Source organism: Salvia miltiorrhiza, chromosome 5 (assembly GCF_028751815.1).
Source record: "Salvia miltiorrhiza cultivar Shanhuang (shh) chromosome 5, IMPLAD_Smil_shh, whole genome shotgun sequence".
Taxonomy (NCBI): domain Eukaryota; kingdom Viridiplantae; phylum Streptophyta; class Magnoliopsida; order Lamiales; family Lamiaceae; genus Salvia; species Salvia miltiorrhiza.
The window spans coordinates 52783228-52853310 of record NC_080391.1 but is presented as its reverse complement, the minus strand read 5'-3'; the positions used below and the strand labels follow the sequence as shown (position 1 = coordinate 52853310).

Here is a 70083-nt window from a genome sequence, read left to right as displayed (position 1 = left end):
TTAGTTTTTGTTGATAGAACATATATATATATATAGGACTTGATCTGCTCCTTGCGTATAAAATTCTAGCCCTAGCCTCCCAACTATGAATTTGTTAAGATATACAGAGGGCTGTATACGAACCGAGCCGAGCCGAATACCTCCAGGCTCGGGCTCGGTTCGTGAAGATTTGATTCGGCTCGAGCTTGAATTCGAGCCTAAAAATGAGCTCGAGCTCGGCTCGCTTATATAATACCGAATTCGAGTTTGGTTCGAATTCGGCTCGTTAATTATTCGTTTATCTCGAGCTCGAGCTCGACTCGTTAATTATTCGTTTATCTCAAGCTCAACTCGAATTTGAGCTCGGTTCGAATTATTTATATATTAAGGTTTCATTAAAATAAAAAAATTATATTTGTTTATATATTACTAGACTATTTATGAATCATAATTTATAGTAATTTATTTTTAACAAATAGATAATTTATCAAGTTAGTAATATTTTTTTTTATTATGAGTATTATTTTTATTATTTAAAAAATATTTAACAAATAAAATATATAAAATTATTATTTAATGAACCTATTCGTGAGCCTATTCGCGAACATATTCGTAAACCTATTCATGAGCCTATTCGTAAACATATTCGCGAATAGGCTCGCAAATAGGTTCGAGCCGAACATGTTCGCGAGCTCACGAGCCGAACATGCACAGGCTCGAGTTCGGCTCGATAATTTTATCGAGCTCGGATTCGGGCTCGAGTTCGGCTCGTTTAGAAAACGAACGAATTTCGAACGAGCTTTTTATGAGCCGAGCTCCGAATAGTTCGCAAGCGGCTTGGTTCGTTTACACCCCTAAACTACTTGGATTTCTTATGATATAGTCTCTCCGTTTCATTATATGTGACACAAAACTTTTGAGCACATAAATTTAAAAGAATGTGTAAATTGATTAAAAGTAATTATGCATACACTTTTTTAAAGGTTAAATTTTATTATTTATGGAAACAAGCCATTTATAATTACAGTTCGAGTTACAATGTGAAGAAAATATAAATTTTTATTATTATTTTTTTTAATGAAAAACAATGTCGGAGAGAGAGAGAGAGAAAAAAAATGTGTGCTTTTGTGGCGTAGAAGGTGAAGTTAAATTGAAGTTGGGCCCATCTCTCAGTTGCAAAAATCCCTGGTGATCGATGTGAAAGATATATGGACTAGATTATGATATATTTGATATATTCTAATAAGCTTTAATTAATTAGTAAATAGTTTGACTATTGAATTAATTAATTGGAGATACTGTTTAACCTAGGGTTACAGGCGTGTCTTATTCCTATAAGAATAGGAATATATTTCTTTTGTCATAGAGACGAAAAACGTGAGACACGTAAAATCACAAGAGAGAAAACATTTAGAGCAATATAGAATTCAATCGGAGATTTCCTAACTTTCGAAGATTGAATTGTGCATCGGGAATTATTCCTGCATCGTGTGCATCGGAAATTATTCCTGCATCGAATCTGCAATATACGTAGATACCATAGTAGTGAATTCAAACTGCAGGATTGATAGAAGAATTGCTACAGGATTGTTTACTACACAACAAGTAAGTTATTCTAACTGTTGTTGTGTGTTTGTAATCTCTACACATGAATCAATTGTAAATCTAGATCTTTTCCTTGATTATATTTTTCGCTGCGTATCATTAGATGATGTCAAGGATTTCCAACACGATGATCTTCTTCGTCAAACCAACCAAATTAATCATCAATCTACACGTACAACAATAAGCTCAACTCAATTAATATACCACAAATGCAACAAGAATAAAGTTGCACAACAAAATGTTCGAAGATTATTACGTTTATAGGTTCCAAGTATAATTTATAATAATGTTATAGCAAGCCTATGTTATTTTCACACACACATATATACAACCTAGAACTTATTATGGGTGGTAAACGATTCGGTTACGAGTAAACCGAGTCGAATTTTTGGTTAATCGTAATCGAAATTGGTCAAAATTAATAATCGTAATCGAAATCGATTAGCGATTCGATTCGATTAACCGCGTAATCGACTTTTACTTGAAAAATAAAAATTAATTTAAATATAAAAATTTAATTTGATTTTGGGTTGTAAAAATTGGATCCACCCAACTCACTTACTTGTACAACGACAAACGCACACATAAATTAATCTTTCATGATTAAGTTAGCAAGATATTTGGCTTTACACAATATATACTGGATATTACTAGTACATGCATACTTTATAATACTATAAAAGTTCACTGAATAAGAAATTAGGAATTGGGGAATTAGTGATAAATTAATAATAGGTTTTAAAATATTAAATATAGGTATGTTTTATTTTTAAAATATAATATAATATTTTGTATATTTTTAAAAAATTAATCAATTAATCGATTTTAACCGATCGGTTATCGGTTTATAATTGAATTCCAACCAAAGTTAAAACCGATAATCGAATCGAACCCTTAAATTTTGATTGATTAATCAAAATTTCGATTCGATTGCGGTTATAATTGAAAAATCGAAATTGTTTTACCAACTAATACTCCTACTACTATAAAAAGAAAGATGCTGGTTTCCACTTGTCATGTAAAGAAAGATTTGAATATCTACTACTATAAAAAGTATAGTATTTATTAATTATTACAAAATTTTATTATCTACTATATCCTTATTTGTTTTAGTTTATAAGGATAGTTTAGTGATCTAACATCATTATATAATACGATTAGTGATTCATTGTCTCCCCTCCTACGTGGCTTCATGAGAAATTATTATTTCAAATCTCTGCAATTATAGAGCTTTGTAGCATAAATTTAAATATGGAAATCTCAAATTAAACATAATTTTTTTATAATTATCATACTTTCTTTATTTCTTTTTATATTTTTCTTTTTATTCTCATTTTTATTTTTATTTTTTCTAAAAAAATATGTTTTAGTTAATAAAAAAATATTCAATATACATATCAAATTAAAGAATGTGCCAAGAGCTTTAATTTGATATATAATATGTAAATAATAGATTTAAACTAAGAAATTCGTACAAGCTAGAAGTTTTAAATAAAATATTTTTCTCTCATCTCTCTCATTTTTTACACAATATAATTTTTATTGTATTTGAAAATATTATATACATGTAATTATTTGATTCATGGAACTCTAATACTTGGTGAAATAAAATCAATATAACTATTCAAAAACTATATGATTTTTAATATTATAATTTTCTTTAAACATATGTTACCAGTTTTTATGTTTCAATAATATTCACAGTCTTAACTTTGAATCTAAATTAGAAAAGCGATCATAAATGAGCTTGGGTAATAAGTGAGTATTATTATACGAGTTCGGGACAAGAACGAGTTGTAAAATTATTTTTTAATTATATTTGAGATTAGTATGAATTTATAAATTTTAAATTGGTTCAAACATTAATCGATACGACTACATAATATATATATATATATATATATATATTTTACTTTTTTAATCTTAATTTTGCTATTTAATTTATTTATATTAATATTTACTTTGTAATGTCGATTTGTTACTATGACAGATAATCAATTACTGTAACAATATATATTTTTATAAATTCAAATAGGTTCAGGTAAATAGTTAGTATAATACACGTATTTGAGATTAGGATTAACACAAAAACTCCCTTGAACCTAATTTCACGGTGAAATCGGGTTTATAATGATGCTACTTCAACATACAAATGATATTTTACGATATTAAAGTGTCATTTATACACACTTTACAAAATGTCATTCTTAAATGACACTACAGGAGACCACCTGTAGAATTAATAGTAAAATCACGTGATTTATGACGGGTACGTGTATTTATATAATTTATACGGGTTTTGAGTAGTTGAACTCTATCCTTAATTTTTATTCTAATTGTAAATCATATCATTAATAATTTAGAATATCACGTGTATTTTGATTTATACTACTATTTCTTAAGTTTGACAAATAAATAAGGTTTTCAAATAAATAATTTTTGGTGGTACCTCTTTTCGATTTTATTTATGTTGTTGATAAGATAGTCTTACAATTAGTATTGAAAGTGATAAAAAGATGAAAAATAAGAATAAATGGGGTATTATTAGCGGTGGAATGAATAAAAAGTTATTTGGGGAACCACTCAAAAAATAAGAAGTTATTTGGGAGACGAAGGGAGTATGTTATTTAAGTAGCGGATATTATTATAAAAGATTGAGACATGAATGGGTACAAAAATATATTTTAAATGAATTTGAGATTAATATGAGTATATTTATTATAAACGGGAACAAATATATAAATTTGTAACAACTTATATTTATAAAATTAAATGAGTTCGTGTAACTAATCAAAATTGGGACGAGTACGAGTATATACATTTTAGACGTATCAACATGTCTTCGTGGAATTTTCTCTAATTATAATTGTTTTGTTATTCAAATTATCTGGGTATGAGTAACATACATTCTTGACGGGTACAAATCTTTTATCAACATGTTTACATAATATTTTTTTTCTAATTTATAATCTCTTAATTTTGTATATGGATGTTTATTCTTTAATATTTGAATCTTTATTGAGACATTAACTAACTATTGTGATAAATTATAGTATTTCTAAATATAAATATGTTTGAATATCTAACACATGTTGCTATACATTTTTGTGATGAGAAAAAAATAATAAAATCGTTATTTACATAGAAAATTCATTATTTTGATATAAAAATTATTTTATTTATTATAATTATAAATATAGCTAAAATAATTACCCGTTGAATTTCGACGGGTTACATACTAGTATATGATTAATTAGGTTCTATTTATTTTGGTTTAAAATAAAAACTAATTTCTTTGTATCTAGTATTCAAAATTATGGTAAAATCTATTTGTTTTTATATATATGTGTAGATGTTATTTAAATTCGTATACCATTCTAGCTAGTATAATTAATTCTACATAATATAAAAAAGTTTGATGTTATAGAGAATATTACCCAATTAAAGATCATATTTATCTTCACATCTTTGAAACAATGATGCTTCAAGAATTTCTCCGACCTCATCGTTGCGTGCAAATCGGCCACGTATTCTTTGCCGGCCGTCGGCTAATGTTTTCCGGCATGCATACTTCCATCGCATCAAAATAACCAAAATGGTAAGGATATATAGTAACACTTTTTAAAATTATTAATTATTAATGATAATAGCATAGTTTAACCACACACGCTTTTTAAAAATAAAATAAAATTACAAGAGGTGTCTATATATAATATAATTAAATAAACTACACATACTTCCGAACAAAGGTGTAAAAACTAATAAATACTTTCCACAAAAGAGAACTTTTAAATGTCTCAATTTTGTCGCTTGAATTAGGTCTCATTGCTTTAACCACGCATACTTAATTAGTATTACATTGTTTAATTAAAATTAGGATAACTATGTGACACGGTATATCTAATTAGGAGTAATATATATTATTCTTGAATAGAGAAGGTCGTAATTACCTTAATGGTCTTGTTGAAATTTCTTCGAGTCCTTTTAGCTCGGTATCTATCAATCCTCCATTTCCTCTCTTCCTTGTTGTATTTCCCCACCTTAAAATTGCCTTCCTCCATTAATGACTTCTCACTACTAAATGGAGCTACCACCTTTGTGGGACAAAACAAAACCATTTCTAAGATTAAACTGATTGCCAAAATTAAACTTGCTCCATTTTTAATTAGGGTGTGTTCTCTTGGTTGATAAATTTATCATGAAAAAATAAGAAATATATAAAAAAAATTCTCTTTAAATGTCTCATTTCTTTATTCTCGGTTTTTACAAAAGAGAAGTTCATCATTTCTCATTCATTCTTTTCACTCCAAGAAGTGATAATATTACCCCCCTTGAAGTGAAAATGAGGAATGTGAAATGATGAAATTCTATTTTGGGTGTGTTCTCTTTAGTTGATAAATTTATCATATGAGAAAATGAGTGATAACAAAAATTTCTCCATTTAATTTTTTTCCCCCTCATTCTCTACAAAAGAGAATTTCGTCATTTCTAATTCCTTCTTTTCACTCCAACGAGTGATAATATTATTCCTCATAGAAGTGAAAAGAAGGAATGAGAAAGGGTGAAATTCTTTTTTATATATCCATCTTTTTTTCATGATAAATTTATCAATAAATGCCAGAAAAACATTGTCTTGACATACATAAGCCCATAAATTTGAAGAATCAAAACAAGAAGAAAGAAAGAAAGAATTTGCACTAACTTGCAAGAAGTGGTTTTTGGAGTCCCAAACACGATCAAAGTGAAAAAGTTGGTGATTTTGGGCATGATAATTGGTGTGCATGAAGTGGGATTCCCCTGTCTTCACCTCCATGACTGCATCTCTGAGCTCGGATGAAGACACCACAAGAGATGCAATTTCTTCCCAAGAGCTACTCTCCAAGAAAAGGTAATCTTCATCATGAGTAGCCTTAGCCTTAGGAGAAGATGTTTCGTACACAAAATAATTTATGTCAAAACCAAAGACCTCAGAACACATTGTATTTTTGTATTTGTATTTGTATTTGTCTCTCTCACACACAGCACACGCAGTAGTGAAGACCAGATTTCCTCACTTGAAGTTTTTGTATGGAAATAGATCAGAATTTATAGAATGGAGCAATGCCATTTATGTTGGAATTGGATTGAGCTACCTGAGCTATCTACTGTTGCTACTATGTAACCAAATAAACTAAAATTCTTACAGTATTTTTTTTCTAAGATTTATTTTATGAAGATTCACGGAACTCTTCATTTTCTATTATTACAAATAGTACTTAATTTAAGACATGCATATTTAGTAATGATCTAGTTTTTTCAAGTAGTAATTAATTGCCCATTTCTCAATGTATTTTTTCCACTAACCGATAAATGTCAAAGGAAAAAAAAAATGTCAAAGGAAAAATATGTTTTTGATTTTTGGCACACCCAAATTCAAAGATTCATGTGATAATTTTTATTAGACTGTAGGGAAAAATATGTTTTTGTATTAATGAAATTAGCTATTCTTAACTTTTAACTCAGATGAGATCCTCTGACTCACAATTTAGTGTGTACCATCATGTATCATTCTTAATTTCTTATAATTTTTAATTATATTTTCTTTATTTTTAATTTGGTATGCTTTAATATAATAAAAAGATAATTAACAAGGGTTCACTCATCCAATTAGGGTTTAAAATTATTTTTTTATATTTATTTGAATTAATAATCGATTATTTGGGTTAATTAATTCAAAGTTAGGGTATATATTTTTTTTTGAAATTTTATTTTTTAATGATAAATATTAATTAGAGTTCATAATATAATAATATTTTTTATTTTTATAACAAACAATTATAAAATAGACAAATTAAGAGTGGTATATGGTGGTACATATTAAATTGTGGGACAGAGGATCTCATCTGCTTTTTCGTAGCTAGACAACGAAGCACAACTCAATTGATAAAAATTCTTTCCTTCCAATCAATATTCGAGTCCCAAAGGAGAAAATGAGGAACCATTATTGATCATCTTTAACCAAAAAAAAAGTAATACTACTTGGCAATGCATCCCTGAAGATTGGAAATCTCCACTCGAGCTTAGTCAATTCTCATTCCTTCCACACAATGGTTACTTTGTACTTGGACAATATATTAGTATATATGATGGTTAATTATCTTAGATTTTTATTTATGTGATTTGACATCTTCGAACCAAATGAGGTATAAGAATCACAATTTGTTTACGACTTCTTCTAATCCAATCGAATGAGGGATTTATGTTCTTAAATGGTATTCTTAGTCCAAGTGTTTCCAATGCCTAGAATCAAAGACACAATTAATTACTTGCATAATTGTGTTCAAAACATTCCAAGGTGTCTAATAGGAAAATTCTTATATAGATCTATTACATTTGTACATTTACTATATCAATTTATTGATTTTAGAGAATTAGACTGATCACCTTTGTCCATATAATACTACTACTAATAATAATAATAGTTATGATTATTTTAGACGATGTTGTGCATATATAATTATGTCAATGAGCTTGATTATTTAATTGCACTATGATTAATCTAGCATCTTTAAAACAACATTATCTTATTGCATGCATGGGTTAAGTAGAACCTGTGTGAGTCATTAGCAATGAAGTATATATTCTCGAGTGAATTATTTTCTCTAAAAAGTTATGATTATTTGATCTGAAGGCACACAATTAATACACTTTTTTGACACCTATCAAATAACACTTGTATTTTAGATGCAAACGAAACCATAAAAGAAACATTCAGCATCTCGAGTCATAAAAGAAGGATAGTAGAAAATACTTATTTTATTTTTATACATTCGTGTATAACAAAGCTACAACTGTTAATTATTCCTTTTTGTGGGGAATTATTGTTCCCAATATTGCTTGGGATGAATTATATATATAAAGCGGTAGGCCATCTTGATTTATTTAAGTTAAAATACACTCGTTTAGTATGATAAATTGACTTGTTTTAGTTCGAAATTGAACTAATACGTTATTCAACTAGACATGTTCACCTGCATAAATTAATTGACATAAAAATTGAGACATTTCATATCATAAAAACATCACTTTAATTATGCGACTTTTAAAAATTCAAAAAATCAAAAGAAAACATGAAACGGTGACCTAAAGTTTTGACTTACTATATATTATATATAATTTTTGACTTTGTTTTAGGGAAAATATAATTTTTGACTTTTGAATCCATCAATTTCCTTATTTTCTTTAGATTAATATTACGAACAATTTCACCATATTGGCTGGGCCCATTTCTTTAGTTCATTTTTCTATATACAGTGACCAATTTTTAGGCCATGAGTTGGGCTTCATAAGTTTTTGGGCCTACTTATTTCAATGTGCGAAATCCAATAACTTTTAGTTGTATTAAAAATAAATTAAAATACTCAAAAAATGACAAACTAATAAAAATTAGAAATACGACAAACCAAGAATAGAAAGTACAACAAATGGAGTATGAAATTGAAAATACATGACTGGTGCTTCATAGCAGTTTCAAACGGCATGAATTCTTAAGAGTTTGGATATTTTGAAGGTTTAGATAATAAGTTTGGAAGCGTAGAAAAGTTTTGGAAGCTAGAGAAAAAAATATGAATGAGATATATAGAACAAGGGAAAAATATGGATTTTTTGCAAGTGAAATTAATGTTATGTGGAGAGAAGATGAAATAATTATGTTGTGCGTATAACCATGACAATTTTTGTGTCAATTTATAAATGAATGCAAAAAATATTTTCTTTGGAGTTTTTCTATTTTATTATTATACATATTTAAAAAATGAGGTTGAGGTCACAGTTAGGAGAAGACCATAAGGTTGAGATTATTATTATTATTATTATTATTATTATATAGGGGCGAGATTATGTAGTATCCATTACACCAGAAATTTATAGGTCCAAATCTGGACCACACAATGGGGCCATGTGGCGCACTAGCAGCAGCCTCGCAAGGGCTTCCAAAGTCTTTCAAGGCCAAAAACACGAAGGGATAAAATGGTCATTTCAAAAAAAATTAAAAACTGAAAATGTATTTTTTTTTTGGCCGCGGCCGTCGTCAAAATTATGCATATGATTGTACACCAATGTGCATAAACATAAACGGGGGTGTAATCGAACCGAGCCTAACCGAATAGTGGTGTGCTCAAGTTTGGTTTGTTTAGTATCGAATTGAATCCCGAACTTTACTTACCGAATACTTTGAGGCTCACGAGCTTAATCGAGCCTATTCGAACTTTCTAAATTTATATTTATATTCAAAATATTGATTATTTTATTTTAAAAATAAATTATTTTATTTAAAATAATAAATATATTAATTATTTTCTTATGACAAATAAAATTAATTAGAGATTTAATACAATTATTATTAATTTTAGTGGATAAATATAAATTGTATCTACTAATAATTTATATTTTTCAAGTTGAATCACTTGATGAACATGTTCACGAGCTAACGAGCCGAATACTACTAAGCTCAAGCTTGGTTTGTTTATTTATCGAGCTTCTCTAATTGAACTTGAACGAGCTTTTTTCGAGCCGAGCTCCGAATAGTTCGCGAGTGGCTTGGTTTGTTTACACCCCTACTTGATAAACCCAAATGTGCACGATGCTGGATAGAAATATGCATTAGAAAATATCAGTATGCAAACAATCTGGTGTCTCTCGCTGTCGAAAAATGCTATGCATATTTGTGTGTAATGTTATGCATATTTATGTTTTTCTTTATGCATATTAGTGTTGAACTATATGCATAGTACTATGCAACACCGTCAGGTAACTCTTACCGCTAGTCACTTGACGGGTCACACACTGTGACATTGTACTTTCACATACATATTTCTATCCAGCGTCATGCATATTTGTGTTTACCTTTATGCATATTGGTGTTCAATAATATGCATAATTTTGACGACGGCCTCGAGAAAAAAAATAGATTTTTGGTAAAAGAAATAAATTAAATTAAATTATTATTTTTTTCAATTTTTTTAAATGACCATTTTACCCCTTCGTGTTTTTGGCCTTGAAATGCATTGGAGGAACTTGGGAGTCTGCGTTATATAAAAGCAGGACCATTGATAAAAGCAAAACCATTGATAAATACAGTAACATATATTTTCCTGTTGAAATTATCTTTTTATTTTTAGAAAAAAAAAATCCATAATTACGGCAAATTTATTAAAATTTAATCAGCGTATAATAAATTGTGTACTAAAAATAATCTCATCATATTTATCACTAATGATAGTACTTAATTTATTGTAGTAATTAAAAGAATATGTTGTATATTATTATAATCGATTACTCTATATAAACTACAACCATTACTTGATAAAATCACAATGGCAACTATAATTTCATTTTAAATTAACTCATAATTAAATTGAGACAGTAAAACAAAATCATATTAATTATTAGGATTGAGTAATTATTATTAAATGGTGATTTTATATATAAAAAAAGAAAAGAAAAAACCCAAAAAAACCCTTGAAAGCACAGAAGGAGCAGTCTAAGGGCCGAACCTCATTAAAACCTTTTCACGGAAAACCCAGTGGGAAAAACCGTAAAAAGGAAAAAGAGTACTCGTCTAAACACAAAACGAAAGTAGGGAAGAGCGGATTATTAGGATTGAGTAAATTAGCTTAGTAAATTAACTTATATATATATATATATAAATAAGAGGCCCAATTTTCGAACGTTTTTATTCTCTACATCAAAACTTTTATTGTAAGTGTTGATTTAATTTTTTTTTTTTTAATATTAGAAAGAAAGAAAAAATGTATATAGGCCATATGTTTAAAATACCCCATATTGCCAAAAAGAAAGAAAGTAAAAACAATAAATAAAAATTATAGTCATACGTTTAAAATACTCCATGTTGCAAAACATAGTCGAAATAATAAATAAATTATCAAGAATTTAGTCAATTCTAATGCTCATCAAAATTATAAACATTTGAAATTAATCAAATCACTATAATTTATGTATCAATCTCCTCAAAATAATACTACTACTAATAATAATAATAATAATAATAATAATAATAATAATAATAATAATAATAATTTATGTATCAATAATAATCTCATCATATTTATTGTAACATAATCATAACACTATAATTTATTGTAGTAATTAAAAAAAATATTTTTGTATATTATAATTCATCACTATATATAAACTAGGGTTAAGATATGCGGACGAACGAAAATGACAAATTCGATTATGTTATCGTAGACGGAGGAAGTATAAAATTTTGGTACCTATATATCATTAATAGATAATTGAATTTTAAATATAATAATTATTTTAAAAGAATACTCCCTCCGTCCCATTACAAATGTTCAATTACTTTTAGATAAGGATGTCAATAGGATCAGCCCACTCGGTTTCGGGCCAATCCATTATTTTCGATTCAGGCTAGTCGTTTTTTTATTTTTTTTTATTTTTTTTTTTTCGGGCTAAAATTTTTCAACTCTAACCCTAACCCACTCGGTTTCGGGCCCGTAAGTTTACGATTTTTTTATATGTTTGATTTTTTTTTATAGATAATGATATTCTTGTAATAAAAATATGTCGTGTTTTAAAATCAAGACATTCCGCCTTATTTTAGATACAAAAATTAATGTTATTTTAACGTAAGTTTACATAATATCTATTTTAATTTCATTTTTTGATAAAAAAATTGTATAGATATAACATAGATATAACATAAATGATTATCTTTCTTTGACTTTTATATTATAAATGTTTGTTATTAGCCGTTGGGAAAAATCAAAACATATCCTACAAGCATAAAAAATGTTATATCAAATTACAAAGTAAAGTATTAAAGTTTAATAATCAATTATTAAGAAAATGTTTGGTTAATTTTGCCAACCCACTCGATTTTCGGGCCAACCCTATCGGGCTCGAGCTATCTTCGGTTTGGGCCATTCGGGCTAAAAATTTTCAGGGTCGACTCGTCGGTTTCAGATTTTTTTGACATCCCTACTTTTAGACACAGAAATTAAGAAATGTGTAATTAATAGATTAAGTAAGCTGGTGGAGAGAAAGAAATAAATTGAGATTTGTAAAAGTAGGTACATATAGAGAATAAGTGATGGATCCATTAATTAATTAATTTTTTAATTATTTATTAAAAGAATTAGACATTTGTAACGAAATATATTACTCCCTCCGTCCCACTGTATGTGAGACCTTTTTTTTGGACACGGAAATTAAAAAAAGTGTATTTTATTTGTAGGTGAAAAAGTGAAAATGTGTTTAAAGGGTAAATTTTTTACCAAAAAAGGAAAGAGTCCCACTTACAGTGGGACGCCTTAAATAGAAAGAGTCTCAGATAAAGTGGGACGGAGGGAGTATTATGGAAACAGGACATAGTAAGTAGAGATGTCAATCGGGCCAGCCCACCGAGTTTCGGGCCAGCCCTATCGGGTTTCGGGCTAATCGGGCTGGGGATTTTGTCGGGTTATATATTTTCAATCCTAACCCTAAACGTTCAGGTTTCGGGCTAGTCAGCTTAAATGCGTAAAATAAAATAATCATTTGTATTTTGTTATTTTTAATGATCTAATGTATAATGTATAAAATATACATAGAAATTAAAGATATAAATTATGTAGCAAGCATGAAATGCAAAAATATAAGATATTGAAAAAAACATCAAGATTGCATAACATATAAAATAAGTTGGTAATAATAAAATGTTCAACTTTGTTAACGAAAAAACAATAAAATATTCAACAATAGTTTGAATTCATAGAAGCAAAGCATCTAAAAAATATAGAAAAGTGAAATGATGAGACTTTATAATATTTTGTCATTTTTTTATTTTTATATCTAAATATTTAATATTAAGTATTCGGGTTTCGGGCTAGCCCATCGGGTTAGTCGGGCCGACCCTATCGGGTGCCGTGCTATTTGGTTACGGACTAATCGGATTGTAACTTTTATCAGGTTGAAAATATTCAACTCTAACCCTCTCGGGTGACGGATTAATCAGACCAACCCACGAGTTTCGGGCTAAATTGACATCCCTAATAATAAGTATTTAATCATATCTAAAGCTCTGTAAAATTATGGGGCAAAGCAATTGTCAAATGGGGTTGGAAATTACTCCATTTTTTGCCCAAAAAGGCCGAAACGTCGTCGTACCACCTCGATTGTTGTGACCGTTACTCCTTCCATTTTTTGAAAACCGCAGTAGCCACCGCACCAACTCTCCGCAAATCTCCTCCCCCAATAAATCGCATAACTAATAAAACTCGCGCCTTTTCCTCGAAGCCTAAATCGCTAATTCAATCGACCGGATTCTTCTCCAAAAGCACTCAACTTCAGGAAAAGGAACCGGAGACAATCCGGCCCCTCTCTCTCTGTGCCGCTTTGTACGTCTCGGTGCAGTGTTGTCCCTCTGCAGAGAAATTTGTCCGTTTCTCCTTTTTCACCCTCAGCATTCATCATTCATGTCCACCGAAAAATAAAAAAGGAGAGATTTTAAATAAATTTCTGTTTATAGATACAGAGTTTTGTAGTGTAGATTTCGTGTGTGGAATCTGGCTGGAGCTGCTGATTTACACGCAGGTGAGGCGGTGCTTTGCATTTTGTATTCGCGTGTGTTCCTTTTCAGACCCTTTTATCGAAACCCTTTTTGCTTCGGACCCTTTTTGGTAAAAAGTAGGAATCATGCTAGATTCATTGGGTTTTAGGAAAATGGAAGCATATTCTGTGTGATTCTCGCTGTGATATGTGTGTGAGCTAGTCCAATTGTTGAATCTATATCTTCATTGTGGTGAAGCCATTGCAAAATTGTGTTTTTCAGAAGAGGGACTGACTGATTTTTTTTCATTCTTTTTGAATTGTTTTGTTGTGTGTAGGTGTGTGTTTACTTGAAAACGTAGTGTGTGGTTTATTTTGGTAAATGTGAAGGCTCGCAAAAGCCCTCTTCGATTGAAGATCGAAATGGGGTGTGCGCAATCGAAAATAGACAATGAGGAATCGGTTTCTAGATGTAAGGAGAGGAGGAATTTGATGAAGGAGGCTGTTGTTGCGAGGAATGCTTTTGCATCGGCACATTCCGGCTACTCCGTCTCGCTTAAGGACACCGGCGCCGCACTGAGTGACTTCGCCGGCGGCGAGGTCCCTCCTCCGCCGCTGGAAACGGCGGCGCCGGCGGACCCTCCGGTTGCGGAGCGCCCCCCTCCGCCCCCTCCGTCGCCCATGGAGTCCAACCTCCCTCCCCCTCCCCCGCCGCTGCCGAGCTTCTCTCCCATGTCGCCCCTCCAGCGGGCGGTGACAATGCCGGCAGCATTGTCGGATTCGGTTAGGAAGGGGAAGATGAAAGGGGTAGCTATTCACGAGGGCGATATTTATGAGGAGGATGAGGAGGAGGAGGAGGAGAAGGAGAAGGAGAAGGGGAGGTTTCATAGGACGAAGAAAGGGGTTGATGAGGCTGGAGTCGAGACTCCGATAAGGCCTCCTCCTAATCCGGCCACGACCCCATCGGAGATTAGAGGGATGGCATGGGATTATTTCTTTGTGGACAACATGCCCTCCTCGAATTTGGATGAAGTTGTGGAGGAAGGTGAGGGGGGCTATGCCGAGGACATGAATGGAAACCTCGATCAAGCATTTGAGAATGTGGCTGGGAATGATGAGTTCAAGACACCCGAGAAGCAAGTGGGGTTCGAGTGGATTGAGGCGTTCAAGACGCCTGAGGAGACGCCAGCATCCGTCCCAGCCCCGAAGTTCATGCACTCTAACACCGCCCCCCCTGCAATTAGCAGAACCGTTCTTGGTGGGAATGAGGCAGGAAATAGTAATGGTGTGAATTTGTTGAAGATTTTGGGTGAGATCGATGATCATTTCCTTAAAGCTTCCCAAAGCTCACAGGCCGTTTCAAAGATGCTCGAGGCCACAAGGTTGCATTACCACTCGAATTTTGCTGATAATCGAGGTGATCATTTTGCTTAAATGTGCCTACTTTGAGATTTTGATACTGCCTGCTCAATCTGATTTCCTGCATTAACTCTTTGATCGATTGTTTGCTCAACTGCAGGAACTCCGAGCCTTGCTATTTGAAGTTCGATATAAAATAGTCATTTACGTGAATCGTGATATGACATATACATTGAATTTTGAAATCTAAAACCTTAATGCATACCTTTTATTCTAACAATTAGGACAAATTTGCATAACCTCATATTGGATAAATGCATTGAACACCAAATGCATATTGTAAAAGGATATTATTCCAATGTCGGGCGTATTTAACTTTGAAAGATCTTGTAGAGAATATAGTAATTCTTGGTAGCTGTTTGTAAACATCTAGATATGGTTTCGAATTCCAATGAAAATTATGCCAATACTGTTTGAACATATTGAATGTTCAAATTAACTACTCAATAGCTATTAATATGTTTGATTTTATCACCGTATTTAACTACCCGTATATCTGTTTTAAACTGGGACATTGAATGTTTTGGAGTAGGCTCTAGTAAAACAAAAAGTTACTGTCAAAGTTAAACCTCTTTAAGTAGTTTTTTGGAATAATTTGCTCTTTGGCATCTCGTCCTTTCATATTATGTCATCTCTTTTCTGATTTTAGATTCGGTTGTGAACTTCTTTTTATGGAAACCATAGAAATGTGGGTTGATGATCTCTTCTTCTATTTCAGGGCACATCGATCATGCAGCTCGAGTCATGCAAGTTATTACTTGGAACAAATCCTTTAAGGGCGTGCCTAATGGCGAGGCACCCAAGGATAACTTCGATCCAGATGATTTTGAGACGCATGCCACTGTTTTGGATAAATTGCTAGCATGGGAGAAAAAGCTGTACGAAGAAATAAAGGTTCATTTCTGAGAAATGTTAGTAATTCGTATTTCGTAGTTTGGTATTAGTCTTGACTTTCTGTTATCTTGGCATGGGTAGGCAGGTGAGCTTATGAAACGTGAATATCAACGAAAAGTTGGTGTGCTGAATAAGCTAAAAAAACGAAATGCTAGTGCTGAACAACTGGAGAAAGCAAAAGCTGCCGTTAGTCATTTGCATACCCGATATATAGTTGACATGCAATCCTTGGACTCGACCGTCTCAGAAGTGAATGATATACGCGACAAGCAGTTGTTTCCAAAACTCGTGGCGCTCGTTCACGGGTGAGTGTTGGTGCCTTGTATCTTCGATTTTTATATGCACCCTTGTTTTTTGAAACAATTTGAAATATCTCAAATGGTATGAATTGGTTTGAGAAGTTTGTGCTCCGCAGTTGCTTAATATGTCGATTTCTTGAAGGATGACGACGATGTGGGAATCCATGTGTATACATCATAATGGCCAGCTCAAGATTGTCACAGACCTCAAATCCCTCGACGTCTCGGGCATTCTAATTGAGACGAGCAAGCACCATCATGAGCGGACGAAGCAGCTCGCGACTGTTCTCGAGCAATGGCACTTGCAGTTCGAGAAGCTCGTGACCGGTCAGAGACAGTACATTGCCGCACTCAGCAACTGGTTGAAGCTGAATCTCATCCCCATCGAGAGCAGCTTGAAGGAAAAAGTGTCGTCGCCCCCGAGAGCTCCGAACCCTCCGATCCAGCCACTGCTCCGCGCGTGGCATGACTATCTGGAGAAGCTCCCCGATGAGGTGGCGAAGAGCGCCATTGCGTCCTTCGCTGCAGTGATCAAGACGATCATCCTCCATCAGGAGGAAGAGATGAAGTTGAAGGAGAAGTATGAGGAGACGAGACGAGAGTACGTCCGTAAGAAACAAGCCTTCGAGGAATGGTACCAGAAGTACATGCACCGCCGGACGCCCCCAGACGAGGGCGACCCTGATAAGATAGGGGAGAGCGGGACGAAGGACCCAGTGGCGGAGAGGCAGTTTGTGGTCGAGAGCTTGAAGAAGCGGATGGACGAGGAGATGGAGGAGCATCAGAAGCATTGCATTCAGGTGAGGGAGAAGTCCCTCGGAAGCCTCAAGATCCGGTTGCCGGAGATCTTCCGAGCTCTCTCGGACTACGCGCACGCGTGTTTCGAGGCGTACGAGAGGCTGAGATTGCTTTCAGAATCACAGCATTCTAATCCTAATGCAGGTTCATGATCTGTCTTTGTCAACAACAAATTTTAGTGAAGAATCAACCGTGTTAAGGTGGATTTGAAGTTTGTTGGAGCTTTTTTTTGCCTTGTATGTTGCAGTTTTTGCAATATTTGGTTTTTGTGGGGAAATGAACTTGCATTTTCACCCCATTAATGCTAATGAGTTGTTTTCAGCACTTTGTTGTGGACTTGTATGGCTGCATCTCATCATTGGGGGGTTGGATAGAGAGAGCGTGGTATTAACATGAAAGTTTGTGTCACACCGTCTAATGAGTCGAGATTTCTCATAGGAAAATGAAGAATAATAAAAAATTGATCGCGTATTTTTCTACGATCAAAGAAGAATGCCTCGTGCTTTTCCCTCATTTTCTATAAAAGAAAATTTTATCATCTTTCATTCATTCTTTTCACTTAAAAGAATCGGAAAAACCGGTTCCGGTTCCGGTTAATTAGTTTTAACCGTAACTGAATCGGAAAAATCGGTTTTCGGTTAATCGATAACCGATTTTTACCGGTTTGGTTCGGTTATCGATTAGTGTGTTCATCACTAATCGGTTTAACCGATCGGTTAACTGGTTAAACTGATTAACCGATTTATTTTATATTAAATTAATTAATTTATATTTTAATATTTTAATTTAAATAATACATTAATATTTCAAGTATCTATAATTTTTTTTTTGTTCTAAATTATCATAAGTTATGAATTGGTGCAGTGGATAAGACTTTATTCTTTCTTTCAAGGGTTAAGAGTTCAAATCCTATTTAACCGATTAACCGGTCCGGTTAATCGGCCAAATCGAAAATGGCCCTTAACTGGTTCCGGTTACCCGGTAAACCGGTTCGGTTTTAACCGAACCGACCGATTTACCAGCCCTATAAAGGAGTGGTAATATTATTCCTCTATTTTTGGTGTGATAATATTATATATCTCTTTTAAATTAAAATAATGAATAAGAAATGGTGAAATTCTCTTTTATAATAAATGAGAGAAAATAAATGAAGTATTTAAAGGGAGAATTTTTTGTTATCCCTTGTTTTCTCATGATAAATTTATCAATCAAAGGGAACACACCTTTAACTTAAAACTATTGATTTATAGTTGAACATTACAATTCAGTTGCTATACTCTCTTCGTTTCAATTTAATATACTCTTCCCGCCTACAATTTAAAGCTCTACTTGCTCTTAATTTTTTGTCTACAAATTAAAGCCCTATTATACTTTTTGTACTTTTTTACTTTTCTTTTTTTCCTATATTTACTACCATTTGCCACTAATGGACCCACCTTAAAACACATTTATCATTTTTATATTCTATGTTTACTACACTTTATCACTAGTGGACCCACTCACAACACCTTTATCACTTTAGTCAACTACCCTTAGAGCATCCGCAATGGGGTTCCTTGATAGCCTATTTGATAGCCTACTTGATAGTGGTTGTGTTATTGAGTAGGTAGTGCTGCATTGGGGTTCCTTGATAGCCTACTTGATAATATTAGTTTTGATTTTATGTTTTTCATTTAAATTTTATTGCATAATTTAAATAACATATTTTTGTAATAGTTAAATACGCCATTAAACATAAAATTTAAAATTACTTAAAACATAAAAAAAAAATTACATAAAATTTAAAATTACCTAAAACATAAAATAAAAATTACATAAAAATTTAAAAACACCTAAAACATCATTAAAATCACATAATTAAAAGCCTAGGATAGACCACGACGCCTGAGCACGTCGGCGACCATGGACGCGTGCAATGCACGTTGTGCGTCCGTCATGTGCGTCGTATCCGTGTTCAGGAGCTGCATATCAGGATGATAATCGGAGGAGAGATCGGGGCACCAATTTGGATCGTAGAAAGGGTTGTGTGGATCCATGACAGAGAAAATTATTGAAGAGAAATGGAGGAGATGAAAATTAGAGGAGAAGAAGAGGTGTGAAGATGGTGGGGAGAAGTTGGGGTTTTTTAAAGAGGAGAAGAAAAAAAAAATTTGAAAACGGTCGGTCAAAAGTGCGCAAATCGAGGAGGTGCAGTCAAAATTCGAATAAAATTCGAATTTTCCAATTTTTCCTTTTTTTTTTATTAGGGCGCGTGCATTGCACGCGCCATCCCTTCCCCCCCTTCGAGCATACTCGAAGACTCGAGTATGCCTCGAGTATCTCCCCCCCGCAACGCCCTCCTCGAGTCCACCCCTCTCCTCGAGTAGCCCCTCGAGTACCCGCGTTGTGGGTGCTCTTATATTTCATGCACATCACATTTTTCAGCTTTCTTAGTCTCCGTGCCCATACCAAAGTGGAGCTTTAAATTGTGGCCGGAGGGAGTATTATTTATTTAAACATTTCATTTTAATAGGTCACTTTTTAAAATGAAAAATCAATGCATAACAAACAACTTACACAAATAGTTATTGTGGTCCATAATTATTTATGGACCACAAATATTATTATTGTGGTTCATAAATAATTTTCTTCTTTACTTAAAAAAATAATATTTTCTTTTATCTCTTTTTTTAAGTATACCTTAAAAAAATACTTTCTTTCTTCTATTTTATTATAAAATATTTATTTCTTAACATGTGTGCCTAAGAGCACTCCCAGCAGATCACCTAAATGCATCACTAACTCTAAATTTAAGCTAAAACAATTAAAAATGAGATAAAAAAATGCATCCAGCAGATCCCCTAAATTGGATGGGGCCCACAAAAAAATTTACACCTACCTAAATTCAATCTTAAATTTACACCCACCCTAAATTTATTTTAAGCTTATAATTAGTAGGACCCACACATAATTATTATTTTTATGTAGAAAATAGGAGATCTGGTGTATGCATTTATAAAATCGAGATCCTAAAATTAAACAGGGAAGCTTTAGGGAGAAATATAGGAGCATAATTTTGTGATTTCTGCTGGGAGTGCTCTAAGCCTTATAGCCTATTAAATTAAGATGGAGAGAGTTTTATTTAAATTTTATTTATTTATTTCGATTTCATAGCTTATTCCCAATTTTCTAAGGTTAATTCTAAATAATAGTATTCTTAATTTAAAACTATTGATTTCGAACTGAAAATTATAATTCACTTATTATACTCTCTTCGTCCCAATTTATATGTCATATTTACATATTTAAACATTTCATTTTAATAGGCCACTTTCTAAAATGTAAAATCAACTTATATAAAATAGCTCATATAACTTATTAATTACACGAATTATTATTGTGGTTAACAAATAAAAGCTCATTTTGAATTACTTATGGATAAAAGCTCCATCGACTATCAACTTATCTCCAACAATAAAATACATTTTTCGCATATTGTTACTATGTTTTCTTCTCTCTCAATACAAAATCCACCAGAATTACACACATATTCCCTCCTTTCACGATATCATTTCCATATTGTGGACGACACGAGTTTTAAAAAAATAGTGAATAGTAATTGCAATAGTGAGTAGAGTTTGAGTCCCACTATAAATATGTGAAGAAAAATAAAATGTTATGTGGACCATATTGCTATAAATGAAAGTGAAAATGATATTATGAACGGACTAAAATGACAAAAGTGAAAATTATATCGTAGACGGAGGAAGTATATCATTGTCACCGTTATGCTTATTTGTGGTTCTCAAGCTTTCGTCGGAGCTCTAATCGAAAGGCTTGGACATAAGAGATTCTCTTTGAATCTCATGTACTCAACAACTTTCTTCTGTTTCATTGGGTTTTAATTTTTCTCTCGTGATCTTTATTTTTTTAAAATTTATTTTGGTTAAAGCCGACCACAACAAATATTAGGATTTAAGAATCATAAAAGGGATTAATCTTCTAAATAATACAATTGATTTTCATTTCAAATAAAATAACTTTATACTATGTTCTTTAAAACACCAATTTTATTACCCTGAAAACGTTTCCTTTCCTTAAAAAACTTTATTGCAGAGGATGAATAAACAACCAAATATCATCTGGAAATTTGACATTTTTGGAAAAATAAAGCAATTGCTAAAAAATTCTATTTTTATCCTATAGCTATTAATTTTTTTGACAAATATAGATATTAATTACATTTAATAAAAGTACCAAACAATACCGTTGTGCTTAAACCTTTGAATAATATACCAAACTACGAATTAAGATCACGCCACGTGGCGGAATCGTTGCCGTTTACGCCAGAAAAGTAGTTCGACATTTACCTTCAGGGGTTTCAAACAAAGCTTCCGCACTCTTTAATTTTGAATTCTTTGGACCGTTTTTTTTATTGGGTTTCACTCTCTCTCTCTAAAACACACACTTCACGCACTAGTTATCGCAGAAAACACACTACTCGTCTTCCCAAATTTCACCGAGAATTAGCGGATCCTTCCTCTCTTTCTGATTCTATTGGATGCGTGGATGTGTATGAATTTTCTGTTGGATCTGCGAGTGATCGGGTGGAATTTGGGTGTTTCTGCAGTTGGATTGAAATTCGTTGAGCTCGGTTCGGTGAGTATTTGAATTTTCATTCTCCGTTGTGTGTGTGTGTTTTTTTTTTCAATTGAAGCAAGATGGCGGAATTCTTTATCTTTCTGGATTTAGTTGCGGTGTTTGTATGAGGAATAGCGTGGATTTAGAACCCTAGTCTAAGAGGGTCTTTCACTTTGACTCCTGTTAATTTTTGTGTCTTGAAGGTTTTACTTTCTGGTCTTTTGTTTGTTACAGCATTTTTTAATTCATTCTTTTCTTAATCCGAGTTTTAAGATGGTTCTGTTTGGGCGAGAGCCAAGAGGCGATCTTTTGATAAATTAATTTGAGAGTTGATGTTTTGATTTTTTTGATGAATTTTCTTTGTGTGGTTGTATTGGACTATGATGCATCTTCACTTTTATTCTTGATATCTACAATTGATTGAATTTTTGGGTTTATTTGAGTAGTGGCCCATCAATAACCAAGTCAAATGCGGTGTTCGGATTTAGAGTTATTCCAGTTTCAATGCAACCGTTCGAAAAATTCAAAATTTCAATTCGAAGAGCTGAGAAATGGTTCTTTTTCTGATGTACAGTTCCATCACTGAAAAGTGTAATTTCGTTTCACTTGAATACATCCCACAGGTAGTTAGTGCAATTAATAGTTATAGTGTGCAACAATTTCTTGAAATTATAAAATTTTGGTTTATCAAAATGAGTTTCTTGTATTACTAAGGAAATAGAGAGTTTGTGTTTTCTTACTTGTTAGTTAATGCTTGCTATCTGTGTTTCTATGTGCACATCCTGACGTGTCTCTTTTCTTCCTTCCACGCTCGTAGCTACTGATTCATCCTGGATTCAGACAGTTCCTACCTTGTTATAGGGTAGCTTATAATGATTTGTGGAAAAAATCCTGAAGAAAATTGCCAACGAGTTGGAGGAGGCATAGACATAAATTTATCAGCCAAATATGGAAACTGATAGGACAGGCAACAATAACCCTTCAGATGTTGCAAAAAATGGTCTGCAAAGAGCTCGACCTTTACATGGGTACTTTCTCTATGTTTTTATGTGCAACCAGTTTATATTTCATCGAAGTTGTGTAATCTGTAAACAAATTCCAGTGGCTCGGGAATATCCTATTCCCCCCTGTTTTTAAAGAAAAGCAAATGGATAAAGAACACTTCAAGAACTTTTACTGGTTAAGAAATTCATGTCATCTTTTCGCTTAATTTACAAGTCAGATTAATGTGCACAAATACATAGTAGTCAGATTAATCTATATATATGACCTTTTTCGTGCTGTTTTATGCAGGAGAACGAGTGGCCCAACACGGCGTTCGACGAAGGGACAATGGACTGCAGAAGAGGTCAATAAGAATTTTTCTTATAGTTGTAATTATATAAGTCTATACACACAACAGGTTAAAGATTGAATAGGAATGTATTGGGTAAAAGAGTGAACTTTCAGTTCATATTGCATTCCCTTTTCAACAGTGCAATATGCTGGCTTCAGTTGTATGTACCATCTATATCTGAAACTATAATTTTATCGTTATATAATATGGAATTTGACAGTTTGTGACTCTAATATAATTATTTTTAAATTTTTACAGGATGAGATATTGCGAATGGCTGTTCAACGCTTCAAAGGAAAAAATTGGAAGAAGATAGGTAAAAAAAAATGGGTCTTGGCCTTCTTGTAGTGTCACTGGAAGTGGGTACTTCTACTACTTCTAACGCATAATTTATCCTTGTAATCATGTCTGCCATTTTCTTCTTTTTAGCTATTGCTCTTTTATGATTTAAGTACTAGATTCAATATGTTACGTGAAGTTGGAATGACTTCTTCCAATCTATCCATGATTCAACATATGATTAAATTTCTTAGAATCTTTATTGTTGGTCAGTTATTCAATTCACTTACTGTGGTATGTTCTGATATATTCAGCGGAGTGTTTCAAGGACCGAACAGATGTTCAGTGCCTGCATAGGTGGCAGAAAGTTCTTAATCCAGAGCTTGTCAAAGGTCCATGGTCGAAAGAGGTTAGGCTACTGTCTAGTCATCAACAGATCTGATGTCTCACTCTCGGTTTATTTCTATTATAAGATTTATAGAGCCCATTTTATTTCAATTTTGATACATGATTAGGAGGATGAAGTAATAATTGAATTGGTCAACAAATATGGACCCAAAAAGTGGTCTACGATTGCAAATCATCTTCCTGGGCGTATAGGGAAGCAGTGTCGTGAAAGGTAACCTTGCAGGAGCTTCCGTTGATTTTTGTGTCTTATATATTCTTTCCACAATTGACAACTTAAATATTCATAGTTCAGAAACTGTACAGTAATTAATTCTGCATTTTGTGTTATTGTCATGCTTTATATGTTGGTGTCGTTCATTTTTTCAGGTGGCACAATCATCTTAATCCCAACATAAACAAGGAAGCTTGGACACAGGATGAGGAATTGACATTGATCCGTGCCCATCAAATTTATGGAAACAAATGGGCGGAGTTAACTAAGTTCTTGCCTGGGAGGTACCTAAACTTGTATTAGCTACTTGAAGCTTTAGCTCATTTACACACCTAAACTCTATATTGTATGTCCATTTTCATGGCTGTTACTCATATTGAGTCTCTTTGCTGCCTATGTCTGCCACCAGAACTGACAATTCTATCAAAAACCATTGGAATAGTTCTGTCAAGAAGAAATTGGACATGTATTTAGCTTCGGGATTACTTTCACAGTTCCAAGGTCTGCCTCTTCCTAACCAGTCAGAAGCTTCCTCCTCTTCAAAGGCACAACAAAGCAGTGAAGACAATAGTATTGTTAGAGGCGGAATAGAAGCAGAGGAAGCTTCTGAATGCAGTCAAGGTTCTAACATTGCTACTATTTCTCGAACTACAAGCAACACAACTGTACATCCTGTGGGGGACTGTAGAATAGCTGAAGAATCAAATTCAATTCAGTACTCTGAAGATTATCGTCCAGCAATTCAAGAAGCAGCGTTTTCTATACCAGAAGCACCTTGTGAACTGAGTGACAAGTTTCTTGAGCATGATTTCTCTCTAGATTGGGGTGCCTTAGCGGGGAAAGATTGGCAATTACATCCTAATGAACTACCTGACATGTCTTTGCTAGATCTGGGGCAAGAGTCATCCGAAATGTTTGTCTTAACATCTTCAAGTGGCCAGAATACTAATCATGAAGAAGTACCCTTTCAGCAAGAATCTCATATGCCATCAGGGACTTTTACTTCCATGGTAAACATGGCTGTAGATGCCGATACCCCAAATATGATTGCTACTTCAGACTGCAGGATGTTATACACTGATGCTGATCAAGGTGGATGTTGCCCTTCTGAAGTCATAAACCACATAGAAGCATTGCTCCAGCATTCTTCAATGCTTCAGTTTTCTGAAAATGAGACTTTTGCTTCACAATCTTGTTATACGCCTTCTGATATGCTGGCTGCTTCATTTCCTCAATCTGTTCCCTTCCCTGTGCAAGTTCCTGCTGCTGATGGTCAGCTCATGTTTGATACTGATCCAAATCAGTACAGTACTTTACATGCAGATCAGGAAGCTAATCCACCAAGTACACACGATGGCTTTATATATCCCAAGGAATCCGATCGCTTGCAATGTGAAGATAACTCCGTTGAGGAAAAGGAAACACCCAAGCTGGTTTCAGTTAATGATTTTGTCTTGACATCATCCAATGATTCTGAGAGTTGTCCTTTGATGGGCAAAGATACTAAAACTGAAGAACAGAAGGATTCTGGAGCTTTATTCTATGAGCCCCCACGTTTTCCAAGCTTGGATATACCATTCTTCAGTTGTGATCTTATACAATCAGGTAGCGATATGCATCAAGAGTACAGCCCACTCGGCATCCGCCAACTGATGATATCTTCCATGACTCCATTCAAACTGTGGGATTCACCGTCCAGAGATGATAGCCCTGATGCTATTCTCAAAAGTGCTGCCAAAACTTTTACAGGCACACCATCAATATTGAAGAAAAGACACAGAGACTTGCTGTCTCCTTTGTCTGAAAAGAGAGGTGAAAAGAAGCTTGAAGGACCTAGAAACCAAGAATCGTATTCGAACATGACCAATTGTTTTCCCCGGTTAGATTTTATGTTTGATGAATGTATAGACAAAAAAGGACAACTGGTTTCACTATCGCCAAACAGAAGAAGCTTTGAAGTGTCTTGTATGGAAAAGGAAAATGCTGCTCCTGCTTCTGGACAGGAACCAAATGAAGGCAATAAAAGCATTGTCATTTCAGAAAGGGAAATGACAGCAGAAGGGTTTAATAACAACGGCAGTGATTGTTCGAACAGTATGACTGAAAAGACAGCTCCCATTGATCTCAGAACTAACAGCGCCGCAGAAAAGGACTCGACTGAATTGGTGAGTACTCTATTTTTTTTTCATTGGCATTAATGGGCTTCTTTCTGCATTTATGAATCTTAAAAAATACCAATAAGTGATGAATGTAAAATTTATCTGGAATGAAATAGTTTGTGAATATAAACATTAATTGCCACTTGCCTTACTAAAACTATTTTGCTGCAAAGCTGTCTATAATTTGGTCTCATTTTCTGTACTGCATTGCATTCCTCATCACGAGTTTGGTTATTCTTTGTGGATGCACTAGTTGTAGGACCGCACAAGAATGTTCAAATAACTGACTGGCATCGCCCTTCCTGGGTTCTTTTTGCAATTCTGATGTGTTGCAATTTTGTTTCTGGCAGGCAAACGAGTCTTCTGGTGTCCTTCTTGAACATGATGTGAATGACCTCCTATTCTTTTCTCCCGACCGTTTTATAATCAAGAATGATAGAACGGTTTCTCTAAGTGCTAGAGCGCTCACAAAACAGTCTTCACGAAGATTAGATGCTTTGTCAAAACATGGGGCCATTTTAACTTCCTCGGATACATGCTTTTCTGTCCTTTGTTCTCCTCGATTGTGTTCAAAGGACAGGACTAATTCGTTTATAACTCCGACTATGCAATCCTCGAGTCCTTCAGCAAAGAAAGTTGAGAGTTCTGGCAAAGGTCTAGCCAATGAAAACAATAACATGTAAGACTATTTCACCTGCTTAAGTACCAGTTTCTTTATTATTCCTGGGGTTCTGTGACATTTCTGACTTGCTTGTATTTCGATCCTTTGTTTGCAGATTTGTGGAGACACCATATAAGAGGACTATGGATTCTCCTTCTGCTTGGAAGTCCCCTTGGTTTATCAACAATTTTGGTCCAGGCCCAAGAGTTGATACAGATATAACAATTGAGGTATTATTTCAAGTCAGATCATTGTTTTCTTTGCTTTATTTTTTCATGTTATCTCATAGTATGTATTTTTGGCAGGACATTGGCTACTTCTTGAGTCCAGGGGAAGGAAGTTATGATGCCATCGGGTTAATGAAGCAATTAGGAGAGCAGACAGCAGGTGCGTTTGCTGACGCCCAGAAGGTTCTCGGAGATGAAACTCCTGAAACCATAATGAAGGGAAAATGTCTCACAAACCATGACGAAGAAAAAGAGCACGACCACAATCCAGACTCTGCTTCAAGTTTCATGGTATATGTTTATAATGATTCTTAATTTTCTTTTTCTACACCAATTCGTATTTTGCTAATGCAACGAGACTGCTTAGTGTCGAATGAGCGTTGTGGCTGGTTTGCTTATGTTATGCTTTCTATTTCAATATATTCTGCATAATAGCTGAGAGGTGAAGCCTGTCTAGATAAATGAAAAAATGCGCTTTCCTTGTTGAGAATATGAACATACTCTAACTCTCACTGTGATGGCATTACCAATCTGTTGCAGACGGAGAGACGCACGCTTGATTTTAGCGAATGCGGAACACCTGGAAAAGAATCTGCAAGATTTTCAAGCAGCACCAGTTTCAGAAGCCCCTCTTCCTATCTGTTGAAGAGTTGCAGGTAGAAGAAGGCAGGCATCCATGGTTAGAGCAATCCTACTGTAATATATATATGTGTCGTATAATCTATATTTTGATTTTTTATATTCTTGGATACCATATATAACAAAAGGCATATGATCATGTAAAATGCATTGATTTATACAATACCTTCAATTTATTTTTTGAGGCCATCAACTTTGATTGAATTGATTGTTTGTTTGATGTTGCTGTTTAGATGATGTGTACTTCGACATATTTTTTAGTGTTCTTATTATTAAGAAACTTAAAATTGACAATTCAGTTTTCATATATACCTCAATAAAATGTTAAATATATAATTCTTAATAAATAGCTATGTTCAATGTGAAGTTACAGATTTCTCTTGTTGTTTTGGTCCGTCAAGCTGTAGATGCTAGAGGAGATATCAGCACCTAAAAGGTTATATTTATTTATTTAATTATTGATATTTATTTGAATTTTAAATTATCTCTTAAATGTACTCCCAATTCTGGAAAGAAAAAAGTGTTTCTAATTAAAAGAGACTTCTTATAAAGTATTTGCACAACAACATAAAAATGATTTATTCTTCTCGGAGTGTCATTTGATCAAAATAATAACGCTTCTACTCTTCATTTATATGCAAATGAAATGAAAAACAAAAGTATATATACATATAAAAGAACATACATTTTAGGGGTTAACGCAACTAAATATCTCAACTATTTTCATTTTTGTGTTTTGCATCAATTTGAAGATTTTAGCCACAACCACATTATACTTCAACTATGCTATTAAGCGATTTTACATCCGGCGAAATAATGTATCCACGTGTAAATTTTTTAAATGACTTGATTTAAAAGTGGTACATGTCAATACGTGGATATTCTGATTAGTAAAACGACGTCGTTTCATTTGGGCGATAAAATTACACCCGATTGAGGGTTATTCGAAGCACTCCCCCCCCCTCAAGATCTCTTGGTCCCCTCCATTATTGAAGCAATCCCCCCAAAGTACTGCAGTTGTAACACGTGAAGGCCCCAGTAGGAGTATACTTTAATGGCTCCTCGATGGTAGGTTACTCTTAAATTTTTTCGATAGGAAGATCATGTTCGCATCTTAATTCCTCATCAAACGAATTACACTTCCTAGGTTTGTGAGAAACCTTTGGGAACGTGTATGAAACACTTGAAGAGGTCACCATCGGTTCAACCTCCCTTTGATTTTGAATTTGCATGGGTATGAGGTGGAAGAATTGAACAAATCGAATTTTACCCTATCTTTGAATAAGAACCCTAAGGGCATGTTTGATTTCCTAGTTTAGTCCTAAATAGATTAGTAATCTAGTCTAATAGTGGTGATTGGTATTTTTTTTAAAACACTTATCGGCCCTACACTAATAGAAGGCCCGTCCTTTTTCTCCTGTAGCTTTTAGGGTAATTAATCCTTCAACCCATATCCGATTATTTGACTTGAAATGAACAGTATTAATTACTTAATCACATTTTCTCACTTTTGCCCTCATTTTCGATATCTACATCTGTTCATTCATATTTTTTTTTCCAGAATCGCCGATTCACGATTCCTTCTTTGTGTGGAGAACGAAACCATTGATCACCGTCGAAGCTCCGATTCGCAAGATTGCACCCCTCTCGCATTCCAAACACGATTCAAGGTTGTATATTTCTCGTTGAGAAATACTGGTCGTCGGGACGCGTCCGTCTAGGGTTTTAAATCTGCCCCTAATTTATATTCAAGGTTAATTTATGTCTCCACTTTGGTTTTCTTGTTGATGGTGCGTGTTTGGTGGGAAAGTGAGAAGAAGAGGTTAATAAAATTGTGACTAAAGAGTTGAACAGATTGTTCTGTGTTCTTACCAGTTTTATTTGAATCAAAACTAGAAAAAAGTCAGATGATGTTTCCTTTTCCTTTCTTTTTCTATTTATTTGTCTCATTATAAGCTCATTCTTCTCTCTTTGTTTCACTATTAATTTTGAATCGATTTTTTCAATTTCATCAATTGAAAAGGGTGTTTTTATTGGTTTTGAATCATGGTATATATTATTCTTTCAATTCTTTAGATATATACATGGTGTATAAGTGAGTTTTGAACTATACTGTTGATATGATTAATTTGTTCACGGTGTTTTATATCATGTATGAAATTTGGTTTTATATCCATGGGAAATAATGCATAAGAGAGTGAATTTAAATGATGAAAGTAAATTTTGTTTTGTGATTTTTTTTTTTTTTTCTGTCATTACTTTGATATCAGTTTTTTGGTGTGATACAATGCACTGCGTATGAGAATTATCTGCTATTATTGGCATTGCTTCCTATAGCTAAGAGTATATTATTTTACTTCCAAATATATGCAGAATTTTGTAAACCTATCCATCCACAGTAGCCAATGACGCGCACTCAACAATACCAACATAAACCATTCTATATACTGGGAAATAAACTTGAACAATAATATCTAACCATGACAGCTATAGAAACTCATGAATCTAAATCATAAGATTAACTTCTTTGCCTTTTTCTCATGTGATGATTACCTTTAGAACTTCATCCCATTGATGATTATCAATATCAATCATGAATGTTCCTTTCAGATTGAACCCAACTCCACTCGGCTTCAAGATTTCGATTAGAGAATTGTAATTTTTCTTCCACGTACATAGCTTAGAATTGATATGAGGTGTTCCTTTCAGGTCCGTCCCAGGAAACTCTCTTTTCATCGTGTCTTCAAGCTTCTTAAGATACCCACCTCGAAACCCATTGTCTGATTTCCATCCTTGAGCTACCAGTTCTTTAAGCGCTGCAATAAGGATGTCTTCCTCGCGTGGGGACCAAATACGTCTGGTCTTATCGGTTTTGTTAGCCTTGCCTCCATCTCCGCCACTAGTTGTATCCAAATCTCACGAAAATGCGCAGCACAAGTATTAGATAATCTACAAATATATGATTTTTCTAAAAATTAAAAAGCTACATCAACGAATGAACGATTTTCTGTACTAGACCACAATGTTAGGGTAAAACTGATAAATTTGACAAAGTACAGAATCGATCGTTTCGCTTAACAAATCGAGGTCAATTAGCATGAACAAGTGATAAATGAACGATTATTATGAAGCAAAAATATCGTAAAGGAAATCTACATACCTTCTTGGGTACAACTCATGTCGAACGAAATCGAGAGCACCGGTGCCAAATTTCCAGAGGAGAGTAGTAGGGATGTGAGCGATTTTGGTAAACTTCAACAATTTCGCTGCTTGAAAATGGGGTCACGCAGAGATTAGAGCCATAGCTTGAGGAAGATGGAGAAATTGGGAAAACCCGCCAAAATTTTCATCTGCGTGAATCTGCGCCTCTTTGGTAAATGAAAAGGTGATTTGATAAGTGATAGGCACTCTTGTAATTTTTTTATTTTATTAAGGGCATTTTTGTAAAACTGTATATTAGTCTTCAAGTTAAACAAGGAAACCAAACTGTGCGTGTGTGTTATCTAAGTTTTTAATATTACATATCAATCACCTAAAATATAATACTAATCTACTAGAGCCATACTAATTATTTCAAGTTTAATTAACTAAAGTTAATTTGAGATGGAAATCAAACTAGCCCTAAGTATAAGACGAACCTTAAAACGTATTTCAATTTGAAAACCCAAATTCGAATATAAGTTTAAAATTCAAGTAAAACGATGATTTTTCTTTGAGCTTTATTCAAATTAAACGTGAAGTAAAACGGCGACGTTTGGAATATTGAAAATTAGGTACACATAATCAACTTTAAATTGGCTGGTATTTGACGAAGAATATAAAAATCGCTTAAAAGCATAGTTGAGGTTACTATGGTTGATATTTGCAAATTGATGCAAAACGCAAAAATAAAAATAATTGGAGTATTTAGCTACGTTAACCCCTACATATTATATGCATCAACACATATAAGCAATATTTTATACACCACGCGACGAATCACAGCTCGAAACTAGAGCAAGCTAAACTCTTATCAAGTGATTCTCAAAAAAAAAAAACAAAAAAGAACTCGAATCAAGTGCAAACTGAATTGTTGACAAGAAAATTAAGTATAAAAAATAATTTGGAAACAATAGGTAACAAATCACAAGAAAAATATCATAAATGTCACAGCGTTTCATTTTTTTTTTTTTTTTTTTTTTTCCTCCAAACAATATTTTCACATTTTATCAATAATATCACGATGCCAATTTTTGAGCATCTGAATGTCTACACGGCTGTCTCAATGTAAGGAGGAACAATAGCCGTCGCCACATCACATGCCATGTGTGTTCATATATAATGTCACAAACGCAACTTGATCGCAATAAAATAAGACAGTTTCTAATAGATAAATGAAAATAATGATCATGCCACAACAAGATGTGATACAAAAACTTAGGCCTAGAAAATTTCTCTCCATGGCTTTTATTGTTTACATCACCTTTAAAATGAGAGGAAATAAGTTGAGATATGACCAAATCTCCAGCCACAGAAGATCAGGCTACTTTTGTTACAGCAGCATGTATTGCATCAGCAAGGTGTGGCACTGTCCTTGAACTCAGACCAGCCATGCTTATTCGACTGCACGATTTTACAACAGAGTAAGCAACCATCGTCGAGATGTCTGGTTATGTTAATGCAAAATTTGTCGGTGTTTAATAGACCTTAGTCTCAAACCTTTCGGCTAGCCTCAAGCTCGACTAAAGAATCAACTGAATCTTGAAGATACCATTCCTAGGAGTGTATGAGCACTCTCCATACTTGTAAATTATGATGATTGATAGCAATGTTTTCTAGTTTTGACTGCTAACTTCTACCTAATATTGATTGTATTTCTGGGCACGATGTTTTAAACATAAGACATTTTACAGATAATTTAGAAGTTGAGAGTTGATAAGAAATTGGGTTTACCCATCAGATGTTAGGTAGATGTGGTATTCTTTGGTCATGAAGGCTACTTGCGCTGAGTTGAGTCCGGTGAAAGTGAACATCCCGATCTGCTTGATAATGTGACTCCAATCACCAGGTGTACCTGCCAACATGAGATGTACAGTTTCTCAAAGCGAAATAAACACGACTGAAGAAGATGTAGCAACCCAACATAGGGGGAAGAAGATACCTCTACTACGTAATGCATCAAACAGTTGCTTGCGCATGCTGATGATACGATCAGCCATGGCCTTCAGCTCAACTTCCCATTCTTGGAACATAGCTCTGCAGGGAGATGTTGATTACGAATATGCTCTATAAAGTCATAAATATATGCTTATTTTCTCTTGTATATTTCTAAAGTTGTTTTACTTGTGTTTTTATGATTATATGTATTATTCATCTAGCAAAACATAATTTAGTGTATTTCATGCACCATAGACATTTACTCAACACCTGTCCTTGAGGATTGTTGCCACAATTGACGCTCCATGAATCGGAGGGTTTGAATACATGGGCCTAATAACTAATTTCAACTGACTCTCAACCCTGCTTGCCACATCAGCAGACCTGCACACCTGTAAATTTGGAAAAAAATGAGCATTAAACTGAATACGTATATGAGGTAGAAAAAAGAAAGCAAAAAGACAATTTTAACCAATTTCATCTGTTCAAACTACAATGTATCCTTGTACCTAAATAATCTCTGAAGTGAACTCAACAAATTATGAAGGAAAAAAGGATGTAAGCCAACAGCATAGCTGTATAGGTTTCTAAAAATTAGAACATTCAAAGCTCCAAGAATCTAAAGGAAACAGGTATCGACTGTTTATCTTTGACAAAGAATGACATGTTATTAAGTCAATTCGTTTCTATTCTGTCTTAGGAAGTTGACCATTCACAATTTAAAGCATAGAGAAACATAAAGAGCAAAATCCTCATTTTTCTATCATAGACCAGCAAGTAGGTTGTAAAAGATCTTGTTTGAATGCCCCACATTTGTGTAGTTGAGGTAAGATTGGCAGAACATGGCACATGTTGAAGAAGTGGAATTAATCCTTCTGTGACATTAATTTTCTTAGCTAACTTACCATGCTCAGGGCACCAACACGCTCCCCATAAAGCCCCATGTTTTTTGCGTAACTTTGAGCCACAAGACATTCTCCCCCATCATTTACAAACATCCGGATTGACTGTGCATCTGCATCCAGGTTTCCACTAGCAAAACCCTAAAGAAAAAATTGATCTCGAAATCAATACATATACATTTGATATTTTAAGATGCCAAGGATCAGAACTATTCCCAACCTCAATGAGCTACAGTTCGGTTACCTGATAGGCGCTATCAAAGAAGGGTAACAATGCCTTTGATCTCATTAACTGTCTTATTTGCTCCCACTCTTGAGCAGTAGGGTCAACACCAGTTGGGTTATGAGCACATGCATGAAGAAGCACAATTGCTCCAGAAGGAGCAGATGCAAGATCTTCCAACAAGCCTATTTTTTGCACAAAAGAATGTATTAAAGCTTTTAGTGGAAAGTCGAGACAGAGTTGAAATATTTTACATTTGAACATACAGCAATCATTTCCAGCATCTTTCAACTAATGATAAATGATGCTAGAATGAAAAAGGTGAAATATTGAAAGTGCCAGTTTCTAATGTCCACCTCTATTGTATCACTTTTAGTGTATAACACCAAAACATGTATGTTGCTGATTCTTGTTGGCATTAACTTTTTACTCATGCAAAATATGAAATTGCCTCACATAGAAAACTGAGCAACTTTTAGGCTTCCTTTTTTTTTGGTTAAGAAATGTGACTGCCTTTAGTACACCCTAGTTCTAAGAATATTTGACATCCATGATAGAAATAATAGACCCTTCCTTTTAACAAAAACCTAGATTCTGAGCTTGTACAGAAGAAAGAACCAACCTTTGAAATTGAGTCCACGAGTAGCTGGATCATAGTAGCGGTATGTCTTCACAGCTAACCCAGCTAAACCAAAAACCTTAACATGGTTTCCCCATGTAGGCTGAGGGATATAAATAGTATGCTGCAACACCATACACAAAAGTTTGCGGCTGAATATTCATGTGGCTACCGAAGAAGAAGAAGAAGATAGAAACATTAAATAGATAGCAGCAAGAGAACTAGACTTACTTGATGATAATGCCGAGCCAAAAATTCAGCTCCTACCCTCAATGAGCCTGTACCAGACAAGCACTGAACAGTAGTAACTCTGTTGTCTTGGATTGCAGGACTACAAGTGAAAAGGGAAATACATATCAATCTTGTGTGGGTAAAAACATAATAGCATGGATAAAGATAAAATCAAAGATATGGAACCAAAATGGTTGCTGCAGGAAACCTATATTGTAAGAGGGTGGTGAATGTTAACTACGAGTCTATGTCTGCGTACATGGGATATTTAGATGAGATTGCTATCGCAATTGCAGAGTCAGGCAAACAATCCAACTTCATACGAAGTTGCCAAGAGCAAAACCCTTCTATTAATAGTTTAGAGAACTTCTTGATAAATCTCAGATCATGAATATTACAATTCAGGGAAACCACCCAAAATAGGGGATCTGCATTTCATAATTTTGTCTTTTTCTAACCATATTTTGTCTGTTTTAGTAAAGGAAAATGCAAAGTTTTTCCTTCTGAAGGACAAGGGTCAACCACCCCCAGAGACCCTATTCTAAATTGAAAAGTTCTCTCTTGGGAAAGGACAAAGATAGCACACAGTAGGTAAAATCAGCAACAGATTCAAAATTCTTCTTATTGACAGAATAAAGTGAAATTGGATGAAATGTAGTTCGATACAAGAAATCAACTATAACACATATATGCAGTGACCAGACACATGATACTGCAGCTTGTCAAATACATCGATCAGGTAAAACTGGAGAAGATAAATTGTGTTTCTAACTATTCCATGTCTTCTCTAATATTCAAGACTAAGGCCAACAATAGTTCAGACATAACCTCATTGTTAACTTTCTCCAAGATCAGCATTAACGATTGACACATTACCTGTCAGCACCAAGTATGAGCTTAGCACTTAATTTGTTGAAGTCTGCCAATCCAACAATTGGAAGATACTCCTTCACTCGAGATCTGCAAATCAATAAGTGAAAATTACTAAAATCAATAAACCTTAATTTCCAAACAGAACAGTATCAAGATAGGATTTGTACCTGTCATTCACTAGCATCTGCTCTGCTTTTCTCACAACATTTAAAACAAGAGGTTTTCCTTCCTGTAGTCCAGAAGAAATCATGTCTGAAGGCTGCTACTAGTAAAATTCACTTGATTGTGTTTATTTTACTATGCCAAAGCACGAAAACATTACCTCTGTCCGATACGCTCCAACTCCCAAATTCAACTTAACGGGGCTCGGATCTTTGTTGTAAGCAACAGTAACCTATTTATTCAAAAACAAAGTAATTAGGATTCCATATATCCATGAAAGAACTAATAAAATAAGATGCAGTTTCGATCCAAAACTTGAAGAGAGAGAGAGATAGGGAACCATAGAATGATACAGCCCACCGATAATCAAATTGATTCATCAAACCAAAAGGAAATATGACTAAAGCTAACAATAACAATCATGCAATATGACTAATGTCAGAAACGATGTTCAAAATGCTTGAGATCAAAACAATAGCGAGATGTCTAAATCAATAACCTCTTTCATATGGTCAAGGCTAAAGAGGAAAAAAAAAACGTTCAAAAATGAATATCATTCCAATCAACACAGAATCATACGAGAAAACAACACCAACAGCAATCAGAAATATCAATCCTCTCGATCACCCGTTACTGAACGAACGTATCAACATAGAAGATCACGCGAAAACAGGAGATAATTCAGTTTTCTCAAGCTCAACTATTCATGTTTCCACAGCTCGCACAAAAATACAGCCAGCTCGGTCACCATCTACTGACGGAATATCACGGCAGCTGAAATCAGAAATATGATTGCACAGAGGGAGAGAGAGAGAGAGAGAGAGAGCTGAGAATTACGCCGAGAATGGGGTCTTCGGGCGCCCGAACAACATGATCAAAGACGGAGATCCGAGCGGCGGAAGTGGGAGCGGCGGCGAGGCAGGGGTTGGCTGCGTGGAGCGGCGATCCTTGAAGGTGGCGGAGCAGAGAGCTGAGCCTCCGATCAGCGGGCGAGTGTGAATCGTGCATTTTAGCTGAACGTGACGGTTGCTTCTTCTAAATTACGCGGGGATGCGATCGTCTGAGCTTTGACTCTGTGCGGCGCGGCTTCATATTTAGGAACGAAATGCTGCTGACGTGTCCATAGATGGGGGCGGACAGCAATTTGTTTGGCACGAGAAACTAGGGGAGAGGAGATAAGTCACGTAAACGTTATTTCTAGTCTATTAGTACTCCCTCCGTCCCGGCTTTTGGTATCCAGTTGAGAACGACACGGGTTTTAATAAAGTGATTGATGTGTTGTGAGTGGAATAAAGGTCTCACATTTTATGTGAGAATTAAAATAATTAAAGTGAAATAAGGGTCTCACATACGTTTACCAAAAATAGAAATGAATACTAAAATATGGGACGACCAAAAAAGGAAAGTTGGATACTAAAAGCTGAGACGGAAGGAGTATTACTTAACCTTTATATTTAGGGGAGATTAAGAATGCAATTCAGAACCTACAAAAAACAAAATTCGCAAACTGAAACTAAGCTAAATTACAGTTAAATAGCTGAATTAGGTAAACTTTTATGACGTACTCATCCCAAAGTCCCGATTCAATAAATTGGAGTATTTTCTTATTACGATGAAGGCCACTTATAAAAATGAAAAATTCATATATAATAAGCATTATCACATAATTTATCATTTAATCAAGACTTGCACATAATTATTTCTTCTTTCATTTAAAAAACAATATTTCCATTCATCTCTCCTTATAATTTTATCCAAAAAAAACTTTATTTTCTCTTTTATTTTAATATAAATCATTTGTTTCTTCGCATCTGGGCTAAAAGACGGTGCCGTATTGAATTAGGGAGAATGAAATACTAATATCTGTATTAATTACGTCACCAATGTGCAGCTGCGTAGGATATTATCCACTCTCTTTCGGAATTGGCAATTGGCACGCCAATTTAGAAGTTTATCATTATCTTTTTCTTACAAGAAAAGGCAACGTCTCCCATATTTCTTTATTAATTACATTAGAACTACAGACGCTTGCGTTTTATTTGACTATAATCACAAGGCATTTTCATACCGTCTGAAATGTATCAAGATTGATCCCATCAAGATACATAAAATCTCAAGCTAATAGACTCTTAACCAACAATATACTCGTATTAAAAACACAAACATAAATTTCAAGAGTGCATACTGTAAAACCAAAGAAAGTCTCATCTCATCCACATTGCCACAAACATCATTTATACTAACACCTAACATTTGAAGAAATAAAACAATATTGATAAAATTAAAAAAGATCTAAACTTTAAACTGTAGAACCCTTCCTACAATGTAAAAGAAACATACCATTAATGGTAATTTGAAGTGCAAACTGATATCAAGATCAGCAGAAGAAACAGCCTACGATTACGAATCGTATGATGATAACTAGAGTTCTAGCATTCAAACAATACGAGCAAAAAGCTTCATTACAGCATTTTTTCTCTTAGCAAATCAAGACAAATCATATTTAACAATGCAACACAATCTCGAAAGATAAAAAATGACGCAACAAAACTGCCCCAGGTTTTTCTTCCTCTTCGGGGCCATACAAAAACCGAGAAAAGGGCAAATCATAGAGCAAGACTCTAATTCTTACTCCAGCTTTATTCTGTCGATATCAGTCATTATCCCTTCAAGCTGCAGCACAAATTTTTAAGGGATACTATCATAAGAGTGCCGTGCAGAAAGTGTTGTATGAATGAATGTTTAGCTTCTACATACATACCTTGACAATTTGGCGCATAAAGTAATCACCATATTTCTTTGGTGCTTTGGATTCAACAACATGAACCATGTCCTACAATTGAAAAGAAGATTGAATGAATCCACATTCATGTTAGAAAGGGCTGATTATTAAACAAGAAAGGGTGCCAGCAAATAAAACTCACATCATCAATGTAGAAGTTGGTATCTAAATTGGAGACAATTTTTCCATCTGAATCAACAGAATGCATCTTGTGTTTGTAGGTCATCAAAATTGTCCTGTGAATAGATAATGAAATACTGATTAGGAAACATACACTTTTATATATACAGTAAAGCAGGAAGTCAAATGTAACACATCACCTCAAAGTATGCTCATCAACTTCCATATACGAGGCTAGCTTCGCAAGGGAGATGGTAGAGTACACATTTAAGAAGGTCCGAATGCCTGCTAGTAGTTGTTGCTGCTTTACTTCATAAAGAAACAACTTCAACTGTAGTCTATAAGCATCCTGAAATGATAAGATTTGAAAACTTATGAGATTATGAAAATAAATCTGAATAAGACACCAACAATAGACCGCAAATACAAATCCAAAGACAAATGTAGCATGTATGAGCAGAAATAGAGACAAATCAATTTAATAGGAGTTCACTTCGACGATATATTCACACCTGGTTGTAATTAACAAGAGGCTCTTCATAGCTTGGGGCAGAGGGAGTGATGAACTTTGGGCATGCATAAGAGAAGAGCTCATCATATAGAGCAAATGCCTCATCATCATATCTTTGCATCCTCAACATTTTTTCACCATACTTCTCTCGCAGCTGAGAGTTCACGGTCTCCTCAACAAGCTTTAATTGAGGACAAAGGGAAAGAGTAACTGCAAGCAAGGCATACATCTGCTCGTTCTTTTTCAGTATCTGTTCATATTGAGGAGATTTTTGGTGATACTGCTTAGTCTTGAAAATGTAAAGCAGTATTTTATTGAATTCTCGAATTGCCTCTGTATATCTGCACATATTTTAATGAGAATGTATTAGAAGACATCCTTCATAAACATTTCTCACAAGTAAAGCAGTCGGTCTCATCATGTTACTCTAAACATGGCTTATTTATGCATGTGGAAGCATACCATACCATACCCTAAACTGTGCAGTTATCAAGCATAATATGATGGGACAAAAATGACAAACAAATACCATGGTATCGTTTTTTTCAAAAGTTCATTCATGAAAGTACTTCCCATGCAAAAATCTATTAGAGCTCATATCTGCAAGCCTGCACTCTCACTAAGGAAACACAAAGCTGTATGCAAAACAATACCTAAGACAACTAACGAGGATATTTAAATATGAAGAGTAAGAAAAATGGCAATGAAGGTAGGTCCATTTAATTTCGGGTGATAAAATTAGCTAAACCCACCTCCGAAGCATGAGATTTGCAAATCCATAATGATAGATTGTAGTTATGTGGCTTCCAATAACACTAGTGTAGACGCCTTGCTGACTTATGTCAATAGGAAGTATGCACTTCAGGCCAGTGTGATAATCACCCAACAAACAGTGAACTCTAAGCAGGCCTATCATACTAAAGTACCCCAACACCTTCAACACATTACTTCCACCACTATAATCATATCCATCTGTAGCATTAAACTGCACAAGACCTTCCTTCTCCTGTTCCAGAATTTGAATGATTGAAGACTTCTCCACAAGTGCTTGTAAATAATTGAGGACACCGTACACATTCCATGCCTGAGGAACAAATGTAATAATCAGTAATAGTATATTCTTATAAATAGCAAGATGCCAAGAACGACCAATCAGTATTATGTAAACCCATTCCACATACACCATGCAAAAACCACTTATTACCTTTTCATTATCCCTGACAAACAACATAAACAAAGTAAATTCAACAACTTAATGAAAAAGCATTGAGTAGCCCAGTTGAAGACAACAAGAGGGAATCAGCAGATGCAAAATGCAAAACCAAATGCACAAGATGAGTTTCTTTCTACCCATGGCCTCACACAAACAAGGAAAATCACAGATCATATGTCACAAATAACAGAACGCCATTATAAGATTATTACTCGAAGAGAAAAGCGCATAAACACACAACTATCTGTAGAAAATTACTCATCCTTCTCTCACTGACAAACCTGATCATACTGGCGCAGAAGTGCAATCTCCTGCTCAGTTTTGTTCTTCATCTTGGCACGATACTGACAGAATGACTGAAATTGGTACACAAATTCATCAACCATATCCCACAACCATTGATTTGGCAGTTGCATATTCACCACTCCATGCAATACAACCTGTACACAAAATTTCAAGTTCAGCATGTACAATAATCATCGATCAGAACCAAGCAAAATCCATCTGAACTAATAACTAACATAATTCTCCACCTCAAACCAAAATTAAGCATATAGCTATACAATCAGCATAGATTCCAAAACCATCATCCTAAGAATTTACGTAGTCAGCACCATCTTGTGGTCCATTGTAGTTGAAAGTCACTACATCTGATAAAATGGAATAGCAGAAAGTTATCCACATCCCTTCACTAGCCAAAATTAACTGGATTTTGGGAGATTATACTTCAGTTATCCCGAACCACCATCACTATAACCAACAACCGCTCATGGGGTTGCTAGAAGGAATACCATTTGATACATAGTTGTTCTTATCTAGAACTCTGCCAATAATCGGTGTATCAAGCACCTTAATCAAGCACAAAATAGAAGTCCAGATACAATCCTACTACAAGCAACATGTATTTTACACCTACCACCCAAAAACCCATACACCCGTCAACTAACCCTTTCCATCCACACATTTGCTTCAGATTCAATGAAGTAACACAAACACAATTGCAGTTAATAAGTTTTCTCTCACATTTCTCATGCAATAGTGACTCGGAATCACTCTCGTGGCACAAATTGGGATCAATTTTCATCTACCATTCACATCTCACATTCATTAGAGGAAACGGTAATATGAAAAACGACCTAGCTTCAATTTCCTTCGTATTAATTTCCATAAAACAGAACAAAAAATTATCAATACTCCATGAACTAATAAACTTAGTGATATAATAATCTTGTGCGGTCAGTACGGCACTGAAAAGCTTATTACAACTAGATAACTTAATTCACGGATGTTTCAGCTTAATCATTGTTGAGACAACCAGAACAAGTAAAGAATTCCTCAAAAAATCAAGCCCTAACCTGAAAGAGATTGCAATAATTATCCCACGAATCAATCCGCTGCTTAAGCGTGGGCGAAAGGCGGGCGTAGAGGTGGCGGAACCACATCTCGCGGTAGAGCAAGCAGAAGACGTGGTCGTTGTCGACATAGGTGGCGACGGCGTCGACGGACGGCCACGGCGCGTCCTTGAAGAACCTATCGCTGATGCTCTGGAACGAAGTCTCGTACATCTGGTGGATCTCGTAGACGTTCTTCTCCCGTATGTGGCGGTACATGTGCACCACAAACGACTTCACGGAGTCCGGCACGTAGTTGGGGTCGTAGCCGGAGGCGGAGTCGCCATGTGCGGATTGCTCGGAATCGTACGGCGCCGCGCCGGCCATGGTGGCGGTAGTGGTGGAGAAAATCTTCCGGCCTGGGGCTCAAATTCGCGTCTCCGGTGCGTGTCTGTGTGTTTGAGAGTGAGAGAGATGAAGGGAGAGAATTTGTTCGGGGTTTTGCCCTAATCAGAGTGAAGGAAGAAGTGGGCTCATTTTACATTCTTGGGCCCTAAATTTGGCCCATATTCATATGTTGGTTTTTATTTTCATTCCTAATAATAATATTACCCGAATTTTCAACACTCTTTTAAAATTGACTTGAAGTTTCGTTTATATTTTCAAATTTAAAATTTTGTGGAAAAAGAAATGTTCAATTTTAGTTCTAAGTTCTAACACAGTAATTAAATTGGAAAGATGAATGAACTAGTCGAATTCTTGTGTTGAATATAATAAATTAATTAGTACAGTTGATATGAAATTGTGTAATTATAAAATCCATTTAGTTTCCACCTTTTCCTATCGTGTATTCCATGTAATAATTCATTGAGCTAATATAGTTTTTTGACGCTAAGTTTCTTATCATGAATCAAAACTAAAACTTTAAATTCAACATTTTAGAAAGAAATTAACAAAAGTTCATGTCAATATGTCATCTTTTAAAAAGTCTCAAAAATTGTTTTTTTAGACTGTCGTGCGTCTCTGTGTTTTCATAAATATTGTTCATGTTAATTGTTAATTGTTAATTGTTAATTGTTAATTGTTAATTGTTAATTGTTAATTGTTAATGTTAATTGTTAATTTTTTTTAAAAAAAAAGACCTATAAATAATTTCTTTTAAGAGGGGGTAATAATAATAATAATAATAATAATAATAATAGCAGAAAAGGAAAACGCAATATCCTCATTTTGTTTGCGTGTTTTTTTCTGCAGCCCCTTATCTCCTAATATTCCCAGTTCAAATTGCATCGATAAACATGTGGATAAGATTTATTTATTTTTAGTTTTTTGTTTCTCGCAGGAATGTTGGAATCCACACGCTATAAATTTATCTTTTTTCCGCTGATTTTTAATCTCATCGAACATTTGCATGGAACGATAGCCAGAATGTTCAGTATCACAAGGTGCGGATTGCTATTCTCTCACATTTGGTATTACCATCAAATTTCATTGTGATTGTTTCCTGGTAGCCCATTTCTTGAAATAGTCATACTCGAGGTTTTGCTCATGATTTTGGAGTGTAGAGATGAGAGGATCTTGATGGGTTCTTGATCATTTAGTAAATTAAGCAAAAGTGTTTGTGTGTGTGTGTGAGGGAGCGAGAGAGAGAGAGAGAGAGGTAGCTACTAGCTTGCATAGTCAGACTCAGTTAGTGTGTCACTCGCTCTGTGTGTGTGTGTGTGTTTCTTGATTATTTGGTGTAAATGGTGAAACATTAAAGATCTGGTTGGATTCGTGATTGCTCAATTAAGTTGCTTCAATGATTGACTGCCCAAGTTTGCATAAATCAGAATATATTTAGAATTGAACTACTACAAGATTAGATTGTTTGCAATTTCAATTGTTAGGTTTGAAGTCAAATGCAGTGACAAATTCATGTTCTTTGATTCTAAATCATTCTCCCTTTGTGTTTTCTTGAAATAGGGTGAATAACTTGAAGGTAATAGTAGAATGCCATCTAGCTCTAGCATCATATATTATTTTGTTGCATCATGCTTGAAAGTAGTTTTGAGAAGAAAAAAATCCTATATTTCCCAAATTGTACTAATTACTCTCCTATGAGCTTCTACTGATGCATTCTCATGTTATGATCCGAGTTTTTTGCTAACTCATCTCACTTATTAACTATGATTTGATGTGGAGCTTTGGAGAAATGCTTCTTTAGTCGTTTCAGTTGTTCCTCTCTGCAACAATTTTTTGTTCATATAGTGTGATCTCATTCCTTGTCTTGCTCGTGTCTCGTTATCCCGTCATGCTTATTTTTTACTTAAATTGTATCTGATCCCAAAAGAGTTCTCGTGTGCTCGTTATCAACTTGCTCTCCATCACTGCTGTCAAAAGACGATCTTGGTTGTGTGATGAGGCGAGCTTCGTGTTCATTTGATTTTGCAGCTTTACCTATCAACTTTTGCAGGAACCAAAACTGGAATGTTTGTGCTGTTGTCGATTTTGTGAATGTGTGACGAGAAGGGATTAGTTTCCTAATCATCGCAAATGATGGGTTATGTGGAGAAATTTGATAAAGAGAAGGCCAATATTGAGATAAGCAGCACAAAACAAGGCAGCAATTTAGACAAACAAGTTCAAGAGCTTCCCATAAATGTAATCTTTTTGTAAAGATTCTTGAAAAAATGCTTACCTTTCCAAAAGTCTGCTAAAAAATCGTGTTGTTTGTGTTTTTCTTTGAATTGCAGGATAGGTCTCTTGATGAGAAATTACAGTTTCAGCCAATGCCCGGATCGACTCCTTGCACCATCTGCACGAGCGGGGAGAGTTGTAAAATTGTTCGTTCGAGGACCAAGTTGATGAACATTTTGTTGGAACGAGGGAAGCCGCAGGAAGTCCAGTCGGTCTTCAACAATTTGATTCAAGGAGGGCACAAGCCGTCTCTAGTGACCTACACCACGCTCTTAGCCTCGTTGACAGTTCAGAAACGCTTTGATCACATACATTCAATAATCTCCGAGGTGCAAAAGAATGGGATGGAGCCTGATCCGGTGTTCTTCAACGCTGTTGTCAATGCATTCTCGGAATCTGGGGACATGGATGGAGCTATGAGAATGTTGTCGAAGATGAAGGATCATGGGATCAAGCCAACAACGAGCACGTACAATACTCTGATTAAAGGGTACGGGATTGCAGGAAAACCCGAAGAATCTTTAAAGATAATGGAGTTCATGTCGAGGGAAGAAAATACAAAGCCCAATGTGAGGACGTATAATGTCCTTGTCAGGGCGTGGTGTAACAGAAAGAACGTCGAGGAGGCTTGGGATGTAGTGTCGAAGATGTTGGCTTCGGGGATACAGCCCGATGCAGTGACTTACAACACGTTGGTTACGAGTTATGTTCAAAACAAGCAAACGGGTAAGGCGGAAGATGTGATCATGGAGATGCAGAAGAGGAACGTGCAGCCGAATGACAGAACTTGCGGCATCATAATCTCGGGTTATTGCAAAGAAGGTCGAGTGAACGAAGCCTTGAGATTCGTGTACAAGATGAAGAGCTTCGGTATACGCCCTAACCTCGTTGTTTTCAACTCGTTGATCAAAGGGTTCCTCGACATATCGGATAGGGACGGTGTTGATGAGGTGAGGTGGCTTAACGGTCTTTGTATTCGTTTGTTTTTCATGCTCTCTCGTACGCTTGCACTTACAAAGAACACGATTCTTGATCTTATTAGGTTCTGACATTGATGGAGGAATTCGGAGTCAAGCCCGACGTGATCACTTTTAGCACGATCATGAATGCTTGGAGTGCTGCAGGTTACATGATCAAGTGCAGGGAAATCTTCGATGACATGGTAGAAGCCGGGATAAAACCCGACGCCCACGCTTACAGCATCCTCGCTAAAGGCTACGTACGCGCCCAGGAGCCGGAGAAGGCTGAGGAGCTCTTGGACGCCATGAAAACATCCGGTGTTCGACAGAATGTAGTCATCTTCACCACGGTCATCAGTGGGTGGTGCAGCAGCGGCTCGATGGACTCTGCAATGAGGGTGTTTGGGAAGATGGTCGAATCCGGGATCTCTCCGAATCTGAAGACCTTCGAAACCCTAATTGGCGGTTATGCCGAGAACAAGAAGCCGTGGAAGGCCGAGGAGGTGCTCCGCCTGATGGAAGGATTCAATGTCCGCCCCGAGAGGAGCACTCTCCAGCTGGTGGCAGAGGCGTGGCGCTCCATCGGGCTCACCAAGGAGGCGAACAGAGTGAGAGGCGCGTTGAGGAAGAAGACGACCACGACGTCTCATCCATCACCACCATCGGTTCAAGAAACGCCCACGGCTCAAGAGAGTTTGGAGATGTTTTATCAAAAAGAAGCTGTGAATTCCTCTGGGACGAGGCTGCAGATACCGAATGTGGTTCTGAGTGATCAGAAGGGCTCGAGCAAACGGAGCCGGATGGTGTTGAGGGAAGCCGAGCCCTCCTCGTCCGAGGGGCTCTGCCCTACGAGGGCCGTGAACCTTACTTGTAGATATGGCGAACGAGGTGCTCCCACGGTCAGCCGGAGGCGGCAGGTGTTCGCCTGCGGACAGTTCGCTCCGGTTTGCACGCTCCTCCTGCTGAACTGAACGACGACGATGCCCTTCGACCGGACAATGAGGCGTTGCTTCGGTTTAAGATGGATGCACATACAAGTTTAACTGACTGTTTTGTACATAAGAAAGGGGAAATGTGGTTGCCATTTGATGATCTTTCAACTTTATGTATTGTTCATTACCATATGGTTTATTGGTTGGGCACCAAACAATGATCTTCTTCTTGGATCTCATCCATTGAAGTTCGTATTTATTGACATATTTATAATTTTGCTATCGATTTATAGTGTAAACCTGTCTTACAGATATTGACATGCTAGACATTCCTCCATCCTTCAATTATTTACCCTTTTTGTCATCTTAATTTGTTACCTAAATGTTTATCCCTCTCTATTTTTAGTAAACTCGTATATAAACTCGTTTTACAAATATTGACATGCTAGACTATCTTAATACTTCCTCCATTCCCATAAAAACGAGACCCTTATTTTACATTAATTATTTTAACATTATAATAAAAATGAAACTCGTACTCCATTCACAATATGTTCAATCATTTCAGTAAAATTTGTGTCATTCTTATATGGATAAAAAATTGAGGGACGAATAGAGGATATCAATAATGTCTAGTTACAATTATAAATTTGTTAAGTTGAGGCATCATTTTTTTTATGAACGAAAAAAAAATATTACTCCCTCCGTCCCCAAAATAAGTTCCTCTTTGGGGATGGCACGGATTTTAAGGAAAAGTGGTAAAGTGTATTGATAGTGAAGAAAAATATGTTATAATTAGTATTGGGAGTGGTGAAAAGGTGAAAAAGTGTTATAATTAGCATTGGGAGTAGTGAAAAAGTGAAAAGTAAGAATAAATAAAGTATTATTAGTGGTGGGGTAGTTGTCCAAAAATGGAAAGAAAGAAAGAGGAACTTATTTGAGAGACGTCCCAAAAAGGAAAAAGAGGAACTTATTTCAGGGACGGAGGGAGTATATCAATTTGGTATAATTACTTTTATGAGAGTAATGGCCGCACCAATTAATGATGAAGTCACTAAAAACGTTATCTTCATTCTTCATTTTATTAATTAGCTCATTTTGAGTCTCATCGGTTATAATGTGGAAGCCTTTATAACCTTGTTTGCGTTTAAGTTCGATTATCATACTTGGTATTCTATTTTTATTTTTATTTTTATTTTCTATTTTTATTTTTTTCTATTTTTTTAATATATTTTTCTTCAATTTCAATTTTATTGTACGCTTTAGTTTAATTTATAATTATTAATTAAAATTTATTCCATCCAATTATGATTATAATTATTTATTATTATTATTATTATTATTATTATTATTATTTAATTTTGCTTTTATTACTTAATAGTTTATTATTAGAGTTGACAAATTGAAAGTTAGGGTATATAATTTTTTTTAATTTCAATTTTTTTTAAAATAAAAATTACGTATAATTTATAATATTATAATAAATTTTATATATTTTAAAATTTAGTATTGCAATCTAACGTGTATATTTGTCATGGAAACCAATACAATATTACTCCCTCCGTCCCCAAAATAAGTTCCTCTTTGGGGATGGCACGGATTTTAAGGAAAAGTGGTAAAGTGTATTGATAGTGAAGAAAAATACTCCCTCCGTCCACGAATTAAAGCCCCGTTTGAGGGTGGGCACGGAGACTAAGAAAGCTAAAAAAGGTGTTGTAGATGAAATATAAGGGTAGTTGACTAAAGTGATAAAGTAGTTGACTAAAGTGTTAAAGGTGTTGTGTGGTGGGTCCACTAGTGATAAAGTGTAATAAATATAGAATATAAAAATGATAAAGTTGTTGTAAGGTGGGTCCATTAGTGGCAAAGGGTAGTAAATATAGGAAAAGAAGAAGAGTAAAAAGGTACATAAAGCACAATAGGGCTTTAATTGGTGGACAAAAATTTAAGTGCAAGTAGGGCTTTAATTCGTGGACGGAGGGAGTATGTTATAATTAGTATTGGGAGTGGTGAAAAGGTGAAAAAGTGTTATAATTAGCATTGGGAGTAGTGAAAAAGTGAAAAGTAAGAATAAATAAAGTATTATTAGTGGTGGGGTAGTTGTCCAAAAATGGAAAGAAAGAAAGAGGAACTTATTTGAGGGACGTCCCAAAAAGGAAAAAGAGGAACTTATTTCAGGGACGGAGGGAGTATGATATTTTATACTCCATTAGTCTCTCGTCAATGTATCACTTTGTGGGCAGCATCAATTTTAAGAAAAATATTTGGTAGATAAATATTTTAGGTGTGGTGTTTTTTGAAGGATTAAAATGTAAGAAGTTGTGTGGGATCATCTCCTAAAATAGACTTGATATATTTTTAAGAGACGAACGAAAAAAAAAAAATGACACTTTTCAGGGACGTAAAATAGACTTGATATATTTTTAAGAGACGAACGAAAAAAAAAAATGACAGTTTTCAGGCACGGAGGGAATACATGAACCACAATATCTATTCTCATAGTTAATCCAATTCTTGACTCAAAAGATCCAAACTCCAAACATAAGCAAAGCAGTAAACATCTCATTCACCTTCTTTCTTTCCCTTCCAGAGTATAATCTGCTCATCTTTGAACAAGATAGGAACACACGGAACCAGATCCTACATAACACAAGGAAAACAAGGCTTTATAACTTCCTTCACAAATACAAATATCGACCGAAACAAAATCTGTTTTCATACTCTTAGTTTGACACCAATTTTCTTGCAATCGCTTGAGCCCGCGTGAGTGCAGTCTAATCTCACGACATCGTCACTCTCAAATGCTGTCCTCACTCTCTCCACCACGTTTACGTACACGCCATTTCTAGCTGCAAAGTGACAAAAGAGACGATGTCAAGAATCTGATTTTCTCAAATCTCAGAAATATACAAGTAGTTTACTGAGTTTCATTAGAGGGGGAGAACTAAGTCCTCTGTTTCGCTTCTCCTTAGTTTCTTCAAATGTTAGACCATCAGCCACATTCTTCACTAGCTTGGGATATATCGGTGCGTAAGGCTTCCACAACATCAGTGGAATCTGCGGTCGTTGCTTGGGGTCATAGTTACGCCCACGATATAGGAGGAGGATATTTATGTGACGGTATATAATCTTTCCCCCAGTCTTGTCCTACAAACGCACTGCAACACTCATTAGCTAATAAGAATGAGAGGAAGTTGGTGAGTTTTGAGGGATTGAAACCTCGAGATGGAAGCAAATGTTGTCCATGTCAAGAGTTGGCACCCCCAAGCACTTTATTCTCACAGCCTCAGCCCTTTTCCAATGGCTGTGTATATCTTCAAGTGTGTTATGCGTAACACCTCCTCTTCCTATCACAATTAGCTACCAACTCATCAATCCATCAAGAAAAGGGAAAAGGGAAAATGTTTCATGACTTATAATTGAGTTCAAAATTCCAGCAAGATAGTGAGAACTCTGAAAACAAGAAAGCTAGAGAAGCCTACAACCAAATCAACCTCAGAATCGATCAATTTAAAGTTGTTTATTAAGATTCAGTAATTGATCATACGAGATGATTGAGAGGATGTTTGGCTAAGCTTATTTTAAAGAGCTTATAAGCTATAAGATGTAGTTTCTTAAAAGCTTATAAGTTGTCAACGTGTTTGGATAATTGAGCTTATCGAGTGTGTTATGTGTAACACCTCCTCTTCCTATCACAATTAGGTCCCAACTCATCAATGATCAATCCATCAAGAAAAGGGAAAATGTTTCATGACTCATAATTGAGTGTAAACAAGAAAGGTAGAGAAGCCTACAACTAAATCAACCTCAGAATCTATCGATTTAAAGTTGTTTATTAAGATTCAATAATTGATTATAAGAGATGATTCAGTAAATTGGTAGATTGAGTTTCGAATACAACCTCCAACCCTTCACTTCAAAGTTCAAACACATCCTTAGAGCCATTCAGGTTTAGAAATGAAGTCGAGAGACCATAGTGATTAGATGATGGTAGTTATTTTTCATCTAAAAGATGCAATCAAGAAAAATACTATTCTACATTGATTAGTATCAACTTTTCCTTCACCACCTACCTGTTCATCCCTAAACAGAGCACCTCAACTTATAGAAATACTAGCCAATCGAATTATGGAAAACAGACAACATGATTCCAAAGAAATAAAGATCGATTTTACCCAAATTGATTTGGCGAGAGCAAATGCTGTGGCGATACTTCTCAACGAGCTCAGCGATCTCGTCCTCGGGAATGGGATCTCCTAGAACCTTCTGGCGCTCCTCCGCCAACTTCTCCCAATCGGGCTTCAGCTTGGCCGGGGCGGTAGTCCCGGTCCACTTCCGGTCGAGCCGGCCCGGCCCGAAAGGAGAGAACTTTGGGGGCTCTCTGAAACCAATGGGCTCAACGCCCGGGCTCATCTCCGAGTAAGAGTACATGAAATCAAAGGGCAACTCAGGAACTTTCTCAACGCTATTATTGTTGTTACTATTATCTTTTCGTTGCTTCTCTTTCTTTTTAATGGATTTGGATTTTTTTTCTCTTTGGGGGACGCGTGGGGGAAAAAGGAGGGTCGTAAATTTCTTCGAATTCAGCCACTGCAGATGGCGGAGAGTGGCTGAGGAACCGAGATATGGCGGGAATGTGAGAGAATAAGGAAGGAGAAGGATGGATTGCGCGACGCCATGAAAATAGCTTCGACATGCCTAAGCTTATGTGCTTTGCAGAAAACTTAGAGAGACACCCCAAACTCCTATTTAACATCGATGACGTGCCGCAAAGTTGCGGCATCAATTTTTTATAATATAAATGAAAAAATTAATTTAAAAATCTTATTATATTAATCTATATAATATATAAAAGAGGAGTTTTTTCCTCCATATTTTTCCTCTTTTTTTCTCTCTCTTCTTTTCACCAATTTTCTACTATTTTTTTCTTTTTGTTATTTATATTTTAATCTATATCTATATATATATATGAAAACGCAGTTCTGGGAAGTTATTTTTTTGAGCCAAAATATATAAAAGAGGAGTTTTTTCCTCCATATTTTTCCTCTTTTTTTCTCTCTCTTCTTTTCACCAATTTTCTACTATTTTTTTTCTTTTTGTTATTTATATTTTAATCTATATCTATATATATATATATGAAAACGCAGTTCTGGGAAGTTATTTTTTTGAGCCAAAAATTCAATCCATTTCAAAAAAACGTGTTGCATCAAAAAATGGATTATGATGAGTTGACCGTATTTTTCTCTCATTCTACTTCTTTCTATTAGTTTTTTGTTGCAATTTCTTTTAAATTATTTTTCGGTTTCTTTTCATTTTAAGAATTTTTATTTTTTCCAAAAATTGTGCATTTTGATTAATTAAATATATTCGATATACATATCAAATTAAATATCATTACAAGAGCTTTAATTTGATATATATATATATATATATATATATAGGGAGAGGTTCAAATAAGAACCACTAATAAAATAAGAACGGAGAACCATTTTAAGCCATTCGATCATCAAGATCTACGGTGGATGCATCATCTTGGTGGATGGATGCAGGTGTTGGGTTCGAATCCTCAAGGGAGCAAAAAAATTATTTTTTTCGGATGCATTAAATTTAATAGCTGATGCATTAATTTGTATAGCAGATGCAGTAATTTTATTGGTTCTTATGTTCTCACGAATTGTGGTTCTCACTATAACCGCACCCTATATATATATATATATATATATATATATATATATATATATATATATATATAATATGTAAAAAATTAGTTTAAAATAAAAATTTTATTCAAATAAAAAGTTTCAAAGTTATTTTCTTTTCTCCTTCCTTTCTCTTATTTTATACTACAAGTTTTTTATTAAAAAAGGAAGTTAGCTTTTTCAAATTTATTTTATTTTTATTATTTGTGTTAAAATATTTTGTGAAATCATGGAAACATAATTGTGTAAATTCTGTAAATTTTACTATTATGAAATACAGGAATTTGGATTATCTTTTTATTTATTTGTTATTATTTTCATGAGGTATTTATAGTTTCTTTTTGTGTTGTTTATTTTTTTGTAGAGATATACAAATTATAGTGTTTTAACTTTATAAGTTCAATACAATATTCTTATATTCTCACATAAAATATAGTTTTCAACCATATATAGATATGGTTTTAAACAATTTTCGTAAAATATTTGAATCCCCCAACTTTATGTATTACAAGATTTTTCATAAAACAATTAAATGCACTTTTATTTCAAAATTACCAACTTTCACAGTATATTTTTTAGTCTATATATTTCTTATTCTGCTTTTTTTAATTCCAAGTTCTTTTCTCATTCTTAGAGAAAAATGAGCATAAACAAATTATATTAATATGTTGAGGTTTTTGTTGAAATGACTAAATTTAGAAACAATTACGGAGGTTAAAATTTGCCTTATAACTTCATTAATTAATACCAATAAATTTCAATTTTAGTGACATATGTTAATATGATTAATTAGGCAATAAAAGATCCGACTCGAATTTCATTTTGCTTTTACTATTTTTTTTTGAAATCTGATAAAAAAAAAACACTTGAAAATTTTCATGACTAAGAAACCAAAAGAGAGGCAACATAATTAAATAAAAAAGAAACAGCAATGAAGAAGATATCTTTATCTATTTTTTATATAATTCAAAATAGTCATGCAACAAATTTGAAATTGCATGGTACAATATTGATATTAAATATTATTTTGGTGGTAAATTATTATCTATGTCCCGTAAGAATGTATTACATATGAATATGGAATAGACGCGGGTTTTAAGAAATGGTTGGTAGATAATGTGTTGAGTAGAAATGAATGGTTGTAGTTAAAAAGAGATAATGAGATCATGTTAAAAAATGAAAGTAATACACTCTTATGAGACAGAGAAAAATAAAAAATGTGATACACGGGACAGAGGGGGCATATTTTTGTATCACCACTACAAATTCTATACGTAATTTATCATAACTGACCATATTTTGGTATTTTTACGTAATTTTTTTTCTTAAGTTATAAATTTATTATCCCCGCGTAATTGATCATAAATGACCATATTTTGGTATTTTTACGTAATTTCTTTTATTAAGTTATAAATTTATTATTCCGTGCATCGCACGGGAGTGCATGCTAATAATATATTAAAGAGAAGTTTTCTTCCTCAATTTTTCCATCATTTTCTCTCTCTCTTCTCCCATAATTTTTTTTCACTATTTTTTTTCTTCTATTTTCTATAATTTTAATTTTTTTTTCTTCTAAATATCATCAAATTGATCTATAAAGAAATATTCAATATGCATTTTAAATTTAAGTTCGTAACAAGATCTTTAATATGGTATAAAACTAATAAAAAATGAATAGGTTATTAAAATTTTAAAATATTTTTTTTTCTCTTTGTTAAAATTTTACAACCTTTTGATTTATGTCCGTGTATGAAATATTTATTTATTATTATGTGAAATACTCTATAATAATAATGTGTATATTAATTTTCATTATCAAATAATTTAAAATTATTTAATAATTAGAATTATCATTACATTTTATACATAATTGAAAATTATGTTTTTAAATTCAGAATTTTATTGAGTAATTGATATTTTATTTTTAAACATTTTGTTTGAAACTTATTTTATTTTTAAACATATTTTACATTTATTTATATTTTGATTTTATTTAATATTTATATTTATTTACTGAAAATAATATTTAATTTCGATTTCGCCATGTATCACACGGATGGGCGTACTAGTTTGGTATAATTACTAAATGCATGTAAATTCACAAACTTTAATCAAAATTCATTTTTAATACGAACTTTCAAATTTTCATTTTTTTTTTGCCTTAGACACTAACTCTTACCGTTTGACTAACACCACGCACACCAAATTTTTATTTTTATATACCAACTTTGGGACCTTATTCAATTTTAATAACGAATTCATCTCTGGTGATTTAAAAACACATGTAGCACTCTCCGACGATTTCAAAAAACATGTGGCACTGACGTGGCTTCCCGGCGCACGCTTTAGAAATTTTCGGCCACAAACATTGTCGTTTTATTTTAGCCTCTACACCGATGAGTCTACAGGAGAGAGAGACACACGCGATGGAGAAACATGCGAAGATGACCTGCGTGTTTGTTGCTCACCGGACAAAATCAGAAGAGGACTTCAGCAAGCGGCACGCAGATTCTTGAAACAACGACAGCGGTGAACGAAGTCCAACAATGGCGGCAATTTCGCCTGAACCAAGAGAAAGCTAGGGTTCGAGCGTAGTCTTCGCTGGTGTGTGCATGAGTGAGTTCTTGAGTGACAGAGAACGAGGGAGATAGAGATATATAGTGACTCCTCCCCGAATTTGAGGAGAAGGGACGATGAACTTCGTGAAGAAGAAGAATAACTGAGTTGGGCATATGTGTGACTAAGAGGGGAGGCACAAAAAGAGAAAGAGTAAGACAAAGTGAGGGAGGAAACGACGAAAACTCATGAGCGCTGGCCTCGGCGATTCAGAAGAGGAGCGACAAATTTTGCAAAGGGAGGAGCGGATGGTCTGTGTTTGTAGGTCGGGACTAAAGTAAAACCACAATATTTGTGGCCAAAAGTTAATAGAATATGTGCCGGGAAATCACGTCAATGCAACATTTGTTTTTAAATCGTTGAAAATGAATTCATTATTAAAATTGAATACAACCAAAATTAATGTATAAAAATAAAATTTTGAAAAATCGTATTAAAAATAGATTGTGACTAAAATTTATAAATTTACCTGCATTTAACCCTTACTTTTAAGATAATCTAAAATATATGTACTTTATACTCGCAAAACTGTATCTATGCTTTCCTAAAAAAAAAAACTAAACTATATCCATGCGGACGGCGGACCGTATTCTTTTTAGGATAAATCGATAATTTAGCTTATTTCACATAAGCAAAATGATTAGTATTTTAATATTTGGCTCTAATTTATTTAGCCAAGGATTGTTTTTTATTTTTTAGGTCAAAAGAGATTCGCACGCGTGCATACTAGTAATTAGTTAAGAGAAAGCAAATACAGTATCTGAAACAGATAGAGAGAGAGAGAGGAGAGATAATGGTGTTCTACTTCAAGGCGCGAGCGGAGGCAGGAGGAGATTACACTATCTTCATGGGTTTAGACAAATATGAGAATGAGGAGCTTATCAAATTCGGCTTCCCCGAAGACATTTGGTACCTTCAATTTTCTGCTTCATTTTCTTACTGGAGAGCGATGTCAAATTTAGCTTTTTCCATTTTTGTTTGGTTGAATCTGCTTCAGAAAATTCGGAATTTTGATTCGTTTATGGTAGAACTTAGAGGGGAAAAGGATGCTACATTTTTTTTTACTTTTGTAGCAAATTAGTTTGATTTTACCTGCTTCAGTAACTTTGGGTTTTTGACGCGTCTACGGAAGACGATAAAGAAGGGTTACTGCCTATTTTGGCGGACACAAATGGTGTTTCTCTGAGCTGGTGTGTCTGTGGTAGCTTAAAAGCGACGTCGTTTGTCGATTATTTCTAGATGTGGATAGTGGAAGGAGTTTAGCTGAAAATTGATGTGCATTTAGGCAGACGATTGAGATTTCGTCGAGAATATAAGCTTGATTCTTAGTTGAAAACCATTGTAAGTCACACTTGCTTAGGATGGAAGCTTATGTTTCCTTGAAGGTTGCGAGTTATAGCGTTTTTAACCCTAGAATTGAATTTTGAGTGCCCTATCAAGAGTAGTAGTAGAACCGATTGAACTTGTCATACCATCAACAGCATTAGAGTTAGGGTCAGCCTTGGTTCCCTTCCTGCCAGACCAGTTGCCTTAGCGTCAAGCATTACTCAGCGTCGCTTACTGGAAAAGTGTAACTACACTAAGTTCTTTCACATAGAGATTTAGTGTCAACATTTTATATATAATTTGAGAAAGCTCCTTAAAACTCTTCGTGAACTCCCTACTAAGTTTGGACTATGTTCAACTGAATAAAGTTCTGACATTCATTTCCAGTGCATTCTCTTTTGAGAATCTCACAAAAAGAGTTAATTTAGTATAATCATTAGTACTTTTTTGTTTCAGGTTTTGTATTTGAGAGCTTTTTTTTCAAGTTTGGTATATATTTCATTCTAGACAGTAGATTATACTCTGTTTTGACAGGTCATACAAAAGTGCTGTGCAATTGGTTTCCTGAAGCAAAACTGGAACAATACAATTGAAAATGCGCTTTTGACATAGATATCTTTTTGTAGGTTCCATGTAGACAAGATGTCTTCAGCCCATGTTTATCTCAGACTACCAAAAGGTCAAACCATCGATGATATACCTGAAAGTGTATTGGAAGATTGTGCGCAACTAGTGAAAGCAAATTCCATCCAGGGTAAGTGCCTCTTCCATATGTATTCGTTTTTCTCCTTTTTCCTTTTTAGGTGATTGTTAGTTGATTGAATGAAATGTTGAATCATATATTCAAATTTTGTTTTGGTGAAATGTGTTTTGATTTTGTTAACCAAGCAGGAAACAAAGTAAACAATATTGATGTTGTCTACACTCCCTGGCAAAACCTTAAGAAAACGGCTTCTATGGAAGTTGGGCAAGTTGGTTTCTACAATCAAAAAATGGTGAGAGCTTGCTCAGGCTTTCCTTCTGTCTATTGTGATTGCTTGCTCAAACCCCTGCTGCATGAAGGAATCTTTTGATTTGTGGTTTGGGGTAGAACTTGATTCATATCCTTTTTCTTGCTCAGGTTCGAACCGTGAAAGTGGAAAAACGATTGAATGAGGTAGTTAACAGGTTAAACAAGACAAAGGTTGAAAGAAAGCCAGATCTAAAAGGTGCTTGTATATGCCAGCATCTTTCTCGCTTCCTAGTCTGCCATCTTTCATCATATTCTGACTCATGTTTTGTGTCCAGCTGAACGGGAGGCGGTTAATGCATCCGAAATAGCAGAAAGGAAGCATCAGCTGAGAGACAAAGTGAGTCACTTAACCTTGGTGAAATAATCTATCCAACTCTTTATATTCCTAACTTTGTTGGATCGTTGTCGTGTAATAATGTTTTGCAGAAACGTCGAGAAGAGCTGGAAAAGCTTGAGAAGGAGAGACAGGCTGAGCTGAGGAGCTACAAAAATTTGATGGTGGCGGAGAAGATGACATCCAACAAGGACACAGCATCAGCCAGCAAATCCGTGCAGGAAATTGAAGACGATTTCATGTGATTTTAATTGCGTTTTTTCGCAATGTAAATACAAAACCAAATAGATTTTTGATACACTATTGGTCTTCTTCTAGTCCCAACTTGGTCAAAAATAAGTATTTGGGAACGAAGATGTACAATTTGGAAGAGATGGACTATCATCGAATATGATAGTCTGTTGTTTTCATATATGTAACTATAGTTATAAAGATTGGTCAGGAGTCTTCAAGAATTTGTTGATACTCGATGTTTAAAACACAACAGAATAAATGAATCGAGACTTTTAGCAAAAGATTGATATAATTATAAAAGTACTTTTTGTCTTGCTTTAACTCAAATAAATTTTACGTGGTATTCACTATTCAGATTAACAAACAAAGAAATATTCTTACATATACATTTTTAGAGCAAAATATTGAAGGTGACTTTGCCAAAAAGTGGTGACTGATGGAGATTGGAGATGCTCTGAGGATATGTACATATATAGAGAGATAGAGAGACTTCAATTATATAATTTTGGTGATTATTTAAAAGTTAAGTAGTTTGATAAAGAAATCATTTAAACTAATACGTAAAAAAAGGGAAAAAAATGTCAGAAGTGGGATTTGAACCCACGCCCTCGTAAGAGGACCAGAACTTGAGTCTGGCGCCTTAGACCACTCGGCCATCCTGACTACTTTGTTTAATATGTTTCACATATATAATGGAATTATACTCAATGAAATGTGAATGAAAACACTTAAAATCAATATATATGTTAATTATGATAGAGGTGTATATGCTTACAAAATTTGGTACATGCATCATATTTGTAATTTAGTAATCTAATGCATATATATTAATTTATATTTAAAACTGCTATATATACATATTATTTAATCTAAAATTTCATAATTTTATGTATGTAGCATATATTCAAAAAAAAAAAAAAATCAATTGTACACTTACACAAAAATTAATTAGAAGTTTGTTTGAGAAAGTAATAAAACGTTTAACAAATAAAAGGCCGCGCACTTGCATAGAAAAAGATTGATGTTACACTTAAAAGATGTTGTTCAACCTAAAGTGTACATCTAGATTGTTCGCAAGAGAACGAGATCAATCATAGAGTGATAAGTTGAGGTGTATATGCTTACAAAATTTGGTACATGCATCATATTTGTAATTTAGTAATCTAATGCATATATATTAATTTATATTTAAAACTGCTATATATACATATTATTTAATCTAAAATTTCATAATTTTATGTATGTAGCATATATTCAAAAAAAAAAAATCAATTGTACACTTACACAAAAATTAATTAGAAGTTTGTTTGAGAAAGTAATAAAACGTTTAACAAATAAAAGGCCGCGCACTTGCATAGAAAAAGATTGATGTTACACTTAAAAGATGTTGTTCAACCTAAAGTGTACATCTAGATTGTTCGCAAGAGAACGAGATCAATCATAGAGTGATAAGTTGCCCAAGTCATATCGACGAAAAAGACTTAACAGGACTAGCAATTTATATGTCACACACGGAAAATAAATACATCATAAATATTATATCCAACTAGTTCAACATTTGTTTCTAGAAAATCAAAAGTAAATTCAAAGTAAAAACAAAAATGATTATAAAATGAATAACAAGAGGAAAAACGAGTTTAGGATCCATGAATATTCGTCTCGAGAGTTAACACGTTAGTAAAAGATGAGTACAATCTATCAATCCTAACAACACATTTACGTAATAACTCAATGCAATAACTTTCGTATTCATGCTTTGAGACTATGCAAAATAATTAATTAGAACTAACAAATCAATTAAGATTACACGTTTTCGATCAACGTTGATTAAACCATGATTCAACAATAAATTCATCTCTTGATCTCATTCATCGTTTACAAAGATTAATCAATGACCAATTGATAATCATAACAAGAACAATTTAATCAACAAGCACAAATCAATCACAAATAATTTTAACTGATCAATTTGAATATCTCGAACTCTAGAATAGGAAATTAGTTCATAATGCTATAGGAATTAAAGTAGGAGAAAAAACAATCCATAGAATGAAAGCAAAGAAGAAAGATAAAATAATTCTTATTAAATTAGAGTGCAAATCCGTTCCCAATGCGTAAAGAAATCAAAATTAAATGATAAACTAAGGTTTTCCTAGAGTTCTAGCTTCATAAGAGAGAAAAGATAAAAGTTACAGGTAAAAGCTTAGAGTTTGATGTGTTAAAACTGCTTTTTAGGTACCATTAAGCTAGAAACCGTCCCAGTCAGCCCGATTGACAGTGAATAGCGGCTGATTGGGCATTCTGCTTCTGATACTCAACCTGGTTGACTGTGCGCCGGGGCGCGCTACATTATATGTCCAATTTTTTTCAACTAGTCACCCTGATTCATTGTGCGCTATGGTTAGCAAGACTAGTACACCCTTTTTTGCATCATTGTGAGCTTACTTTAAGATTTTTAAACGGTTAATGTTAATATCTTTTCTTCCACACCTAAAGCATCACAAGTTCACACTAAACTCAATTTATACACAAAATTATCACTACACAACACAAGTTTGCAAAAAGTACAACTAAACTAACTAGAGAAAATAACACAAACTATAAAAAATACTCTAAACTATAAAAAATATACTTTAAACCCTCAAACTATCAGGTTTGTATAAAAAAAAATAGAAAATGCTAAAAATTCGTGCATTTACCCTATTTTTTATAAAATAGATATTGTTCAAATTTTTTGTTAATAGTTATCCAAAATTTAATTAGAAAATTTTATAAACTTAATGGATGATAGAAGAAAATGAAAACCCATTATTCATTCTCTATAATAAAAAAGATATAATAAAAAAGACATCGGCACATCTGCATTTCATTAACTCGAAAAAAAGATGACTCGTATTTAACAAACACAAACGAAAAAACAAACGACGTCGTTTAAGACGGGTGCCTGGAACACCCCCCTTCGGCATGCTCCCGGCAACATCAATTGCCTTCATCGCACGTCGAGGGGGAGTGCACCAGCGCAGCTACAGATAACCTATCTACCGAGCCCTCTCGTCTGGCGCGTGTTGTACGACTTGCAGTCGGGACATTTATGCGCCACGACGTGATACTTCACCTCGGAGTTGCGCCCGCAGTCGTTGCACAGAATCCACACCTGCGATCAGAAAGCAGAATCAACACACAGGTATACACGGCACCCGACTGGCTGGGGAGGGGGTTTGGGGGGGGGGGGGGAGTGGGGAGTTACCATCTTGTTTTCACAATATGGTGGCATCGGTGTGGCAGCAATCTCTAAATCAAACTTCTCCCACACTTTCGACATATCACACACGGACTTCGAGCAGATGGGGCAAGCGTACCTGCTTAGAAGATCACGTTGTTAGGTTCAATGTTGACTCCATCAATGTTAGACGATTAAATGTAAACAAGAGAGAGAGAGAGAGAGAGTTACTGATAGTGCTCCTGCATCTCTTCCAAGCAGGCCTTGTGAATGGTGTGCCCGCAGGGCAGAGCAATGACGTCATTTCTCGACTCAAATAGATACTGCACACAACAGATACGAGTTGGGTTCAGTCGGGGTCGGGCTGAACAAGAAAAGGCAACAATGGGAAGAGAGGGGCACGTGAACTAACCTCGAAGCAAACGGGACAGTCCTGGTGCATTGCCCTCTCCACGCAAGGATGGCTGCTCTTCAGAAGCGCGGAGTAACAGCAACCTACATATAAAAGAGAGAGAGAGAGAGAGAGTGATGTGAGAAACGGGATAGGATCGGATCCAGTCGAGAGTGCTAAAGAAATAAGCAAAGACTCACCGCATTTGTTGCAGTGGAAGAAATTCTTGGAGCCCCCAATCCTGCAACACCAGGAATCAAGCATTATTGAAATGTTTAATAATCTTGTCCACTTAAATCAAGTGAACGATTCATCTTGTTGAAATACAAGTTATGCAAGGAGCAGTCGGATCCATATAGCTCCTTAATACAGGAAGGTAGAGGGCGTAGGATCAGATTACGTACCTGCAAATGCCACAACCATTACAATGGTACTGCTCTTTAGATGTCTGTAAAAGGGAAAAACTATAATCAGCCATTGAAGGTCGATATTTCAAAATCACCAAATCTTCTGTGCAACGGTTTGGGTGTTTCGTAACAAGATGATTTCTAATCTGGAACGTATGCTTTTCGACTGGGTGCATTCGTAAATATACTTACATCATCATCAAACAGCTTGCAAATGCCACAGAAGTATCTTCCCATGCATACACCACAATTTTCGCAAACTTGTCGAGCCTGAAAAACCCACCAAAAGCAACCGTATTAGAGGATGTTGGGGGCACAAGTCTTCTTGTATTTATTTTAGATAAAAGGAGAAGTTCTCGTTTGAAATGCGTATAAACACCAACCTCCTGTTCAGTATCACAAAGTGAACATATGACCTGAAAATCACAAAACCCATGCATTTTCAGGAAATAAGCACAAGCCTTGAGCCGAAAGGTGAAAAAACTAATCCTCTCAAGGAAATATTGCAGTAAAAAAACATAGGAAAAAGAAGCTGAAAAAGAAAGATCCAACACGTATCTTACCTTCTCAACCGAGTGGCGAGGGATATCATGTCTGAGCTTCTGCTCGATGCTAATACTATTCTGTTTATAAAGAAATAGAAAAGTCGGGAGTTATTTCGTGTTTAAACAATAGTCGGATACTGAACAAACATCAGAAAAGGACTTCAATAGAAAAGCATTTGTGTAACTGAATGGAATGCCCAAATTACCTTTGCCTCATTATGACAGTGACGGCAACTGAAGATCTCATTACAACACGGAGCTCTAATGCGACACCTCCGACGATAGTGGGAACATCTGTTGGACCAAGCATCATGTTTCAGCACAAAATCATGGTATATGCTAGCATGCAAAGCTGAGAGACCATACCCGTATTGCATGTGCCCTTCATCTAATCTTTCAGTACCAGCGATCTTTCCCAGGGTCGTCAGCTCATTCTCTGCAATGTGTTCTTCATGCGAACGCTGCAGTTCCAAATCACAACGCTCGACACATGTTGTGCCAGAATATTCAACAGCCGCAGACGCCATTGAATTGTATGGATGGAGGAATAACAACTAACTAGCAGCTGATAAATGAGCAAAGCACCTGCATTCAGAAAAATATTTAGGAAGAGCCTAATCCTATTTACGCTTTCTAATCTAGTCGCCCTCCAGACGGGCGAAAACCTCAAGATCGTGCAGCTTCTGTTGCACGTTTGCTCCATAGCAACAGAATCAGCAACAATAAAATCCAACTAAGGTTGAACAGCTCCAATCACGAAACCTCGCACACGGAGGAGAAATTCCTGAAAACAAGTTTGGTTTACAAGAAACCCCAACAACACAAATATCATGCAGCATTCCGGAACTTCAAATCTTCAAGCTGGGGATATTGTCCATTTCTGGAAAATCGATCGCTCAAAACCTATTGTCAAAGCAGTAGAAAAATGAATCATGCCCCTTTTAAAGTCAAAAGAAGAAAAGGTTGAAGTCTGAGAGATTGATTGCAGGGATGAGTGTGTTATATCCTAGTCCTCGAGAGGACAGACCCACCTCCTTTCAGGGTTCGTGATCTTTTCCTCACAGCATAATTAACAGAAATTCACTAACTCTCCCAAACGTGTTGGTATTTTCATCGACTACTCCACTTTTAAATAGAATAAAATGTAAGGCTAGCCCGTTAAGTCAGTATATATCCAACTGACCCACTCAAATGGATGACGCACTCCAAGGAGGTAAACATTCGATAAATGAATAAGCAACCTTATGCACTTTATGGATGGAGTTCAGTGATGCGTGTACTTTTCCAAGGTAAAAATGTAGAGCATAACTATCACTTCCCTGTCCCTCAGGCATATGGCTCGAAATTGAAAGACAACAGACTGAAGCAAAAAAGAAACCCAATGGAAATTAAACTTGATTCACATACAGAATAGGGAATAGCTCACGTCCTAACAGAATTCGCTACCTACTAAAAAGAATTTGTCTGTGAAACAACATAAAATCAAAGGGTGGTGCCAAAGAGCTGCAGCTTGATATTCCAGAACAGAAGTAACTCTCTACAAGAATAGTAACAAACAAGAGAAAGTCCTATATGCTGAGAAACTCCACGCCACACTAACACTTGGATCAGGATCTACGGAGACATCTTAGACGGTTCTTCCCTAGTATCATTGAAATAGAGGTTGAAATTGAGCTAAAACCACAAGCCCTCTAATTGTCCAAAGTTATACCATCATTTCCAACTAACACGCCATTCAAGTAATACAACAACATTAAGGGGCCGTTTACTTTGAATGATAGATGGATGGATAAAATAATCCAAGCTGATATACCATTTACATTGATGGATTGCTTGATTTTGAACTTGTTTAACCATCTTATCCCACAAATACTCAATCATATGTTTTTATCAATTTATCCTATCATTCAAAGTAATCGCATGATCTAGTCTTGTATAAAACCTCATTCCTTTAAGAAAGGGGTTACAATAGTGCTGCCCACACTCTATAGATGAACAAAATTGAGAGAAACTAGCTCCTCTTCAACCTTACACACAACTTGAAAGAAACAAGGGGCAAAAATAGATAATCCATGAAGATGCTTGTTCTCTAACATCTGTTTTCTGTATAAGATAGAATATCAAGAAGCAAGGAATGATCTCATACCGGCAAGCAAAGCAAAATCATCCCAAAACTTCATCCACTGAAGATCTAAGGTCATGGTCTTACATTCACAAAATATCTCACATCCAAATACGAAGACACATATCACAGAGATAAATAGCTAGCCAACATATTAAGCACAATATGTTAAATCCATTCACAAAACATTTCACATCTATAAATGCAGACACATCTTCACAGAGATAAATAGCTAGAACAAGATCTTAGATTCATGATGATCAAAGAGTGTAAACACAGCACAAATTCTATTGCAAACTGCATTTCACTTTCTACAATCCCTAACCATCACATAATCAGCAGCAAGAGAGATATCAAAGCCAAACCACCACACCAAAAGACACACGCTGAGAGCATGTTGCATCCCTATGATAAGCTAATCAAGCAGACAAATCCCATCAACAAACTCAAGCCTCCATCTTTCAGTTCCTCAAGAAAAGCCACAAAACTACACCATAATGAGTCAAGATCAAATTTTTAAATAAACTTTCAGAAAATAGCGACCTTTAAAATTGCGATCTCCTTCGCAATCACCTCGTCGTGATCAGATCTTCTTTCTTGCACCAAAAATGTGTACCGCCAGCAGCATATACCGAGCAAAATATGAGAGAGAAGAGAGAGAGAAACCGAGTAGAGCGATAAACACACAATTCAACGATGTATATAGATTGAAGAAGGCGAAAAAAAATCAGTTTTTATTGAAAAAATGAATGATGGGATGTGGGTTTGAGGGTGGCGTGGCATGCATACAATGAATGGAGACAAAAAATGGGTGATTTGGATTGAAAGCAAAGGCTCAGACAGCTGAAAGGGTTGCTTTCTGAATTTTCTTTCCTTGACTTTTCTAGAGAATTCGGAAAATGTAAAAAGCCCCTCGGAAACCACTTGTGTAATTGTGTTGATTGTGCCCACCAAATTTAGTTTTCTATTTTCATTTTTTTTTTCTTGCTTTAATTTTATATACTTTACTTTACATTTATAAATTAATTAAGGTTTATTCCATTTAATTATAAACTTTAATTATTTTTTTATTATTTTATTTTACTTTTATTAGTTCATAATTCATTATTAGGATTGACATATTCAAAATAGAGTATATCGTTTTTTAAAAATTGTTCTTCAAAATGGAATTTAAATATAAATTTTAATACTAGTATAATAAATTTTATATTTATAAATATATTAAATTAAATAATAAAATATAATGACGCATTTGAGAAATTATAAAAATCGAATCACGTCAAATAAAAACGCGTGGTCGTATACTTTCAATTTTGGTGAATTATTATGCAAGACTAGACAAAATTATATCTTTATTAATGAATATAGAATATTAGAACATCTGTAGTGGGACTCATAGAACATGGGACTCATAGAACATGGGACACATAGAACAGGCGCACGCTCGCGGCTCGCGTAAGTCCCACCCAATGTTGCGCCATCAAGACTTGCTCCGGGCTTCCAGCTCTGCGTCCGACTTAGGACGAGAGGTGGCGCATGCATAGCATCGCCCCCAATAGTAATTAAGTAGGAAATAAGAAAAATAAAAACTAGAACAGACAGACTTTTGAAAGAACTCACAGATTTTGTTTTCTTAAGAGCCCTTATGGTCTCTTAGAGATGAGAAAGAGACTCTCTTGAGGTAGGGACCACTTTTAAGAGCTCATATGACTCTCCACTATAGATGCTCTTATCAAATTTGTATTGGACTCAAATTCCATGTCCACATTTTATGTGCATGACTTGTAATTCCATATTAAATTTGAAATTTTGATAATCTTTATTTTAATTTTAAAAAAATAGAAAAAAATTGTAATTAATAATGGGATATGAATAAGACATCAAAAAGTGAAATAAGAAATACTAACGAGTGTGCGGTGTATTGAGCTAGCGGGAGGAGGTTAATGCCCAAGATCTGAGGTCCTGGGTTCAAAACCTTCATTGCGCAGTCTTTGAATTTATTTATTTATATATAAAAAATACCTAATGAAATTTATCAATACACATGGTTTGAGTATGTAATTTAAGATTTAAGAGATTGTTCCGATAATATTAGTTTATTATATTTAGTTAAGTATATGAACACAGTATTTAACAAAAACTAATGCACCTAATTTAGATAAGTAAAGAAAAGGAGATTAAAATTTGATTTTTTAAACCACAAGTACTATAATTCGATAGTATCTCCTCTACTTGTCAAAATAGAAATAAGACTTAATATTATTATAAATGTCCAATTTGTTTACTTTTTCAAATGAATTATTTAAGATTACGTGTGTTGGTCAAGCGGTAAGGAATTAATACCTAAATCAAAAGATTTTTAGTTCAAGTCCCTTATGGTGTGATCTTTAATTAAATTTTTTTATTTATACGTATATTATTAATTTATCAACTGAATTATTTAAAAAAAATTGTAAAAAAAAGAGATAGAATTTCAACCATTACTTTTTTTATTTTCTTACTTTATTTTTCAATGGAGTCTCGTAATTATTAAAATTATTTATTTTAAAAATAAATAAATAAATAAATAGAGGGATAAAGTGCCAATGTTAGACAATGGTTCCTTTTTCTTTTTGGCGTTGTTGAAAGTTGAAAGTTGGTGGTGAGATTACGCGTGTTTTAGATTGATGCGGGTCCCATTCACACTGACCAATCAATTGCTGATGTGGAAGGATTAGCATCTTCATTTAACAACAATATCTTTAAAGGCTGACGTGACAACCCAATCATTCGCCCTCATCCAATCACCAACCAATTCCTTAAATCTCTCTCTTTCAATTTTAATCACATTTTCGACAGTTTTTTTCCTTTTTTTTGGATAGATGTTTTTTTTTTTTTTTTTTTTTTTACGTAGGAAGTGATTTTTTTTTTTCATGACCCCTCTTTTGGAAACAATATCAATTATTCGATTATTAAATAATACTCCCTCCGTCCCCAAAATAAGTTCCTCTTTGGTGACGGCACAGGTTTTAAGGAAAATAATAAAGTGTATTGATAGTGAAAAAAAATACTCCCTCCGTCCATGAAAGAACTTCCTAGGAGAGAGTGACATGGATTTTAAAAAATATATTGTTGAGAGTGTTGAGAGTGGATAAAAGGTAGTTGAGTGTATTGAGAGTGGTGAAAAGATGATATAATTAATATTGAGAGTTGTGAAAAATGAAAAGTAAGAGGATTATAAGTGGTGGGGTATAGTCCAAAAATAGGTAGGAAGTTCTTTTGTGGACGTCCCAAAAAGGAAAGATAGGAAGTTCTTTCGTGGACGGAAGAGAGTATGTTATAATAAGTATTGAGAGTGGTGAAAAAGTGAAAAAGTGTTATAATTAGTATTGAGAGTGGTGAAAAAGTGAAAAGTAAGAATAAATAAAGTATTATTAGTGGTGGGGTAGTTGTCCAAAAATAGAAAGAAAGAAAGAGGAACTTATTTGGGGGACGTTCCAAAATGAAAAAAGATGAACTTATTTCAAGGACGGAGGGAGTACTCTATTTCAATATAAATGTCTTATAATTTTTGGACACGAAAATTAAAAAATATGTAAAAAGTAAATAAAGTGAATTGATGAAAATTATTTAAATATTAGATATAGAGAAATATAATATATTGCCAAAAAAGGAATGAGACATTTATTTTGGAACGTCTCAATATGAAAAGTGAGATATTTATATTGGGATGGAGGGAGTAATAACTTTGATTCAAATTCTAATAAAAAAATAAATTTAAATTAATACTTTAATAATCACCACGTTCAATTTAAAAGTTGGCGTGCAAAATAAGATTAAAGGGGGTGTATTCAATTAAGAATTTAAAATATTTCTACACTTTTTATAATTTATGGATTCTGCTAATTCTATGTATAGTTTAGCATATTCTATTAAATTGATTTATCTCTATTTTTATGGACTTTATAAATCTATAGATTATTATAATAAAAAATATACTCCTCCCGTCTCACAAAAATATGAACAATTGAGAGTGACACGGGTCTTAAGAAATATTAGTTGAAAATTATTGTGAGTAGAAAATAGGTCTCACTTTATAAAGTGTTGTGAGAGTAATGAATTAATTAAGAAAAAATAGTAGTGAGCCATAATTGTTTTTTTGTGAATAAGTATAAAAAGGAGGGTTAAAAAGTAAGGGGGTAATGTACAAAAAAGGAAATGTTCATGTTTTTGTGAGACATCCCAAAATACAAAAGTGTTCATGTTTTTGTGAGTCGAGGGGAGTATGATATACTCCTTCCGTCTTACGAAGCATGACACAGTTTCCTTTTTGGTCTGTCCCACGAAGCATGACACGTTTCTAAAAATGGCAAAAAATTTACCCTTTATTCATATTTTCACTTTTTCACCTACCACATTTAACACACAAAATATCAATTTCTTAATTCACGTGCCGAAAAGAAATGTGTCATGCTTCATGGGATGTACGGGAGTAATAAATGCTCCCTCCGTCCCACAAATCTTGACATGTATTCTTTTTTGGACCGTCCCACGAATCTTGACACATTTCCAAATAAGGTAATAATTAGTCTAAAAACAAAGGGTCTTAATTATATTCTCTCTCATATTTTGTCACTTTATTACTTCTATCTCATACTTTATCACTTTTGTACTTTATTATCTACGCACTTAAGATACTAATCTACCTCTTTAATTTCCATGCCGAAATTAAGCGTGTCAAGATTCGTGAGACAGAGGAAGTAATACAAATTGAAATATCTATAAATTTTTAAATACAAAAAATTCTTTAAATTCTGAATTAAATATACCTCCAAGTGTTAGATAATTATCACGCAAAACTTTAACATTTATATACAAAATTAAAATTAGAATTTGATAACAAGGGTTCAACAAAATTTTCATATTAACTACAGTGAACTTGTGAATGATGTGAGTGCTTATTTTTTTATATGTATGACCTACCTACAAGATTGATGGATTTGGTCATTTGTAAGGGTATATAAAATTTAAAATGATCTGAAAATAATTAACATGCCTCATTAGTTTTTTTCTCTATTTTTTAATTTGAATTGAAACACAACCAATTATGCTAACAACTTTTGTTTATAAATTTCAACATATTTAGACATTTAGCAGATATTTTTATATGAACTTGAAACGACAACATGGAGTAAAATAACTTTAATCAATTCATAATGGACACATGTATATAAATAAACTTTATGAACATTTAAGTTAAAAAAATATCAAAGAAATACTCCTAATACATTTAAGTTAATAATTTTATTTATCTCCTAATACATTTTTCAATAAAAATATTGAATACTATTATATAAAAATAAAATATTTTTTAAAATTCATACTTGTAATTTATAACATAAAGTAATTCAACAAGTTACTCACGAATCGATATACATAAGA

At 34.4% G+C, this 70083-nt stretch overlaps 8 protein-coding genes, 1 non-coding gene and 1 pseudogene across 16 annotated transcripts; 4 read left to right on the top strand and 6 right to left on the bottom strand.

Annotated features, from left to right (window-relative positions):
* Nucleotides 1-5002: 5002 nt before the first annotated feature.
* On the bottom strand, nt 5003-6683 carry LOC131024975 (uncharacterized). Its single transcript, XM_057954567.1, has 3 exons — nt 6287-6683; nt 5535-5678; nt 5003-5154 (listed from the first exon to the last, which is right to left on the bottom strand). The coding sequence occupies exons 1-3, from the start codon at nt 6560-6562 to the stop codon at nt 5026-5028; spliced, it is 549 nt and encodes a 182-aa protein (XP_057810550.1). The 5' UTR covers nt 6563-6683; the 3' UTR covers nt 5003-5025.
* A 7206-nt stretch (nt 6684-13889) lies between these two features.
* Nucleotides 13890-17867, top strand: LOC131024905 (protein ALTERED PHOSPHATE STARVATION RESPONSE 1). The gene is made up of 5 exons (XM_057954457.1): nt 13890-14178; nt 14472-15550; nt 16271-16446; nt 16528-16751; nt 16888-17867. Exons 2-5 carry the CDS (start codon nt 14557-14559, stop codon nt 17693-17695), a joined length of 2202 nt encoding a protein of 733 aa, XP_057810440.1. The 5' UTR covers nt 13890-14178; nt 14472-14556; the 3' UTR covers nt 17696-17867.
* A 4065-nt stretch (nt 17868-21932) lies between these two features.
* On the top strand, nt 21933-28287 carry LOC131024898 (transcription factor MYB3R-1-like). 2 transcript variants are annotated; one of them, XM_057954447.1, is made up of 13 exons: nt 21934-22181; nt 22610-22786; nt 22981-23191; nt 23457-23511; nt 23758-23815; nt 24093-24187; nt 24294-24397; nt 24553-24681; nt 24807-26562; nt 26907-27235; nt 27333-27447; nt 27523-27735; nt 27985-28287. In XM_057954447.1, the coding sequence occupies exons 3-13, from the start codon at nt 23112-23114 to the stop codon at nt 28102-28104; spliced, it is 3054 nt and encodes a 1017-aa protein (XP_057810430.1). In that variant the 5' UTR covers nt 21934-22181; nt 22610-22786; nt 22981-23111; the 3' UTR covers nt 28105-28287. The 2 variants fall into 2 exon arrangements, with proteins under 2 accessions (XP_057810429.1, XP_057810430.1); XM_057954446.1 differs by lacking the exon at nt 22610-22786 and having other exon boundaries at nt 21933-22181.
* A 4132-nt stretch (nt 28288-32419) lies between these two features.
* Nucleotides 32420-37385, bottom strand: LOC131024931 (aspartate aminotransferase, cytoplasmic-like). Its single transcript, XM_057954491.1, has 12 exons — nt 37067-37385; nt 36390-36461; nt 36235-36296; nt 36071-36154; nt 35195-35294; nt 34967-35087; nt 34366-34529; nt 34125-34262; nt 33490-33611; nt 33224-33318; nt 33016-33136; nt 32420-32685 (listed from the first exon to the last, which is right to left on the bottom strand). Exons 1-12 carry the CDS (start codon nt 37235-37237, stop codon nt 32601-32603), a joined length of 1335 nt encoding a protein of 444 aa, XP_057810474.1. The 5' UTR covers nt 37238-37385; the 3' UTR covers nt 32420-32600.
* A 1163-nt stretch (nt 37386-38548) lies between these two features.
* LOC131024923 (uncharacterized) lies at nt 38549-42758 on the bottom strand. Its single transcript, XM_057954483.1, has 8 exons — nt 42211-42758; nt 41137-41295; nt 40395-40726; nt 39644-39983; nt 39332-39480; nt 39154-39247; nt 38991-39062; nt 38549-38902 (listed from the first exon to the last, which is right to left on the bottom strand). Exons 1-8 carry the CDS (start codon nt 42571-42573, stop codon nt 38858-38860), a joined length of 1554 nt encoding a protein of 517 aa, XP_057810466.1. The 5' UTR covers nt 42574-42758; the 3' UTR covers nt 38549-38857.
* Nucleotides 42759-43378: 620 nt separating this feature from the next.
* Nucleotides 43379-47040, top strand: LOC131024915 (pentatricopeptide repeat-containing protein At5g25630-like). The gene is made up of 4 exons (XM_057954475.1): nt 43379-43631; nt 44642-44829; nt 44922-45815; nt 45908-47040. Exons 2-4 carry the CDS (start codon nt 44722-44724, stop codon nt 46793-46795), a joined length of 1890 nt encoding a protein of 629 aa, XP_057810458.1. The 5' UTR covers nt 43379-43631; nt 44642-44721; the 3' UTR covers nt 46796-47040.
* Nucleotides 47041-49154: 2114 nt separating this feature from the next.
* LOC131024945 (CRS2-associated factor 2, mitochondrial-like) lies at nt 49155-51501 on the bottom strand (annotated as a pseudogene).
* A 4172-nt stretch (nt 51502-55673) lies between these two features.
* On the top strand, nt 55674-58258 carry LOC131024968 (uncharacterized). The gene is made up of 6 exons (XM_057954560.1): nt 55674-55980; nt 57024-57151; nt 57289-57392; nt 57518-57605; nt 57685-57746; nt 57836-58258. The coding sequence occupies exons 1-6, from the start codon at nt 55865-55867 to the stop codon at nt 57986-57988; spliced, it is 651 nt and encodes a 216-aa protein (XP_057810543.1). The 5' UTR covers nt 55674-55864; the 3' UTR covers nt 57989-58258.
* A 298-nt stretch (nt 58259-58556) lies between these two features.
* TRNAL-CAA (transfer RNA leucine (anticodon CAA)) lies at nt 58557-58640 on the bottom strand. Its single transcript has one exon. It is a non-coding gene; the product is annotated as a tRNA-Leu (tRNA).
* Nucleotides 58641-60813: 2173 nt separating this feature from the next.
* On the bottom strand, nt 60814-65558 carry LOC131024953 (probable E3 ubiquitin-protein ligase RZFP34). Of its 7 annotated transcripts, none has more exons than XM_057954536.1 (13): nt 65206-65485; nt 63206-63443; nt 62907-63125; nt 62747-62834; nt 62559-62618; nt 62379-62411; nt 62188-62265; nt 61993-62036; nt 61789-61829; nt 61610-61692; nt 61429-61520; nt 61225-61336; nt 60814-61131 (listed from the first exon to the last, which is right to left on the bottom strand). In XM_057954536.1, exons 3-13 carry the CDS (start codon nt 63065-63067, stop codon nt 61012-61014), a joined length of 912 nt encoding a protein of 303 aa, XP_057810519.1. In that variant the 5' UTR covers nt 63068-63125; nt 63206-63443; nt 65206-65485; the 3' UTR covers nt 60814-61011. The 7 variants fall into 7 exon arrangements, with proteins under 7 accessions (XP_057810519.1, XP_057810516.1, XP_057810515.1 ...); XM_057954533.1 differs by having other exon boundaries at nt 61225-61339; nt 65206-65453; XM_057954532.1 differs by having other exon boundaries at nt 61225-61339; nt 62907-63443; nt 65206-65558.
* Between the last annotated feature and the right edge of the window lie 4525 nt (nt 65559-70083).

Coding starts and splice junctions, on each gene's coding strand:
- LOC131024975 (XM_057954567.1), bottom strand. CDS start 6,562: ATGTGTTCTGAGGTCTTTGGTTTTGACATAAATTATTTTGTGTACGAA. Junction 5,679..6,286: donor CCAAAAACCACTTCTTGCAA/GTTAGTGCAAAT, acceptor TGTCCCACAAAG/GTGGTAGCTCCATTTAGTAG. Junction 5,155..5,534: donor ATTTCAACAAGACCATTAAG/GTAATTACGACC, acceptor ATGCGATGGAAG/TATGCATGCCGGAAAACATT.
- LOC131024905 (XM_057954457.1), top strand. CDS start 14,557: ATGGGGTGTGCGCAATCGAAAATAGACAATGAGGAATCGGTTTCTAGA. Junction 16,447..16,527: donor AGCTGTACGAAGAAATAAAG/GTTCATTTCTGA, acceptor TGGCATGGGTAG/GCAGGTGAGCTTATGAAACG. Junction 16,752..16,887: donor CTCGTGGCGCTCGTTCACGG/GTGAGTGTTGGT, acceptor GATTTCTTGAAG/GATGACGACGATGTGGGAAT.
- LOC131024898 (XM_057954446.1), top strand. CDS start 23,112: ATGGAAACTGATAGGACAGGCAACAATAACCCTTCAGATGTTGCAAAA. Junction 23,816..24,092: donor AAAAAATTGGAAGAAGATAG/GTAAAAAAAAAT, acceptor TGATATATTCAG/CGGAGTGTTTCAAGGACCGA. Junction 24,682..24,806: donor ACTAAGTTCTTGCCTGGGAG/GTACCTAAACTT, acceptor GTCTGCCACCAG/AACTGACAATTCTATCAAAA.
- LOC131024931 (XM_057954491.1), bottom strand. CDS start 37,237: ATGCACGATTCACACTCGCCCGCTGATCGGAGGCTCAGCTCTCTGCTC. Junction 36,462..37,066: donor CCGAAGACCCCATTCTCGGC/GTAATTCTCAGC, acceptor TTGAATAAATAG/GTTACTGTTGCTTACAACAA. Junction 35,295..36,070: donor CTCATACTTGGTGCTGACAG/GTAATGTGTCAA, acceptor TTTCACTTGTAG/TCCTGCAATCCAAGACAACA.
- LOC131024923 (XM_057954483.1), bottom strand. CDS start 42,573: ATGGCCGGCGCGGCGCCGTACGATTCCGAGCAATCCGCACATGGCGAC. Junction 41,296..42,210: donor ATTATTGCAATCTCTTTCAG/GTTAGGGCTTGA, acceptor TTTTGTGTACAG/GTTGTATTGCATGGAGTGGT. Junction 38,903..38,990: donor TTATGCGCCAAATTGTCAAG/GTATGTATGTAG, acceptor TTTGTGCTGCAG/CTTGAAGGGATAATGACTGA.
- LOC131024915 (XM_057954475.1), top strand. CDS start 44,722: ATGATGGGTTATGTGGAGAAATTTGATAAAGAGAAGGCCAATATTGAG. Junction 44,830..44,921: donor TTCAAGAGCTTCCCATAAAT/GTAATCTTTTTG, acceptor TTTGAATTGCAG/GATAGGTCTCTTGATGAGAA. Junction 45,816..45,907: donor ATAGGGACGGTGTTGATGAG/GTGAGGTGGCTT, acceptor TGATCTTATTAG/GTTCTGACATTGATGGAGGA.
- LOC131024968 (XM_057954560.1), top strand. CDS start 55,865: ATGGTGTTCTACTTCAAGGCGCGAGCGGAGGCAGGAGGAGATTACACT. Junction 57,393..57,517: donor GTTTCTACAATCAAAAAATG/GTGAGAGCTTGC, acceptor TTTCTTGCTCAG/GTTCGAACCGTGAAAGTGGA. Junction 57,747..57,835: donor AGCATCAGCTGAGAGACAAA/GTGAGTCACTTA, acceptor AATGTTTTGCAG/AAACGTCGAGAAGAGCTGGA.
- LOC131024953 (XM_057954532.1), bottom strand. CDS start 63,067: ATGGCGTCTGCGGCTGTTGAATATTCTGGCACAACATGTGTCGAGCGT. Junction 61,830..61,992: donor AATGGTTGTGGCATTTGCAG/GTACGTAATCTG, acceptor CTGGTGTTGCAG/GATTGGGGGCTCCAAGAATT. Junction 61,521..61,609: donor ACTGTCCCGTTTGCTTCGAG/GTTAGTTCACGT, acceptor TGTTGTGTGCAG/TATCTATTTGAGTCGAGAAA.